The sequence below is a fragment of the Megascapheus bottae genome, chromosome 7 (assembly GCF_031878675.1).
Source record: "Megascapheus bottae isolate mThoBot1 chromosome 7, mThoBot2.hap1, whole genome shotgun sequence".
Lineage (NCBI taxonomy): Eukaryota > Metazoa > Chordata > Mammalia > Rodentia > Geomyidae > Megascapheus > Megascapheus bottae.
In genome coordinates this window covers 81,099,431-81,171,519 of record NC_143515.1, presented here as the reverse complement: position 1 = coordinate 81,171,519, position 72,089 = coordinate 81,099,431, and positions in this window count along the sequence as shown.

Below are 72,089 nucleotides of genomic sequence, written 5' to 3'. Positions count from 1 at the left end.
CCTTCATTAACAGGCCATCCATTTATGGCTACTTTTCTCCTCCATTCTTCCTGCTATTTATGCCTCTTAAAGAGATCCCTGGGGGAAAAATCCCCCCAAAACAAAACCCTTTTCCTATTTGTAGAAAAGAACAAAAATGACATTCTGTCAGGGTTTCAGTGGTTAAAATCCTAGCGGGTAATGTGAGGTTTTGTTCGTGGTGCCAATTCACAGGAAGCTCTCATGGCTTGTTTGCCTGGTCTCCATGGATTCCAAGCACTGGTAATTATATATTTTCTCCTCTTCTTCTTCTTTCATCTCTCTGTTCCTTTTTCATTTTCCACATTAAAGCAGTCCCACTGCCTAGGCTGTGGTGATCTCAGTATTGAGATCAAGGCTCCAGGATCCCTTCTCAGAGCCTGGGGAGTCACAGATGGTCAGGTGTATGAACGTACACACGGCCAGCAACAAAAACAAAACACAAAAAAAGGTGCTGATAGATGGGGAGGCGGGATGACTGAGCGGTTGAAAATTGGTATAATAAAAATCATGTCTTTCAGACTGACACCCTCATCATTCCCAACTAGACGAGTGGGCATTTCAGAAGAGGCTTCCCCTCCGGAAGGCACACTCCTGAGCAGTGATTTAGTTCTCTGTATTCCACTCTGACACGTGGGGCGTGAGGAATCGTGGACCTGTAGATACACACTTGCACCATGAGGGGCCTGACTTTGGAGGGCTTCTCAGAGAAGCTGAGTTTTGAGGTGGGAGTCAGGACGTGACCCTCACTGGCCCCCGATGGAGGGGTGGTTGATAATTATATACCGATCAGTAGAGGAGGGGATGATTGGTGAGTTACAGAGAGACGGAAGCCCATAAACTCTCACAGCCCCAAACCTGACTGTGGCAAAGACTCCCTGTAGTCTGAGAACTTACCCAACTGGATTTACCTTTAGGAGTTTAGGGTCTCCATTTTCCAGCCTCAACTGTGTGCGACCATGTGTGTATGAAGCCCGGCGGTTGATTCCATGCAGACTTGTCTGTGCTTCTTTCAGATCAAAGCATTGACCGGGCAGGAGACTGCCACCCCTTCTCTTCATCTACCAACGGCCTGTGGGGAATGGCGAGGCTCGAAGCAACAGGATGATGGCAGGCCTGCAGCTCACCGCATCCCTCCCACACTGCGCATTCAGAGCAGAGCAGCCGAGGGCCAGAAACAGATCTCGGGCTGCATTAGAACAGAGATCTTTGGGACAGCTGCCCTTGCCGTCCTCTCTAGCCTGGACTCAGGCTCAGCTCTCTCGGGAAGGAAGAGAGCCATCCTAGGAAAGAGCAGCCTTCCTGTGGGACTGCTTTTCATGAGTCTATCAGCTGTTGGTTAGCGTTCCTCTCCAGCTGCTGTTTCTGGCAGCTATTGGAATGGTGAGGCTGGGGCAGGTGAATGGAGCCTGGCCCATGGCTTGCCAGTTGCTCAGAACAGTTCCACTGATAAATAAATAAAAATAAATAAATACATATATATATATTTGTTGTTGTTGTTGTTGTTGTTGGTTGTGGGGCCTAAACTCTGGGCCTGGGCACTGTCCCTTGAGCTCTTCAGTTCAAGACCAGTGCTCTACCACTTGAGCCACAGCACCACTTCCTGTTTTCTGGTGGTTAATTGGAGATAAGAGTCTCATGGACTTCAGTACTAGCGCTGTCCTTGAACCACGATCCTCAGATCTTAGCCTCCTGAGTAGCTAGGATTACAGGCGTGAGTCACCAGTGCCTGGGGTTCCATGGCTTTTTTTTTTATATTTTTATCTCTTTTCACAAATGTATCTCACAAGTACAGGTTGATCTCACTTTTCCAAAGCAAACGATCTCTGTGCCCTTGTTTCCTCCTGTGGCTGTGGGTCCCCTCCAGCTGGAGGAGACTAAGCTCAGGTCCCCTCCTTTGTCTTTCTGTGATACTGCAGGAGCAGAGGGAGGGGCTGACACCTGGGGAGGTGTCACCACTGTGAACTCTGCAGGGACAGAAAGAGGTGTCTGACTTTGTTCCTGCGGGCTTGGAGGTAAATCTAAAGGTGAGATGGTTCCTGGACAAAAGGATCCTGTAAGAGGAACTTGTGAACTGTGGGAAAGAAGGACACAATTATTGAGAGGAAAGAAGGGATCAGAGGCAAGTGGAATGGTCCTTGGTAGTCCCAGCTTCCGCCCAGAACCTGCAGCGGATCTAGGGACTCTTCTCTCGGATGAGCAGGATTCAGGCAGTGCTTTCTTAGAATCTGAGAGTTAACGCGCTCCTCAGAGATCTTGGATCTGATGCCACTGTTTCTTTCTCTAGCTGGGGCACTTGCTGGGGCCAGGGAAGAGGAGGGAGCTTGCACGAGTCCTCTGTCACCTTGACTTTGTCCCCACACTGCAGTTGCTCCCTTTCCCTCCACCCTCCACAGAACTTCCTGGCATAATGGCGGCTGAGCTGCTCAAGCTGCAGCAGGGAGGGGATAACGTGAAGGGGAGAAATGGTACTGGGTAGAAGGGTCAGCCATGGCCTACAATTGATCTGGGATGCTTCTGACCAGAGCGAGAAGGGAACCCGTTCAGACACCTGGCACCGGCTCTGCCTCATAAAATTTCCTTCCAATGCCTTTTAAAGTTAGAGTTGGTGAAAGTGAAACGATTCATAAAAATGCCACAGGCTCTGGAGTCAACTAGATAATCCAATGGCAAGATGAATAGGTACTATTTTAGGATCTCAGACACCATTAATAAGGCCACAAATCCTCTTAAAATTAATAAGGGCTTGAACAGAGGATTTGAAGTATGGGGTTATTGATGCCATATTTTCTAGAAAGAGATAACTAATGAGTAGGAAAAATTACAATTGTTTATGTTGGAAAGGAAGAAAAATCTGATAATTTATCGGAAATTGCTGCCAGTAGTTGCGGTGAGAGATGTGCCATTTATGCACATTTAAAAAGAGTCATTCCTCCAAGGAAGACAAAAATATATTTATTCAGCTAACGATTATGAATCACTTACTGTATTCCAGTGTCTATGATAGGTTAGGAATAAAAACAAGTTCTGTTTTTGTTTTTAAAACAAAGAGGCAGCCACAGGCTCGTGATGATAGTAATTAGTTTTTCCAATTTCCCAAAGGAAACCAGACTTTGCGATGCAGGCTGGACGCCTTTTCAGGGTGTCAGAAGGCTGCCAACAGAGTGTGCGCTGAACTCAGGACCGCCGTCCACAGCCCAGAATCCTGATGACCATGGTTTCCCTGAGTCTCGTGTCCGTAGGCTACTTTAGCCATTTTTCCAAACGTGTGGCTGCAGCTCCATGGTCTCCCTGCCCTCTGTGGCCACTGAGGTCCCTCAGTGCATCTCAAGAGGCCAGCTCTCCACTGCAAAGGGTGTGTGCGTGCATTCTAGGCCACTTTGCCTCACAGAGGGCTGCGTGTGCGCCGAAGGTCGCATGCTCACTCCCCAGGGCCACGTTACCATGGGTGTAGCCAGTGGCACGGATGCAGGTTGCAGATGCATCATGTCCCTTCGAGAAGCGCCATCCTTACTGCTGACCATTTAGAGGGAGAAAAAGTGGTCCCACAGACAAGCGGATGTTCAACTCCAGCCTGAAGTAAATGTGGAAAAGTTTGAGACAAAAGGAAGACCCGGGCAGTGGAATTTGCCCAACTTCAGTGAGAAGCAGGGGGAAGATTCTTGGCTGGAGCTCTGAGGTGGTGGAGAGAAGGCAGAGATGCGCTCGGGGTGAGCAGTTTCCTCTTCTAGCACGGCCTCAGAGCTGGTGCTGTGGGTTGACGTCACAGGTTCAGCCTTTTCAACAGGAGGGCGTTCTGCTCGCTCACTCTTGGAGAAATGTAGCCAGAGAGGAGAGTTGGTTGGCCTAGGCAGCCCCTGGTGGTGGTCGTGGGCCAGTGGAGAATGGGCGGGCCGAGACAGTGGGGTGTTTTGGATGTGCGTCCCTCGGTAGCGCCTTGCTGATGGAGGGGGCCAGTGGACCAGTGATGGAGGCCCCGACGTGGCTGGGCCCCTGCGGCCGGCGAGCTGGAGGGTCAGCCACCTGCCCACCCAGGTGCCAAGGTGTCTTCAGGGAGCAGCCAAACACCAGACCTTCCCGTCGGTGCCAGCACCTTGGCGAAGAGACGTGGCAGGTGAGAGTGTGGGAGCCCAGCCCCTGCAGGGCAGAGCGCACAGGCTTCCTAGCCTGCGGCCGTGAAACGGCCACTGTCCCCAGCCCTCTTCTTTACCTGCACATAGACCCCCACACCTGCCCACGAGAGCTTCCTGCGTGGCCATCCCGATGTGTGGCTCCGTGGTGAGACCTCAGCAGTGTCCCTGCTCCAGGAGCATGTGCACCGTGGGGTGTGCTGTCTGGCGGACCTTTCCCCCCACCGCCTGCCAAGTTCCTGCCAGCCTGGCTTCTTCTCCCTCCTTCCTGCCTGCACTCCTCAGTTTTCATCTGAGAATCTGCCTGGTGACCCCTTGTGCTGAGGGTCCTGGTAGAACCCATCCGGAGGCCACAGCCAAACTCAGATGTGTTCATCAGCATGGCTAGCCAGGTTGTCCTGGCCCAAGCTTGAACTGCGGTGTGGCTCAGCACCTCGCGGGCCCTCTGACCGTGACTGAGAGATGCCCACTCCAGGCCTTGAGCCCGTGCCTTTGCCAGTTATGACACTCCACAGACAGGGGCAGGGCATAAGCTAAACATTCCACTGAGGTCTCTGCTTCCTGTGGCCTCAGATTCTGCTCGTGGTTTCCATATTCCATGGGCAGGACTTGTGTTCATCCAAGAGCCATTTTCTTTCTCTTTTTTTTCCCATACATTTTTCATTGTAATTAATAGAAGGGATACAGTTCTATTCGCCAGATAGAATGAGCATTACTTCACACACATTGATACCCCTTCTCAAGGTTTCTTTTTTTTCTTTTTTTTTGCCAGTCCTGGGTTTGAGCTCAGGGCCTGAGCACTGTCCTTGGACTTTCTCAAGGTTAGAGCTCTACCACTTGAGTCTCACCACCACTTCTGGCTTTTTTGTATGTATGTGGTACCGAGGAATCGAACCCAGGCCTTTGTGCATGCTAGGCAAGCACTCTACCACTAGGCCAAACTCCCGGCCCCCCTTCTCAAGTTTTTGTCCCCATTTCCCTCCCGTTCCCCTCGGCTCATCTTGTTTTCCCCCCTTCCCTTTCCTATTTCAAATAAACAAATAAACATATATATATATATAATATACTAGATAGCAAGGTAAGATACCGTAACAGTATGAGAATAACCAAGGGACAACAAAAGAGATGAGAAATAACATAGTACATTAAGAATAGCAATCACACATTATATAGCTCTTGTTTTCATATCCTGGAGATCCTTTCATTTAGCCTCACCCTATATGGCCTTATGTATCTATCAACCTGGGATTTTTTATATTCATTTTTATTGTAATTAATAGAAGGGTTACATTATATTCACCAGATAGAAGGTGCATTACTTCACAAACATTGACACTCCTTCTCATGTTTTTGTCCCCATTTCCCTCCTCCCTCCCCTCCCCTCATCTTGTTTTCCCCCTTCCATATCCTATTTCAAATAAACAAATAAACGTATATACAATATACCAGATAATAAGGTAAGAAACTATAACAATATGAGATAACCAAGGGACAACAAAAAGAGATGAGAAATAACATAGTACATTAAGAACAATAATCATATATTATATAACTCTTATTTCTATATCCTAGAGGTCATCCTAAATGGCCTTATGCATCTAGGTTTTGTTCTATTGTAAATCTCTGCTAGGAGAGCCCAAGGTCTCCACTGATTATAACAAATGAGGGAAACCATTGAGCCTAAGTTCCTTTGAGTCTAGCTTATTTCACTTAATATGATTTTTTCCAAGTCTTTCCATTTCTTTACAAATGGGGCAACATCTTTCAACAATGTTCATTGCAGCACTGTTTACCATAGGGAAGATAAGGAACCAACCCAGATGCCCCTCAGCTGATGAGTGGATCAACAAGATGTGGTATTTATACACAGTGGAATTCTATGCTGTCATCAGAAAGAACACCACTTTCTCTACTGTCTTCAGGTGTTGGTTAGGGGCTAGGGATGGGGCAGGGGGGAGCTCTGGCTTCCCCTCACAAGGGGGATACAGAATTGAGGTGACCAGAAGTCAACACACAGAGCTGAGGTCAGCAAGTGAGGCAGTAAGCCACACTGGAGCAATGCACCATCTCAGAAATGGGAATTAGTTTTGAGAGATGTGTGGGAGTTTCTGGGAAAAATAATAGAACAAGAGCATGCTTTGAAGAAACATTGCATATGAAATTACAAAACATTAAAATATCGAGACTCTTGAGAAATTCTAAGTAACCCAGGCAGCGGAAGACGGGAGCTGGAGGCTCCAAAGAGGGGGCTAACGTCAGGAGCTAATTCTTGATGCGATTCTTGGGCACCAAGGCCAAGTACAGATGGTGTTTTTTGTTGCAGGCATTTTAGAAATATGGATGTCTGTGCCATACCATAGTTCTCTGCCATCCGATGGCTCAGTGCTACTTGGTCACTAGAATTCATGAAAGGTCTCAGGTACTCTCGATGCATTCCCCATATCCCCTCTGCATAATTATAATATAGGCCTGGCCATGTGAAGGGAGAGAATCAGTGGTGGCACGATTAGAACTCTGTACTTTGGTTTCAGCATTTGGTTCTAGGCTGTGAGATCTACGTACACACAGGGCTGTGAGGGAAGAGGTCCTTGAATGCTCGATGACTTGCCTGAGATCTTGTCAAGTCTCCTTTGTAATTGAATACTTTTCAAGTGTTTTAGGGTTTAATAAGAACACACGAGGGAGAGGAAGTAAAGAAGATAGTCTTATTATTTTGTCTTGTATCTTGTACTTGTGAATGCAGTTTGACACATTTCAGTCTCATTTCACAGTAGAGAATACCTTTGATAAAAATTCAGATAATTGGTATAGGAACAATGCTGAACAGACTAAATATCATTTAGGAGGGACAACGGATGGGATGACGTATACTTAGAAACTGATTGGTTGAATTATATAGCAACTTAAAGATAATAAAAATAAAGAGCCAATTGTTTTACTGATAGGTTCCACACAGCCTACGTCTAGAGACAGCAGCTACATCTGCACACAAATTGAGGATGTGAAGGAACAAGTGAAGACAGTGGGGGAGGTGTGGACAGGTGTATGGGCAGATGCAGGGACAGGTGTGTGGACAGGTGGACAGGCAGTTGTATAGAAAAGCATGCAGACAAGTTTGTTGACAGGTGCATGGACAGGTGTGAAGATAGCATTACAGACAGGTGAGCCGATAGGTGCGTGGACAGGTGTGAAGATAGCATTACAGACAGGTGAGCAGACAGGTGTGTGGACAGGTGTGAAGATGTCAGTACAGGCAGGTGAGCAGACAGGTGGGTGGACAGGTGCACACTAATCTTTATAACCAGCCCTCTGCCAGCATTACAAGTCTCAGGAAGTCCAGGGGAACACCTGCAAAGCTGCAGAGAGGCTGTCCTGGCGTGGTGGTGGGGTGGTTTAGGGACACTGCAGGGGAGGCCTGGGTTTCAGGACACAATGCATTCTTCAGCCACTTCTTAAGGTACCTGGGTTTGCTCTTCTCTCAAGGAAAGATTGGTGTTCTAGGAACTGCTGTTCATGAGAGTTCTCAGAAAATCCTTGGCAAAGAAGCAGTTTTCTATGAATTCACTGGGGCATTAATTTTGTTAATTTCCAAGGACGTAGATGACATTTCTTGAAGAATACTTTTTGTGTGACTATTGTCTATGCAATATGACATTGTTGATGTTCAGAACATTTTAATTTTATTGCTTTGTATTCAGTACATCAGAAATTGTCAGAAGTGAAACAGAAACATTACTTGTGTGTGTGTGTGTGTGTGTGTGTGTGTGTGTGTGTGTGTGTGTGTGTGTGTGTGTGATGTGCTGGTGATTACATGTTGGATAAAGTAGACTTGTAGACTTTGGTCTTACCGTAAGAGTTATATACAAATACAGCTTGTGAAAGCTTAACCACACTAAATTAGACATCTGTTATTGCAGGAAGTTAGGCTTTGAAAATATAGCTTTCAAAATACAGATAACTGAGTGAGTCCAGGCTAATGGCTCATAATGCTTGCTACTTAAGAAACTGAGATTCAGAAGATCTGGGTTCAATGCCAGCTTAGTATATGAGACTTCATCTCTAGAAGCAAGCAAGATAATTGCCTTGGTGCTCTTACAGTGAGCCTTCTCCACTGGGTCTGGCCCTAGGCACCGCAGGTCCCAAGCGTATTTCTCAGTTCCAGTTTGTGGGGGCTCTTTCTGCCTGCCCAGCAGCCTGAAAACCCAGGGAATGTATTCCTGCCCATTCCGTGAATGTCAGGCTTGCGTTTTCTCTTGCTTGGACAGTAGAAGAGCACTCACAGGGTTATTGTCCTATTTAATTGTCACACAAAATTCTTGTATTGGAAAATTGAAAGGATAGAAGTTTGTCCTCAAGTGTTTAATTCCCTAGAGATGTGATGTTGTTCCTGTAACATTTTGCATGAAGCCAGCCTTTATGCTTACTTCAAATAGGAATGACAGAGTTTTAATCCACCTCTTCTTAATATGGAGTGTTTTCCAGGCAAGGGCTTTTATTTACCCTCAATTAGTTTTTATTTTAGTTGATTTCTAGGATGAACTTTGCACAATACTGTAGTACATATATCAGGGCACAGCACAGGACTGACATATTTAGTCAAAGTTAAAGTAATATTTGGGTTCGATCATTGAAAAGTACTGTGTGTTCCTCAGTTCTTGAGCTGATGTAGTCAGAAGTGTGATGGCCCCCTCGCCCCTCCAACTTCCTGCACACACTGCCTCTGAGACACGGGCATATCTGCTTCCCAGAGTTTCCTTTACGACACGCAGGGTGCACGTATACCTTAGTAATCGCGTGTTGCAGATTCTAGCATATTCAAATGCGTGCCAGGGAACTGGGTCACGTGTTACTTCTATTCCCAAAGGGTCTAAATGGAGACTCGCAGGCAGAAGCCTCCAGGCGACAGGCCCAGAAGAGCAGTTGAGGGACAGTGGCTTTGCTTCCTGAGTCCTTGGCATTCAGGCAGTGTATGGTAAAGCATCCTTGAGCCTCAATGAGACGATCAGAGAGGACAGCATTTCTGAGTATCATATAGTGGATGCTTCAGAGATGTTTGACAGATATGAAATGAAGCCCTTATCTTATGCCTGAAATTGGCAAAACAGTGAGAGGAAGAGCCTGGCTGACAGGTTTAAAGAAATATCATGTTAGAAGGAAGGAAGACATGGCAAGAATTATGGCTTCTTCACTCTGGGTAATTGTGTCCTGAGTTGTGAAAAATCTATATTGGATAAAATCAATTGAAATCAATGTCACCTTTTACTAATTGTCTAAGGCAGAGGCACAAGGGGTGGGGGGAGATATATTTTCCTTTTACTGTTTGAAGTATCTTCCCTCTATCTTGGTGATCTCTCCTTCTTTTAGTCTCTGCAATGCTAACTCCTTTTCCAGCCCAACTCTTCCTGCACTGAATTGCATTCCTGAAGAAATTGATCCTGTGGTAGTATTTGATTTACTACTTACCTTTCTTTTGATAGTGTCTTTGTTCTTCATCTAGCTTCTAATTTTCGTAAGGTGTAGCATATCTGTGAACATGTGTGAATGCATTTACATGCTTTTGATTTGGGGCCATTTTTTGCCAGTCCTGGGCTTAAGCTCAGGACCTGAGCACTGTCCTTGGACTTTCTCAAAGCTAGAGCTCTACCACTTGAGCCTCAGCACCACTTCTGGCTTTTTTCTATGTGTGTGGTACCCAGGAATCAAACCCAGGTCTTCATGCATGCTAGGCAAGCACTCTACCACTAGGCCAAACTCCCAGCCCTATTTTGGGCCATTTTTATAGTATGAACCAATAGGGCTGAGATCACAGTAGAAACCTAATACCTCTAGTATGCACGATTGATGCTATCTTTGCTTTAACCCCTGGTTATTCTCTACCACAACACAGCCAGCTAGCTCAGAGCCCTCTGATTATGGTCTTAGGAAAAGGTATGGACTTATTTAATTAATAGTTGAGTTTGGGCAACAGTTACATTTTTGGGGTTGGGAAAAAGTTTCCAACCAAGCACAACAGTAATTATTTACATAGAGAAGTTTGGCTAAGTGGACTTGATTGGGCTGAACTGCTCAAAGACAGTATTTTCTAAATCTGTCTATCTTTCAATTTAACTCACCATTCATCCATCATTCATCCTTCCCTCTATCTAACCAACCCATTCATCTATTTATTCTCCATCCAGCCAACCATCTATCATTCATTCTTTTATCCAGCACCCACCCACCCATCCATCTATCTATCTATCCAAGCAACAATTCCTTCATCCATCCACCCATCCATCCAACCATTCACCTTCCATCTATCCATCCATCCACCCAACCATTTATCCACCATGAATCCATTCAGCTATTCAACTATTCATCCACCATCCAGCCATCGTTCATCCATTCATCTAACCAACCATTCATCCATTCATCCGCCATCCAGACAAACATCCATTACTCATTCATCCATCCAACACCCACCCATCTATTCAAGCAACAATTCTTCTACCTTTCATCAATCCACCCAACCATTCATCCACCTTCCGTCTATCCACCCAACCATTCATTCACCATGTATCCATCCATCTATTTAACCATTCCTCCACTATCCAACCATCATCCATCTATTCATCTGCCATCCGTTTAACCAACCATTCATCCAGTCATATATACATCCATTCATTCAGCCATCCAGACAATCCTTAATAGAAGTTATTGTATTTCTGGCAATGTATAAATGCTGAGAATGGAATGATGAAAAAAAAAGAAAGTGTGTTCACCAAGAAAAAGTTTAATAGGGTATAATAGTTAAAAGAAAAATATACCTAAGTCAGAAAAATGTCCAGTAACAACTACTATGCAGATAATATAAATAGAGCATGTGTTAGTATTCTTTAGATAAGTAGGGTAGGAAAATCTCTGTGATGAAGTAACAATAAAGCTGAGATAAGTATACAAATCAAAAACATGCTCACCACAAACTGTTCTCAGGAAGAGCAAAGAAGGTGTAACTATCCTGAAGAGACAACGAGCTTGGTGTTTTTCACATAACAGAAAGAAAGCACAGAGCAGGATCTCATTAGAATGGGTTTGTAAGCCAGAATAAGGAGTTTGAATTTTATTCTACTATGTGAGAAAAATGTAAGCTGGGGGTGGGCAAGGTGGCTCATGCCTATAAACCTAGCTACTCAGAGGCTGAGATGAGGATTGCAGTTCAAAGCCAGCCCAGGCACTAAAGACCATGAGACTCTTATCTCCAATTAATCACTAGAAAATGGAAAGTGGTGCTGTGGCTCAAGGAGAATGATGATAGCCTTGAACTGAAGAGCTCAGGGACAGTGCTCAGGTCCAGAGGCCGAGATTCTTGATAGACCAAAAAAAAGAAAAATGGAAGATATTAAGCAAGGGATATATATATATATATATATATATATACATATGGTGTCTACCTTTAGTGTCGAGTTGATGGACTAGGAGATGCTCAGCTATCAGGAACGTGGTAATATAAATGTAATATGAAGGTGGTACTGACGGACAGAGTAGCAATGGCACTTCACGGTTCTGTGTGCAGCTGGTGACCTGTGAGAGGAAGCCCACCATGCCCGAGTGTGATCCCGCCCACCCCTGCTCATTTCCTTCGTGTTGTCCGTGCCAAATGGAGGTTATAAGGGAGCCAATAGAAGATGTTGAGAAAAAAGCTTTCGCCGTCCCAAGAGACAGTGCTCTTACAGGAGTGGGACATGATTGCTTTTTGCACCATGTACTCTCCTCACAGCCCCCTGCTTCTACCCCTGCCTGGGGCGTGTTCCCCCATCGAGAAGCAAGACAAACTTGGAGGGCTGTGAGTCAAGAAATTGGTCTCACTACGTGTCTCTGCCGGGTCACATTAAGGTCAGCATGCATCTCTCTAACTTCCATTCATGGCAGGCCGTAGTAACCACTCTCTCACTGCACATTGTCTTGCCAGGCTGGACTTTGCAATCAAATTTCTTCTTACTGCCTGCTGCAGGCAATGATTAACAACAGCAGAAACATCCTCAGAGATTAGATTTAATTTGCCATGCAGGCAGTGGAGCAAGGTGGTGAGAGCTGTGGAAGATTGAGTCTGGGTACAATCTAAGTTTACCAGAGGACATCTTAGTAGAGCCTGAGAATCGGCCCAGCTGTTGTCTGTTCATGCACACTGCAGCTGTAGACCAGTGTGTGTGGGTGTGTGTGCATGTGTGTGTGTGGAGAGGGGGGTCAGGTCAATGACCAAGGATACTTACTTTAGCCAGCGTTGGAGAGGTAGCTAAGATTTCAGAGTCAGTAAAGTGGAAGAATAACTTCTGAGTTTTGATGAAAAATAAAAGATCCAGGCAAGGGAAGCATTACCTTACCTTCTTAAGGAAGAAAACATAAGTGAAATTTGAGAAATCTGCTTAGCATTCCCAAAAGTACACAAGGAAATATGTTTCCTAGAAAGAACAAAAAGACACATGGCTGGAACAGCTGGAGAGGAAAAGACAAGAGCCCTTAGACGGCCACTTAGACCACCAGGAGCCCCGAGCACAGAGCTTCATTCCTGTGCCTTCCAGACATGTGAGGTGGCAGGTATTCCTATCTCCCTCGACTCCACAATCTGGAATACTCGTGGACTTCACACCTGTAGGACATACTTTGCCTTCTCACTGTTCATTATGCCAGCAACCTCATTTATCGCTCTGGTCCTAACCACCTTCTTGGATTCTAGATCTGTGTTCTCATCTGCTTTTATACAAATTTACATCCTCATAATAACCTCTTGTGTTCTAACAGACATGGAAACCCTCAATCTCCTCCAAGCCAGATTCGTGATAACGCCCCACTGATGGCCCCTGTCTACTTTCTCATCTCATCCAAGAAGATGAAACCCTCTTACAGTGGCTCAGGAGGAAAATCTTGTCTATTTTTTCCTTTCTGTTTCTCTCTTCTCTTCATGTTCTCAGTCGGCCCAGCACTTCATGCATGGTCCAGTGTATCCAAAATTTCCCATCACCTGGCTTCTTACCAAGTCCAGTGAGCACCATCTCTCTTGGACGCCATGATAGTCTTCTGCCTCTGGTTTCCTTTCTGCTCTCCTCTGCTTATATTCTGGTTTTAGTACAGACTAATCCCTTTAAAATTAAAAATAAAATTCCAGTTGTTTTTTTTGTATAATGTTCTTTTGTATCTCTTAGGCAGAGTGGAATGGGATGTGATCTACGGGCTTACTAAGGTCTGTTAGCTCTGCTCATTCTGTCGCATCGTAAGGTTCTTTTGGCTTTCTTCTTTCATAGCCATCTTCCTGCTACATGTGATACAGGACAAGCTATGTCTCTTTGCCTGGGGTTCTGGGTCCATCATCACCCTTTCCTTTCTCCCGCGAATCTGTTGCCGTCTAATGGACACTCTCCTGTGTGGTGCTCCCAGAGGATAAGGTCTAGGTCGACAGGAATTGCTCTGTGTAATGTAGACCCCTGGAACCTCAGTACCCGTAAAAAAGCCTGCTCCATACCAGGCACACAGTACATCTTTGCAGAATGAATTAACAAAATAGTGAAAACAAAGACCGAAATGTAAGCATTAAAAGGCAAAAGGATAAATGAGATTACAGAGAAGCAAAAAAAAATGGCAGTAAAATAAAACTCTGAGTTTGGCGGTGTGACTCAGGTAGAGTGCAAGCCAATGAATGAAAGCACCCAGGTCCCAAGGTTGAGTCCCAGTTTCAGACCAATCAATCAACCAATCAATCAATTAAAAAGAAAGTAAATAACAGACAAATCTGCATGGGGGCATACTTAGATCCGCTTGTCATTATGAAAATAGAATTTATATTCCAGTGGTAAATTTTAACAGTCAACCAGAAAAACAGGAGGAAATATGTGAATACAAAATAGTGATATTTAAGGGGGAATGAGACTACCTATCAAAGCTTTAGAACCACGGTGTTGTTAAACATTCACTGAAATATCAATGCAGAACAAATAACCAGTCACATATATGAATAAGAACGGGTCCTGTGTTGTGCGGATCCGTTGGGCTTGTTCTGTATGTTAAGGGATCTGCACCATTGGCACGTGGAGAAGCTGTCTGGAGGTTCCACAGTGGTAATGTCCTCGGTATCGTTCACCGAAGGGGAAAAGAAGTCAACACCGATGTGACTCCACAGCACCTCAATGACAGCTGTCCACAAAGCAGAGTCCATTAGACACCAGCCAAACAGTTTCCGGGACCAGCGTTTGGAGGTAAGCTGTGTGGATCTGATTTTCTCGTGGAAGTGCAAGGTGACAGCTATTGTCTGTGCCCTGACAGAGTGGTAAAAGAACTAAGTATGTGACTTCTGCGAGCTGTCGTGCAGGTACTAGCTATGGGGTGTATTCCTGCATTGTTGCTGCTTTAGTGTTCTTAGTCTTTGATTCCATCCCCTGTATTCAGGTTCTTTTCCTTGATTGTTTTCCTCCAGGTTCTGAGTTGTGTCTTTTGCTTCTTTGTACTCCAGGTACATTTTGGGGAGATGTTAGACACAGTAAATTTTACATTGTTTGAGGCGTGTGTGTGTGTGTGTGTGTGTGTGTGATTGTGTGCTGGTACCGGGGCTTGAACTCAGGGCCTGAATGCTGTCCTTTAACTTTGTCACTCAAAAATGGTGCTCTGCCATTGAGTCACACTTCTACTTCAGGCTTTTTACAGGTTAATTGTAGATAAGAGTCTCAAGGTTTCCCTCCCTGGGCCTGAACCTTGATCCAGATTTCAGCCCCATGACAGCTAGGTTATTGGCTTGAGCAATCAATATCCAGCCTTTGGAGTACTTGCATAGTGTTGGGTTTTGTTCTGACATCATGATCCACGCTCTTGCTTTGCTCATAAGATTTGTTAGAAGACAGATGACTTTGAATCGAGGGCAGGTGTCTTTCTCTTTCCAAAGTGATGTGTCCTGCACATCATCTGACCATTTCCTTCTGGAGAGAGAGATCCGATCTCATGCAACTGCCTCTGCTAGTCTCACTGCTGGCCCTGGGCAGAGGCTGAGGGGACAGCTCTAGAGAGCTGGGGCCTTTCCGTGTTCCTCCACCACCTTGCTCCATCTTGCCACTCCTCAGGCTGTCTGCACCAGCTGCCCCACCACTCAGGGCCCCTTCCTCAGCAGGCCTCTGAGTTTGAGTCCCCGCACCCCACCTTGCACGAGGACTTGGACACAGACGCAGGGAGCGAGTGGCTGTCATGGATCTTCTCACTGCACTCGCCGCCCTTCTCTGGAGGATGACAACCCTGCAGGCCCTGCTGTCCAATATCTGGCAAACTGTGTTTTCGTGGGGTGATAAATCACTCGTTGCACCATTAGAAGTGAAGTTCTGAAGGAGGCATTCTCTTTATGAAGACGTTGGAAGCTGCTCACAGACTCCATCAAACACCCAAGCTCTTCTCAGGAGAATTTCAAGTTAATTCAACAGGGAATTCAAGAGTCTGCATTTCTAATAACCATTCCAAGTGACTCTTGATTAAGAAGGCTCAGGAAAGAAAAACAGCAAATCAAAGCTGGTATATTCCTCCCACCCCATCCTGTATACTGTTCCTCTCTTGACTTCTTAATGCCTTTAAGAACAAATGAAAAGCATTGCACACCTCTGGCTCTTGGGAGTGAGCTGACTCTGATCTCTAGCACTCAGCTTTATTTCAGAAGACTTCTCCCGCCAGCTTTTAGAGCAGGTGCTTTCTTTCTGAAGAATAAATGCTGCCCTAACAGAAGCTTTCCGGCTGGACAGAGGTGGAGAGCTCAATCAACCTAACATAGCACAGTTAGGAGCCAGAGGAAGCCTGGACACCACTCTGTCCCCTCTATGCCTGCCACTAAGCCTTTCAGTCCCCAAGCCACAGGCTCACCTCGCCTTTGGCTCTTGACCGTGTGACTTGACTCGGACAGGAGTGAAGGTGGTTGGTATGTGGCAGTAATCTAGTTTTAAGGAGCATTTGTTGGCCCTAAGCATCTTAATACACACAGTCTTAAAAATGAGTGCCAACCTTTCCAGATCTAGAGACAAAGAAGCCTTGTTAGACTGACCGTGGAATCCATTCCCAGTGTTGCAGTGAATTCAGGCTAGTTTCCAAAATTCTCCTACCGCTCCTCCCTCAGCTGTTGTGGCTGTGGGATCCAGATCACTTTACAGCAGGAGCTTGGAGCCCTTAGGAAGCTCTCGAGCTTGGTTTAGTTCGATGTTGAACGGTAAGGCTGAGCCTTTTATTCGTTGGCCAGCCTGACTCGCCAATGAAAACAGAGACGTTATTCGAATCCAAAGCTACATATAAATTGTGGCAGCTGCTAGCCCTGCCTGAGGTGACCTGGGAGAACTCAGGGTGTGAGGCCCAGGGGACAAGAATCTCCTTTAGGGGACCCAAGGACTCTTACCTAACTTCCCTTTATCTTAATATATTTGCTTTTCTCTTGCCAACAATACTGCGTTTCCGTGACATCAACAGAAGAAAATCAAGATGATCTCAGAAGTAGCTGCTGCAGTTGTTTGCAGAAGACGCACCATACTGAGCCTTGTGCGAGGTTCAAGGGACAGGGTTCTTGCGGTGGTGACAAGCCAAGCTGGCACATAATGGTGATTGTGTCACAAATGCAGCACGTGTCCAGTAGTTGCTTTGTGCACGTGGGCAGGGATGCCCCGGTGACACAGCGTGGGGTCTGAGCGCCACTGACAGACAGAGCAGCAGGACTGTGGGGTAGAGAGGTAGAGTGTAGTTCTGCTAAGACACACTCCAATTACAGATGGGAAGACCGCACATGGTTTGTGAGAGAGATGGCATCTGACTTGAGTCCTCCGGAGAGACGGCTTTCCTTAAGATGCACAGAACACTCAGGAATGTCTCTACGTTCCGGCCGCGGTCCTCACCCGTTTCAGAGGGTAAATGGACAGAGCTGGACTTTCCCCAGCCTGTTTTCCTCCAGTATGCAGAGAGCACGCTAGCAACACGTGCACGCAAAGGAAACCATAGGCAGAATGCGTGTGTAAACCGCTGGTGCTTCACTTTTGATTGCACGTCATCAGAGGCATATTTGGAATTGTGCTCTCTGTACATCAGGGTGTGAACGTACTTGTAAACTGGGCTAATCACGTCTGAATGAGGGCGGATGGTCCACTCTACCCAGGCTACCTCCCATACATTTGCCCCAGTTTGCACTTGGGGAGCCGAGGAAGGAGGATGCAGAGCCCTAGGACAGCCTGGGCCACATGCCAAGACCCCGTCTCAAAACAGAAGAGGAGATTTGGACACAGTGACTGAATATCCTGGGGGGACTATGATGTGAGGGCACACACACAAGGCCCAGCAGGTGACAGAGCTGCAGCTTGCTAGTGAGGGAACTCCTGGATGTTTGGGTCATGAGACACCACAAGAGGCAAGACTCCGCCCTGGCGCTGCCCACATAGCATGGTCTTATCACACTCTTTCCTACAAAACTGAGATTATTTTGGACATCACCCCTCCCTTCCCTGTCTCCCAGTTTTCCCCTCCCGTTCTCATCCACAAGTTGAATAAGTTTCCACACAGCATCCAGTGAGTCTCATTGCTGCATTCGTTCACCCTGTGTTCTGTGCCCTCATATCCTCCCCAAGACAGAGAAACAAACAAGACCAAATGACCCCAAAACAGCATCAAAGAAAAAAGTACCCTTATTTCCATTTTCCGTATTTGTTGCAATCTTGGTGGTGATTTTCTAGCTTTGAGGACTGTGAGATAGTAAGTTTCCATTGATTTCTGGTACTTTGCATGGCCATGGAAGGAAATGAAGATCCCGTGCCAGTGTGGCTGAGGCAGTGTGAGAGGTGGAGCTTGCTGTGAGCATTGCTCTGGATTTCTGGGGTCACAGTGGCACAGAGAAGCCTGGGATCTGAACGACCCGGATCCAAGCCTGTCAGGTACTTCTCCCATCTCTCCTCATCTCCTTTCCCACCCTGGCTTCACCCCATGCATTGGTTCTATTAAAGGAAAACAGACTCAGCAATGGGTCTTCACAGGGTTGTCCCGAGCCACAGCTGGGTTGGTACAGGGCTTCTGGGTCACTTTCTGCTCTGAGGACTGACTCTTCCTACAGGTTCAAGGAGATGGCAGCATGGCAGCGGTTGAGCAGCATCTGCATGGCCTCCTGACACCCACTGCCACCTTTCTTCCCGGGAGTCTGATGTGAAGAAACCCCAGGCTTTGTGTTCAGAGCATGCCCAGTGCCAGTTGAGGGCCTTGTGTTGAGAAAGGACCGGCCCTCGCTGGCACTTGCCGGATGCTGCCTGGAGGTCTTGTTGGCATGGCGTTGACCCTTCTCCCTCCTGTGGGTCCTGTGTGGGGAGTGTTCCTCCTCAGGCCTCTCCCTCTGCCTTTGAACGGGGGGGGGGGGGGGGGGGGGGCGGCACTCCCTCTTCATGGAGCGCTGTCTGCTCATGCTGACTGGAGTCCCCAGGCCATGGGGACCGCTCCTGTGTCCAGCAGGGCTGGGCAGCAGATCAGGCCCCCCGGGACTCAGGGCAGCTGCCACTTCACTCCTGGTCGGGGCAAGGGAGCCTGTGCGGGCAGAGCCAGGCCTGCAAATTGCTGCAATCCGGCTGACCCCGGCGCCTGCTCCTCCAGCCAGCCTTCTGCTGAGTGGGAGGCAGGGATGGGGGCGGCACAGCTGACAATGCTGTTGTCTGGGGGTGGGGGGTGGGTGTGGCCGCCGGGTGGAGTCCAGCCTGCACCTCTCCTACAGACAGGCTTGGGAAGGTCGAGTCAGGTTGCCAGCATCCCCCAGGGGCGAATGATTGGAATGATGCAGACTTCGCTGTTGCTGCTATGGCAGCCCGGTCCTTGTCGATATCTGAGGGCTTTGGTTCAGGTTGGATCTAAGATCAGCAGGTCTCCAGATATGACCCAGCCTTCTCACTCCTCCCACTCAGGCTTCCAGAGGCGTCTGCCTTCTTCACCCAGAATGATGCCTGGATGTCTCTATGACAGCTGGCCATGGGGACAGGCTGGGGACCTCACTGTTGAGTGAGCGCAGGGATGTGCCCCCCCTACCCCCCAGGAACCTCAGTCACACAGGTTGTTTCCTCTGAGCTCTGCTGGAAAACATACAATTCCAACAATTTCTTCTTAGATACAAATACCCTGCTCTGCAATGTCTTCTTGAGCCTTCTCAATGAAAGCCACCAGAATTGTGACTTTGGGTCAAAAATGCCTTGTCAGCACCATCTGAAAGTATGAAAACCAGTCACCCACAGCTCCAAACAGTCAGATTTGCTCTGTGTGTGTGTGTGTGTGTGTGTGTGTGTCTCACACCTACAGTTCTAGCTACTTAGGAGGCTAAAGTTGTTGGGGTGGTGGTTGGTTCTAAGCCAGCCCTGGCAGAAAGGTTCCTGAGATCCCTTTTCAGGGACAAGCTGGGCACGGCGTGTCACACACACACCTGTCACCCCTGCCAGATGGGTTAATGGTGTGTTGGAGTGCACCTGGGCAGGGAGTGAGAACATTCTGAAGAACCCATAAGAATCACTGCTAGAAGCCGGGTTCAGCAGTGACAGAACCTGTCTAGTTGTTGTAGACCTGTGTACAAATCTCTGTAGAGCCCAAACCAACCAACCAACCAACCAACAACAACAACAATCCTCACAACAGCAGCAAGGTCCATTCTGACCCCAGGCCACCCATACAGACATGACACCCACTCTTCCATGACCAGCAGCTTTCCCTGCTCTAGTTTATAATGTCTCTGCATAGACTTATTGAGTGCTCAGCATAGCTGGACGCCATGTTTTCCATAGTAGAAGAGTTCCTGGAATCACCCCGACGAGTTGGTTCAATAAACGCAGAGAGGGAACCTGGAATTGTTGTGCTGTGCTCAGCTTCTGAAATGCACAGGCTAGTTCTAAGATCATTCTTGGCAGATGCTCAGCCCATCGCCAAGCCTGGGGGCTTCAAGTCTTGGTCCTTGATGAGAAATATGGCTCTGCCCAGCTCCCAGCTTCCTGAGTGGACAGGCGGCAAGGCAGCAACTGACATTCACAGACGAGGTGGGTCAGGACTGCAGGTGATTCTCTATCCACCTAGAGGCCACAGGCCTTCGCTAGCTGCAGGTAGCTAGGCTTGCTTGGGAGAGGCCTGGCCCTGGAGATACCTGAGGTACCTCAGATTGTCTTCTTGTGTGCCTAGAGGGAAGAGGGGAAGGAGGGAGGGAAGGAAGAGAAGTGGGTGGAGCGCCTTCTTGGAGATCAGGAAACAGCTGTTGTCCAGGGGGTCTCTGTCTGTCTCCCACTGCTTCAGGCTCAGGTGAGACTATTGGGAAGAACGGAATATCTTATAACTGAACATTTTATCTGACCAGAGGGAAAATAAAGTAACTGTGAAGTAGCCACAAATGCCGCAGGGCTTGTTTCTGAGACTCTTTGCTGTCCAAGGCCACAGGCAGCTGTGTTCATGGCCCAGAATGCTGGGCTCCAAGGCCTGACTGGTGAAGGAGGTGAGGCCCTGAGCACAGTGGACATTGGGGCCTGCCCCGCTCGTCCATCCAGGAAATGTTCTCATGGAGGTCTCCTCCTGACCTCCCGGATGTCCTTAGATGTGGCTACTACCCGTGGAGACATGTGTCCTTTCATTACTCATGGTCCCTGGGAAATCCCTGAGTGTGGCTTCTCCGAGGCTGACAGCCTGAAACAGGCAAGTGTTTGAGTCTGTCTTGACTGTCAGGATGGAGGAAATATGAAGCTAGTGGCTTCTTTCTGCCAGAATCTGTGTGTGTGTCCTGTGAACATTCTCTGTCCTCTGAACCTTTCTTCTGCCACGGTTGTCCTCAGCCGCTTGCAGAGGCAGGGGTCCTGTGACAAGGAGAAGTGGCTGGATGGCATCATCGACCTGGCCTTGGCTTTCTGGACCTTCCCTAGAGGGAGAGCAGTTCCTGGAGCTCAGGGAAGTTGGAGCCTCCAGACCCTCTAACTGTGAGTTCAGGATGGACCATTTCTCTGAAGCCCCCGGCCGGTGTCCATGGCACTGTCAGGGGGTCGTTGCTTTGCCATTCAGCCACTGGCTGACACAGGGTCTTCTGGGGTCTGGGCCTCCTGCGGCTTTGTGAAGCAGCACGTAGAACAGAGCAGGCCTGCCTGTGCGGAGGGGGACCTCTGGGCCTTCTGGGCCCCATATGCAGGCGATCTCACCCACTGAGCAGTGACTTCATCTGACCACGAGGAAGCTGGGCCGCTGGGCCACTCCGAGTGCAGAACTCTGTTTCTCTCCATCCGTTTCTGACTGAACCAGAGAGGCCAAGTGTGTGCAGAGAAAAGTATATCAGAATTTAGTTTACTTTTCCTTGAGCGAGTTGTTTTTCTTAGACCTTGTAAAAGTGTGGCGGGTGGCATCTGCCCAGCCACCTGCTCCCACGTTCTCCTGCCCAGCTTCCAAACACTGCTAGGAGAGGAGCTGGGCCTGCTTCCCTTTAGCCGCATTCTGGGTTGCATTTGGGACAGTTGGCAGATCCTGGAAAGACCAGCCTGCTCCACTGTGTGCATTCCGAGAGTCTTCTCTCTTCTTCTTCTCTTCTTTCTTTCCTTTTCCTTTTGTTTCCCTTCCTTTCCTTCTTTCTTTTCCTCCTTCCATTCCCTTCTCTCCTCTCCTCCCTCCCTCCTTCCTTCCATTTCTCCCTTCTGTCCCTCCCTCCATCTTTCACTCCCTTCCAATTTTATAAAATTGTTGATAAATGTAGGAGCGTTGCACTGTGCTACACCACAGTGCTTTACCCTCTGCTCCGCTGGGCCCGGGGGCCCCCTACTTCTGCATGCTGGAAGGAGATCTGGAAAGCTGGCGATTCTCCTTTATGCTCAGACCAAATTCCAGGCAGCACCTGCAGCTCCTGGTCTCAAGGCTAGGATACCAGCTGGGCTCTCCAAGACCTCGTAGCATCTGATCCTCCAGGCAAGGCCAGTCATGCTTCATTTCAGGGCAGCCCCTACCTTGAACATCCTTCTAGTCTGTCTTTTAGGAAAGTGTGATCTGGATCAGGAGCGAGGTTGGGTCCAATCCTTTTCATCCGTTTCCCTGAGTTTTGTGAGCATGGCAGGTCCTGCAGGACTGAGACTGATGCTGAGTTCCTGAACCTGGAAATAAATCATGTTCTAAGAACATGCCTGTGATAAGAATCAATCAGCTGAAGCTCCAGTGATTCTCAGTTCTGGGCATGCTGCTGAATTCCCCACTGGGATGTGAGCACCATCAGAAGAGCCTCTGGGTCTGCGTCAGGCCCTGAGAAAAGCCAGGACACGCTGCAGGGTGAGGGGCTGTGTCCTCAGGGGTCCAGGGCTTCTGACCAGCCCCTGGTTGGTGTCCTGTGTGTCTGAGAGGAGCTCAGGAAGATCCAGGGACAGTGTGAGAAGTGTCCCTGTGCCCCTGCGGCAGGCGGACTCTAGCTCTGGGATGGCGAGGCAGGACTGGGCAGTGTGGGGGGTGGATCTTGTTAACAAACACAGGCATCCTAAAACCGCTTGCTCCAGGATGGTGATTCATCTGTGTCAACTGTCACACTGCCCTGTGCAGGTCCCCGTGGGTGGGCACTCGGAGGCTCAGGAGAGTGTGGACCTGTGACCTTTCCACCTCTGTCCCTGGGCGCTGGCCTGTGAGCCGGAGGTCATCGGGCTTGCTGGTTTTCTCTTCCCAGGTCTCTCCCGGCAGGCAGCGATGGATGCCTTCAAGGACTAGTTGTCCCAGTCCTGCTGTTAGAAGCTCTCAGGATGACTCCAGCTCCCTAACCCTGCACAAACAATGCTCCATGCCTGGAGAGAGGATGTGAGGATCTGGGCATTGGTGGATTTCACCCCCTCGGGCTCAGCACCCCTGCTGGCCTGGCTGTCATGGAAATAAGAAGCAGAGGATGAGAGCTTGTAGTCCCCTTGAGCCTGAAAGGATCGTCTGACCCTTGAGTGTGGATTCCACTTGCTAAGAGAGAAATGGCTGGACGCAACATACATGTTGTTTTGTCTATAACCAGAGCACCTCTCCTATAAAATCTGGAAAAGTCTTCCTCCATGTAATGGCAGAGAAGCACAGGGATGCTTTGCTACACTTTGCTTAACTGTAGGTCCTAAACGTCAGGCTATTGAACCACCACTACGCATGAAACAATATGTATTTAATCAGTAAAAGCGCTGCATGAAAATATACATGAGACATTAATTAGGACATCTCCTATGTAAATGAGATATCCTGGGTGGTTTGAGGTTATAAAATATAGCCCCTGTGTTTTAAATCACTGACATTTGTTTATTTTCTTTATAGATGCATCTGTTCCTAGTCTAGCCATCCTGGATTTGTCTACACTCTACTATACTGAGTCTTGCTCTTGGCAATGAATTCCTTTCTAAGCTATATCCTATCAGAACCGTATCTCTACTTTTGTCTTGGTACTTTGGCTTATGATCAGGTAATTGACAAGAAATCAGAAATGGTACCCGGGTTAATTCCTATTCAGACAAAGTTACCTCATCAGCATTAGACAGTCTGAGTTCACAGAAGTCAAAGGATCAAATCTACTTTGTGGGCACTTACCTTTTCATAATGCATTTGAGCTCCAACATCTGTCCTGTGTTGTATATAGGTAGAATTCCCAATTCAGTTTTCCCACCCAGCATTGTTTTATAAATCTAAATTCAGGTATGTGAATGAGCTTTGGTGGGAAAGACTTCTGTTTTAGGCTGTGTGTGTGCGTGTGTGTGTATGTGTGTGTGCAAATCTGTGTGTGTATGTGTGTTTGTGTGTGTGTGAGTGTGCGTGTGTGTATGTGTATGTGTGTATGCATGTGTGTATGTATATGTGTGCATTTGTGTGTGCGTGTGTGTATGTGTATGTGTGCATGTGTATATATGTATGTGTGTGTGCGTGTGTGTGTATGTGTGTGTGCAAATCTGTATGTGTATGTGTGTTTGTGTGTGCATGTGTGTATGTGTATGTGTGCATGTGTATATATGTATGTGTGTGTGCGTGTGTGTGTATGTGTGTGTGCAAATCTGTATGTGTATGTGTGTGTGTGTTTGTGTGTGTGTGTGTGTGTATGTGTGTGTGTGTGTGTGTGTATGCTGGTACAGGGGCGTGGACTCAGGGCCTCATGCTCTTCCTTGACTTTGTCCTTCAAGGCTAGCGCTCTGTTACTTGAGTTACACCTCCACCTATAGAGTTTGGCTAGTTATCTGGAGATGGGAGTCTTAGGGCTTTGTATCCCAGGGTCCGCCTCAAACCATGGGTCTCAGATCTCAGCCTTCTGAATAGGCAAGGAGTATGGTGCTAAGCCACTGGCACCCAGCTCCTTCCCTATTTCTCGCTATTAACTATCCATGTGCATTTCTAGTGAGGATAGACTGCTATTTTTAGCTGATCAACTTTCTGTAAATTACACGTCTCAGAGCCACTTGCAATAGAAGTGTTTTGTTATGGATAGCAAGCCACCCTCTGCCAGCCCGTCTTACTTCTAAAAGTGGAATGCATCTAAGCATTAGTGCCATCTCAGATTCCATAAGACGAGAGTTGTATCTACTGCTAGAGCCCAATCACACACACATCTAAATCTAATGTTGTGAACAACAGAAGACTCCTTCCTGAGTCCCAGGCCCCCTGTGCAATCACGGGGAAGTCACAGGGGACCCATGGCGTCATCGTAGTAGACCTGGAGTCCACAGAAAGGAAAGGGACGCATGAAAGGCACCAGGAAAAGGCCCTGTGAGGACCCAGCAGGAAAGCAGCCATCTCCAGGTCCACAGAGAGGGAGTGCAGCAGAAACCAGCCCTCCCCACGTCTTGGCCTCGGGATCCCAGCCTCCAGAACCAGGTCTGCTGTGTAACCCGTGGTGAGGGCTGCATTGGTTTATAGCAGCTGTGACAACAGCGTGACGGAGGAGGAGACCGATCTGTGACGCTGCCACAAGCCCGGGCTCTTCTGGTGAGTGTGGAATGGATAAACGCCAGGTTTCTGTGTCACTGAAATGACTGTGTCTACTTGTGAAAAAATATTTAAAAACTTTTTAGCAAAGCAATAAGATGATGTCATTGTACAGCACAAGGGCATCCATCAAACACACACGGAATTCACGTCTTGTGGGGGAATGCTGGGTGCTTCGCTCCCGTGGCCAGGTATCTGTGCACACCAGTCATGCTCGGGACTGAACCAGAGGTCGCCTCAGAGCGACCGTACAGGAAAAGGACATGTGTGTGTAACTGCCAGGAAGGACAAAGGATGGTGGCGTAGTGGGGGTGGCTTTTTTTCCACCAAGTGCCCTTTGGGAGTTTATAACATCCTGACAGGCTGTACAAAGTTTTCAGTGCAGGCAAATGCCTTTGGGCAGCGAAGAAGAGGTCGACATGTCTGTCCATCCTGTACCAAGTGGTTTTCTGGGCTTTAGATGGCTCTTGAGCCAGAGGGCTCACACCACCTCTGAATAGAGAATACTCTGAGGGATATTATACAAGCACAGTGTGTGTGTGTGTGTGTGTGTGTGTGTGTGTGTGTGTGTGTGTACACATTATCAGGGTCACATGAACTCCCAGGAGATGCTTGCACCTGCTCACGTGGATGGATGAAATCAGCAAACATACAATAGCCAGTGCACATTGACCTTGGGGTTGTAAACTGGCAGATCACCTTGGCAATATATTTTATGCAACACTTTAGTCAATTCAAAACTGTTTGCAGACTTAAAGGAAGCACATCTTTGCTCCTGGGACACAAAATCTCTGCCAGTGTCACTGCCCTCAGCGACCCTGTGTGTCTCCTTCAGGTGGAGGCAAAGGCTCAGCATCGTTCTCTGCAACCAGGGCTTCATCACAAGTGTCGGGCGGGGGCAGTGTGCAGCTTGCTGCATTGAGGCCTGCCAGAGAACCGCTCTCTGTAGGACGTCTTTCAGAAGGCCTGGCAAAGTAGGGTAAGTCTCCAGGCCCTCAGGACCATGTCCTCGTTGGTTAGGTTAAACTCAACCGATTAGGACTTCTCATTGCGGCTGAAAATCCTTGCCCTTCAGCCATTTACTCACAAGCATGGCAGCTTTTACTCACAGATCTTCTCACTCTAACAGCAAAGGCCCCAGAGCATGGCTTGAAGATTCTGAAAACTGCCTACTGGATGCACATGACCCAATAATAACCCATTCATTCCTCCACTAAGAATTTATGGAAGGTAAATGGAAGCAGGTGCTCACAAAGTGATGACATGTCTATACACTTTATTGTCTATGACAAAACCAGCTAAAGTCATTGAATCTGTCCACAAGTGAGAAACACTTTCTGTGACAAGACTCGTCACCCACCTTGTCAATACAGAAAGCTGTAGGTGTCATAGGCTGTATTTCTACGAATCTCTCCAGTGTTGCCTTGAGAGAAAGAAACTGGACCCAAAAGAGGCCGTATAGGATGACTCATTAGCATGCATCTCCCCAAAAGGCAGAACAGATCTGTAGTTGACACTTAGAGCACTCTCAGTGAGCTCCCTGGAGTCTGGCCACATGAAGCTAACGGCATAAGCACGAAGGGATTGTCTAGGGTCAAGGAAGTTTTCTATATGGTGTCTGAAATGATCATTAGCGCATACGGGAACACCTGTCTACACCCATTGACCGATACCAGCAAAATGTGTGCTTCTGATTACACGTGAAAAATATCCCAAGGTTGGCTTCGGCTGGACACTAATGGCTTGTGTCTATAATCCTAGCAGCTTAAAAAGCTGTGTCGAGAGGGTCAAGGCGCCATAGCCTCCTGAGCAGAAAGTCCAGGAGACTGACGTCAGGGAGAGAAGCTGGATGGGAGCTGGAAGCCTCTGATCCAGTGATGACAGAGACCTTAAAAGTAGGTAGATCAAGTTTCAGGGATGCACGGTGAGTGAGTGGGGCAAGACACCATCCCCACCATAACCAGTCCGTGGTGAGCTTGCACCCTAAAACAGCCAGCAAGACAGAACTGGATGCAGGGCGCGTGGCTCACGCCGTAGTATCATGCCAGCTAATCAGGCATGAAGCAGAAACAAATGCCTTGACACACACACACACACACACACACACACACACACACGCACACGCACACAGATCTTCCACCAACATATCAAGAAAGCTGAATTCTCAAGGCCATTTCCTCTTACAATGCATTCCGAATTCCCCGTTCCTCTGCAGCTCCTCGCCACGTCCTCACGGAAGCTGTGCTTGCCTGCACTCTGTGGGATTTGCCATGTGCATCGTGCTGGCAAGCCAGTTAGTTGCCAGCATCTGGCACCTGTGACTGGCTTCATTTGTCACGCAGCTTCTGGACTCTCGAACATCTTCCCATCTGGCTTCTTGCCTGAAGCTGCTGCCTCACAGACAGCGTGTTCTTTTCTTTCTAAGAACAAGAAATAAGTTTCAAATAATAGTTCTCATCTTTCCATTGAAACTTACCAAGGTGACATAACAAAAAAAAATCCAGTTACTTAAAACCAAAGTGCGCGCGCACACACACACACACACACACACACACACACACACACACACACACACACCAACTTACTTTATCCACTATGTCACCTAGATGAAGAACAAATCATTCAACAGGAATGAGATTACCAAAGCTAAGCTCCGCACGTTAACAAACTGTGTCACAAAAACCTTACGGATCCAGTGGAACAGCAAGCAAACCTAAAGGGTCAAGATGGAGAATGAAGCCGCGAGTCCTGGCTGCACAGCTGCGAAGGGTAGGGCAGGAGCTGGCTAGGGAAAGCGGCTTAGTTCAGATTCTCCCATGGCTTTTGCCACAAGGAACTTTGTAGGCCAGAGCATCCATGTCACTGAGTCCTCAACAAGTAGAGATTCAGCACCACACTGCTCTCCCCGCCCCCCACCCCCGCCATCTCTCTCTCTCTCCCTCCCTCCTGATACCTATGGAAAAATGTAAACACAAGTGTGTATGTCGATATGACTTTCAATAAATGTCTTCGGCTCATACCACAAAGTGTGTGACGACACGGAGACTATGATTGAGGAACAGTTGTAGCTCATCCTCGACGCCTCATCAGCCTGGAATCTTTCATATGATGAATCTTGTTTCTTTCTTATTATTTTAAAACAAAACCCCAAACTGCAACTAGCAGTCACTGGAGGCCTGGAGGCACCCCCTCCCCCCTTCTCACTGTCTGCAGAGGAGGTGGGTGACGTCAGGGCTCGTGTACAGAGAGGCCAGTTAGTAGAGGAGCCGCAGAACCCTGGGGGGGGGGGGGGAGAGGCCGTAGGGAATGTGCTTCCCAAACTCCGAGGTGAGGAAGGAGGCATTCCAGGAAGGAAATGAAGGACCAGCAGGTGCAAGGCAAAGAGGTGATGGGAGCGCTGCCTCCCAGGGCCAGGGAGGGGTGAGCCACACTGATCAGAACTTGGTGGCCACGGAGTGCAAGTTATCAGGACTGAAGTCAGCGTGGTTGTTGCCTTTCCACGCTGACCCACACCCCCAGCTATCCGTCCAGGTTGGCGGCAGTGCCTTGGCCCAGCCTTTCTCCTTCTCAGCACAGCTCCCGTCTAAATGGTCAGTGGTCAGCAGGAAGCGTGCAGAGTGCACTGGGTGGGGGTGAGAAATGTCTACACAACCACACATCTCCCTAAAAGTTCCGTACAACAAATCCCCAGCATCTCCTCTGGTGTGAGAAGAATTGCAATTTATAAAGCAAAACAAATGAAACCCCTGCGTTTATTCATGATTCTGTAATTCAAGGTGAAAATTGTGTTTTCCCATAATTTATTTTTCAATGCCCAATTCTCAATAGCTATCAAACGAGTCAGATCTCAGGGTCTGTATCCTTCTAAATAGTGTAGTAGTAAATTTGTGTTAATCGAGTCTATAAGCTGCAGAGAATTGCGGGAGGCAGCCCACAGTGTGGGCTTAAATTTAGTCCCTTATTTTATCCTCATGGAAAAAAGAAAACCTCGCTCTGAATACTAAACAGCCTTGTATTACTTAGAAAGCCCTTGGATACAATTCCTGTATTGACTTCACTATCATTAGGAGAGACTTGTTAGCACACATTCTTATTAAGGCCGTTTAATCCTAATGAACATGAAATGCAATCGTAATCACATTTATTTCCAATCCTTTGTTCCTTTTTTAATTGGAAAGCATGGAGCCATTGACAACATTCCTAAATAACATGTGCCTTTAGGTTCATTGCAAACATTCATCGAAAAACTTACAGAAATCAATGCAAAATTCTCTACAGTAAATGTCCAGACTGAATTAGTGAGGATAAGTTTTATCTACAATATTTTGAAGATTAAAAACTAGATCTTATTTAGTTATAAGTAGAGGGATTTCAAAGTATGGGAAAAATGGAAGAATAAAAGATCATTATCTTCTGCCTTAATATCTATTTCTTATAATTCCAACACAAATGACTCCACTTGAAAATATAGTTCCAGATAGCTCTAATTTCTGTTTCCATTCAGAATGCAATTATGACAATGGAGGTTTTATCTATAAGCATGTTTTCAAATTTATGGCTTAAGTGACTGAAAATTACCATAAGTATATTTCTGCATTTTTACAATTGTTTCCTGGCTTCAGAATTTCTGAAATTCCATCTAGGAGACTGTCATGCACTCTCTACCCTTTTCTGTTTAACTCCTGTAGACATTGCATGTGGGGGTAAATTCTGCAGATTTTCCCTTGCTGCTGGCTATAACTGAAAGTTATAGCTTAAAACTAGTTTAGCTTGGTGAGTCAAGTAACTAGGATTATTAGCTGGCCATTCTAGTTACCTAGGAGGCAGAGTTAGGGAGAGTTGTGGTTTGAGGACTAGCTAAGCAAAAACTCAGTGAGACCCCCATTTTTAAAAAGAAATCATCAGAAAACAATCAACTTTTCTTATTTCACAGTTCTCAGAAAACTTTTCTCTTGACCAATGGCTGGGTGCAATGGCATGTATTTGTCACCCCTGAGATGCATGGAAGCAAAAGTAGGAGGACTGAAGTCCAATAAGTCCTTAAATAAGAGTCTATGCAAAAATTAGACACAAAAAGATATGACAGAGTGGCTCAGATGGTGGAGTACTTGCCTAAGAAGTGCAAGGTCCTGGGTTCAAACCCTAGTTCTACCAAATATAAACAAAACAAATGCCTTAGTAAACACAGATGAATAAAAATAAAAGCAAAAGCAACAGAAAAGGATCTTAAAGTAGCAAGGATCCTTCTGAAATCCATGGCCTTACCGCTGTTGAAGGTGACAGCGCTCTGAGGATCTCACTGACAAGCAACACAGTGCTTCCAGACAAGCATGCCCAGGGCCTAGTTTCCATCCTCGGTACCACAAACCAACCAACAAAACTCCCAAAGCAAAACACACGAGAAACAACAACGCATTCCTCTTTCAGCAACGCATTCCTCTTTCAGCTGACCACGAGAGGTGACTAGCCAGCCCTAGTTCTAGCAGATGCTCTGGAACCTGTCGGCAGTCGTTGTGTTCATGCCAATTGCTCAGTATTTTCACAATTCGGGGACAACAACAGTGCATGTGACTTACCATGCTTGCAAGATAATTAGACTAAGCCTTAAAGCCATTCCTTGAATAATTCACATGTGTCTCTCATGTATGACTCCTGAGACTTGTGGTCTCAGCTGGCCTTGCCCTTTTCTGGTCCTTCTTGGATGTTTCTAACATCCAGCAAAAGGATTGTGTAGTTATACTTGTGCTCTAGCAGTTTATACAGCAGGAGAATCTTCAGGAAGGGGCGCAGGGATCCATGGAATAAGTAAATAACTCCAAGTCCCTTTCACCTGAGAGTTGCTCAGTACGAAATCACCAATTTATGTGTCTCTTGAAAGAAAGCCCTCATGGCTGTCTCCCATCCAGTGTCCCCTGTATGTGGCACCTCTGCCAATAGACTGCCACTCTACTGCCATGTCTGGGTGGCCGTATTGTTTTATTGGTTCCTCTGAATAATTTGTTAATGAAATATTGAGAGCTTGCTGGAGTTAGACTGTCATTCTGTACTGTGTGTAGAGAGAGTTTACTAACTCAAGCCATTGTTTCTCACCATATTCTCAACTACAAACATTCACATTCATTTGATGTTGACCCTATGCTAGGCCTAGTTTTAAATTTTTACATGCTTTGAATGCATTATTCAATTAACCTTCTTAGTCACAATGCTAGGTAGGCCAGCAGTTATTTGAGGCATGTTGTTTGGGTCCAGGGAATTAAAAAAGTTGGGTTTGATGTATTATATTGATCATTGACTAGTTGCTGGTTGTTACTGAAGGAAACTCATTTGCTTTTGGGAGGAATGGGTATGTAATTTTTCCCTGAGAATTACGGCTGAAATGAAAATTTCTCAGAAGTCTGAAGAGCAGGATGTTTTGGGAGTAGTATGACGACTGAGAACTCAGAAGACTAGCACACTGATGACTGAACCAGGGTTCACAGAGGGAGACACTGCCTTTCCCACACCGTCTGCGGGAACTTGGCAGGCAGGTGACCACCTCAGGTCTCGGTCCAGGGCAGCAGAGCCAGAATCTGCCTGGACTGCCCCATCTTCCCTGTGAAGACAATGCAGAGGAGTGGGCATGGCGGAAGTGTGGTTACACAAGAGGGCAGCTGTTCTCTTCATGTGAAAAGCCAGGCTAGCATTGGGTAGCTCTGACCTACAGTTGAAAATCAACTGGATCGCAAAGGTGATCCGGTATCCAGAAGGCAATGCCATCTTTTAAATGTATATGGAATACAAAATGATATTTTGAAATGATGCTTTTAAGGTTCTGATTTTAAAAATACATATATATATCATAAAAAGTTGGTATAATACATGTTGATGTACACTTTTAATTTTTGTTCATAAAAACGGACATGTGTAGGTACTGGGGGTGCAATGTCAAATTAAATGGTTTTTATACAAAAACACTTGTATTTTCTTAAAGAAATTCTGTGATGACAAGAACAGAAATATAGGCAAACACGGATTCTGCATGAAAACTTTCCTGGGTTGGGAGTGTGGCTCAGTTGGTAGAGCATTTGCCCAGCAAGGGTGAGAACTTGGGTTAAATGTCCAGTACCACAAGACATAAGGCAGCGGAACTAGGCAGAAAGATCCCAGGCTTCTGACCTGAGAGGCCGAGCTTGGATGCAGAATGCAGCCTTGGCGAATGAATGCTGGCAGGGTGAGGGGACGAAGCCTCCTGCCGGAACTCATAAAGTTAAGACAAGTTAATTCAGAAGAGATCGGAGCCTGGTCTGAGACTGCCTGTGAGTGGACACCTGACGACGCGCAGACATCCAGTAGCAGGGCACAGAGAGACGTAGTGTCACATCTCTGTGGAATTCCAGGTGCACAGCTGTGGAAGGATCTGCACGCGTGGGGTGAGAACTCCTAGGAGAGAATCACAAACCCGACCACACGGAGGTGAGGGCTACGTGAGCCGCATTCTGAAATGCAAGCAGCAATGTCAGCTTGCGCGAAGGTCTGAAAATGACAACGTCTTTAAGAAATTAATTTAAAATGTTAGCACTATCGCTGTGCAGAGGGATTTCATTTCAACACGTCAGTTTATAAATACAATGCGTGTTAGTCAGCATTAGCCCTTTCGTCCTTAGCATCCGTCCCTCTCAATCCCATGCATCCTCTCAAGTTTTCTATCTCACCATCTTTTTTTTTTAAATTTAATTTAATTTAATTTTTTTTGGGGGGGTACCAGTCCTAGAGCTTAATCTCAGGGCCTGGGCACTGTCCCTGAGCTTCTTTCTGCGCAAAGCTAGAGTTCTACTGTGTGAGCCACAGTACAACTTCCAGCCTTTCTTAATTTACTGGAGATAAGCCTCTCGTACACTTTTCTGCCTGGGCAAGGTTCAATGTGTGATTGTCAGATGTCAACCTCCTGAATAGCTGGGATTACAGGCATGAGCCACCATGTCTTGGCAACTCCACTATCTTTTAAGACATGGAAACATTGGATTAGAGTTGACACCAAATGGGTAGGAGATGTGTTCTGGAATAGAATTTTACCAAGCAGCAAGAGCAGCGACACTTTTCCAGTGTCTCCTCAGCTCTGGTCTCTGGAGTAAGTCATCACTGGAAGTCATCAATCCATCATCCAAGAACAGACCACAGCAAGACAAGATGCTCAGGGCAGCGGAGTGAAGGCTGCCAGGCACACGAAGAAAACGCTGCTAGGGCCCTGGCTGTACCAATTGGGACAAGTCAGTATCACAAAGAGGCCACGGGAGCTGTGTCCACAGACTTACCTGCAGGCAGGAGCTACAGAAAATGGCCCTAGCAGATCCCTTTCTGAAAATTCCGGCTGCAGACCACAGGCAGCGTCGTTGGAGGGGAGGGGTGGTTAAGTGAGATAGTTCTGCTTAAGGAAGCACATGTCAGGCTGAGAGCTGCTCTGCACACCAGTGTCCACCACTGCGTTCGTTGTGAGGCTGTGGCCACCGACCTTGCAGGGAGAAGGGTCGTGGGTCCTGCTCAGGTCTACTTGCCGCATGGATTCATGGGCTTTCAGTGGAGACTGAAAGAAAACTGGAACATGTAACAATGAAAGAGAAGCAAAAGCCATAACTCCCCCCTCCCCCGAGTCTTGAAGTGGACCCTGTGGAAGAGGGCCCAAGGTTTTGGCTTTGGGACAGGCTCATTCACATGTTGTTTAGGAGAAGTTGTGGTGCAGGTGACACCAGGAGAGGGGGCTCCAAGCAGAGCAACGACCCAGCCCAGCGGGATGCCGCCCCACGGGGATACAGCACAGGGCTGGGGGACTTAGAGCCCAAGTGAGTGTTCAAATGAGAGCAAAGCTACCACACTGGAGCATGTCAGGGTCTTCTCAGGCAGCTGGTGACGTGAGAACTCTTGAAACAGGCAAAGATATCAGAACTGCATAGAAATCTGACTGGCATGCTTTCTATAAGCGCTCTCTCTCTCTCTCTCTCTCTCTCTCTCTCTCTCTCTCTCTCTCTCTCTCTCTCTCTCTCTCTCTCCTCTCCCTCTCCCTCTCCTCCTTCTCTCTCTCCTGTCTTCTCTCTCCTCTCTGATCTCTCTTCTCTCTTCCTCCTCTCTACCCTCTCTCCTCCCTTTCCTGCCCCTCCCTCTCCCTCTCTCCTCTTTCTCCTCTCTCTTCTTCTCCTTCCCTCTCTCTCCCTTCATATTGCTTTATTATACATGAATGTGCATACATGTATGAGCAAACTATACAATGATAAAATTCCTTGGGAACCTGTCTAAGAAGTGCTTTCTAAGCTAATTATAAAATAGGGGAGGAGAACAATCTCAGGGTTATTCTTTTTGCTTTGTTTCCTTAGTGAGTAGAATAAACATTAGTTGACCTGAGGAGACATTTGAAAATCCTTGGGCCATCTTAACTCTGAAATCAAATATTTACCTCCCCACAGCTCTGAAAACACAAGCTTCTGCTTGAAAGTGGGTGCCAGCCAAACCAGTGTGTGTTGCCCAATGTAGCAGTTGGGCAGTTAAGACGTGACCAAATAAACCACTTTGCCAAGTTAAACTTTTTGTTTGGAAAATCCCTAAGATTAGTCATATGGACTGCACATAGTTAACTTTTTAGGGATGCATGGCCGTGTCGGAAACGCAGCAACAAGAGCACCGGTAGAGGAATAATAAATATTCGTTTCAAAACTCCATGAGCTCAGATGCAAAGGCAATTACCAGCCCATAAAATAAATATTCACTGGAAGATGCGGTGCTTTACACTGTTGTGTTGAACAGTGTGTCAGCCACCTACTGTCCCAGAGACCTCGTAACTGTGTTTAGAGAATTCTACCTCCCTGAATTAGACTTACCATGTTTGTAATGCATAGTATTGTATGCGGGAAGTAATTTGAAGGTCTTCTTCTTGAGATTATAAACAGAAATTTTCAATGTACTCAGCACATTTTAAATACTGCGAGAAGCCATTATTTGTGTACAAAGTCCTTTACATGTGCTCCAAATCACTTGGATGTATATATCCAGAAAAGTTCCATCTGGACCGTCTTAGATACATTGTGTTTTGTTTTCATGTGTCCTCAAAAGACTGTAGAGGTGATTCTGTTCCATTAATCAGTGATGGTTCCTTTCAGTCATTTCTTCACCATGTGTCTATGGAATCAGTTGTCATTTCTTCTTACATAATAGCCAAGAGCAAGAGACAGACACCTCACAGATGGATAAGCTAGTTCTCTTTTCAATTCTTGTGTTGATATGAAATCCAGAATTTTCAGACTGGAGGTATGTAGCTCAGGTGATAGAGCCTGCGCCTGACAGGCTTAAGGCCTGAGTTCAAAGCCTAGTACCACAAAAAATACAAAATTCAGAATTCTCCAGCACTGTTTACTGCACAAGGTATGAATTATCCATCCAGATTAACCTACAGAAAACAGGCAAGCAGAAAAGAGAGAGAAAAATGTCATTCTAAAGATGCCTTTGTAACAATATTGGTTAATGTGGGACATGTCATGCGAATTGAAGAGAGCTGCTGTCGTAGGAGAACTACAGATTCCCAGTGTAAAAACATGAGTGGAAAATTCATTCTGCAGGCCATCAGAACTTTTGAAAACAGGGCAAGGCAAAGTTCTTTTCACGCATAGAGATGCTGACAGTTGAGGTCTGTCCAGGAAGTTTTGGAAAGCTCTAGAAACAATACCGAAGCCTGCTGGGATTGTTGACACCTGGAAAATTGAGGCAGCCTTAGCCAGGGGCTGGAGAGCTTGCCGCTGGTCCCTGAGCCTCCGTGTATTTACCAGGCACAGACTGCAAAGGCATTGGCCCAGCTTCAGCTTCCACATTCATGCCACATACCCGTCTTCAGGATGGCACTAGGAGATACATAAAAAAGGGTTTCATAACTTTAGAAACTTGTGTGAACTTATTAGCACCAGAGACTAGAGGTTTGGCAGAATAGAAGCTTGTATTTGGAAACTCTTTTTCCATCACAAAGAAAATTCATTCACAAATATGACTCCATCAAGCTTACAACAGAGCTTCCAAACATGGCTCTGTATTTAGGTCACAGAATGTCCACTGAACTCTGGTTTAGTAAACACAGACTATGTAAGAGTAGAAATGTCTGTGAACATGCCAGGTCTGACCGCTGAGGCTGTGCCCTGCGAGACTGGACCACAGAGGACCTGCACCTGGGCACTGCCTGTGCAGTGCCTCAACTGCAAGAAGCAATTGGAGGCATGGACTTGGTCTAAGATGAGCTTGTAGAAAGATAAACTACATTGACTAAGCGTTAAGATGGTGCACTAAGTTAGATGGGTCACATGGCAGATTAGCTGACCCCTAAACAAAGGTCAGTTACTTGCAGACAGAGATGTAGAAGGTAACCAAAATAAATAAACATGGAACAATAAAAGGGAAAAAAAACACAAGAGTACTGAGTAAGCTTTGAGACAACAGAAAATGTTGTCATGTTCATGAGCCTGGCACTCTGAAGGGAAGAGAAGAGCAAGCCAAGAAAGAATGTGTAGAAATAAGGAATGAATCTACATTTTCAAATTTGATGAGAATTATGAACCAACATATCCCAGAAACTGAACAAACTATAAACAGAAGAAAAATGTTGACAATTAAATTGTTTAAAATCAGTTGTCAAAAGAGAATTTTTAAAGCATCCAGATTACCAAAACACTTTAAATCCAGAGACACTGTTTCTTTTAGAAACAATGGAAACCAGAAGATAGGATATATACATTGTACAGAATGAAAGAGATGCATTCATTTAGATGAAAACAGAGAAAATCTTCATGGTTTTGGGCTAGGAATGTTTTTATTTGATAATATAAGAAGAGAATGAGCACTAAGAGAAAATGATCAACTGGAAATTTTCAAAATTAGAAAATCATTACTATTATTCAAAAAATGTGTATCTTTCTGAAAAATCCTCGCGCTGTGAGCAGGGTCTGCAGCAGCTCTCCTGCAGCCTGGCGGTTTACTGGTGTTTGGGAGACCACCTTGATGCCTGGCTCCATGTTCTTCTTCCTCTCTGTGTCTGATATTCAAGTTATCCTTCTTTCGAGGACGACAACCATTTCGGTTAGGCTCACTCCGGCGGCCTTATTGTATTTGACCATTTCCCGATGCTAGGTCCTGGAGGGGACGACTTGGGCGTAATTTCTAGTCGTTCTATTCATCCCACGACCCCACAGGACCCAGAAATCCCCAGACTTCCTCCTCAACTGACCCTGTGAAGATTTCATACAAAATTGGACGTCTCACGGTGTGTGATTGCTGTCAAGCGAAGGTTTACCATTCTGGGCTCTGTAGCACGACTTGCACACCTAAGTTGGGTGAGAGGATCGTTTGATTCCTCAGTACCACATACATAGAAAAAAGCCGGAAGTGGAGTTGTAGCTCAAGTGGTAGAGCTCAAGCCTTGAGAAAGTCCAAAGACAGTTCCCAGGACCTGAGTTCAAGCCCAGGGCTGGCAAAAAAGCCAGAAGTTGTGAAGTTGTGCCGTGGGTCAAGTGGTAGAATTTTGCCTTGAGAAAGTCCAAGGATAGGGCTCAGGCCCTGAGCTCAAGCCCAGGACTAGAAAAAAATCCTGGACTTGTGGACAGAGGGAAATGCCCTGAAGGTAGAGTGGACAACAAAAGAGGAGGGAAGGAGATGAGAAAGTGTAACGCTGGGCACAGGAAATAGAAAACAGGCCACGGTGAGCCCGGTGAAGGAGCCAGCTGAGAGATTGTTAATGGATGCCACAGGGCCAGGAAGTCTCAGGGGTGAAAGGGCAGCTCTTGAAGGGGAGGGTGTTGGGGCTACCATTAGCTTGGTACTCAGCTTCACATGGGTGCAGAGTGAGCTGGACAAGGAAGAGTCACCCAGTGGCTGTGGACTGTGGAGAACGTCTGTCCTCCTTCCCGCAGGATGGTTACCGCCGGCATGGCTGCTGTGGGCTCCTGGCAGTTCTCCCCGCAAGTCATATGCTAGAAGGTTTCATCTGTAGGCAGGATGGTCACTGGTCCCAGCGGAGTGCACGAGCCACAACTTCCAGGATGCTGCAATGAGCTCTCATCTCCATGATGAGAAAAGTTCTTGGCAGAATACTGCAGAAGCAATACCACTACCGACGTTAACTGAAGAGCCGTCTGGAGAATCAGATCTCGGTGTTAGAGAGAGTTGCAAAGCAGCGTTTAAAAGGCACAGTGACTCTTGGATGCTGGGCTCTCTGGGGCTTGGAAGGAGCAATAGGATTCTAGCTATGCCGGATTTTTCCAGGCCAGCAGCTGCGAGGTGGTTCCTGGGAAGAAAATCTGAAAACAGTCAGCTTAGAGCTTTGCGTGTGCATGGGGGAAACTGAGCAGGGAGTGTGACCCTTCCACGTCCATTTCAGGAAATCGTCGTAGACACTGGCTCCTTCCTGTCACGAGACCCCAGATTCAAGATTTGCTTTGACTCTGCAGGCAGCACAGAATCCCTAGAGACAATCTGGTGGCGGCTGACTGGGACTCAGTCTTGGGAACAGGGCTGCCGTCCCTGAGATGGCACCCATGGGTCTGTGCAGTCAGACTGCACATATGGGCCCCTGCATGTCAGCGGATGCCAGGCTGTCACATGTGCACACGGAATGAGGCAGGAACAGCCGAGTCGAGTGTGCAACCCACCATCTCCTTGGGTTCCCAAGGGCATCTTCGGCAGGAAGCAAGATGTTTAGTATTATGTGAGCTCTGAGCTTCTGGGATAAGAAAAGAATCTGTTCCTGTATTCACTTATGTATGCTTGTGCCTCACAGAGGAAAGAGAGAGAGAGGAGGGGACAGAGGGAGGGAGGGAGGGAGGAGTCAGTATTAGGTCTGTTCAGGCCTTGAGCTTCTGCAGGGTTGTATCTGGAAGGAAAGCTCCTGGTGTTATTCAGTTACATAATCTAAGGTCTCTGGGAATCTACGACCCACTGCACATTTAGCTCAAGGTTGAGCCACTGTATAATTTTGCGATTCCACAGTGCCTTATTGGCAGCTTCCCATCTCTTAAGTCCTTGCTCCTGATATCTATTGTCACAAAGAAGCTCCCACGAAAACCCAGTGACCTAGCACTTCAGTCACTTCTGAGTTTATGAGTGCAGCTTGGACTTGCCTGCAGACCCAGCCTTGCTTCTAGGAGGGTGAGCTAGACTGGCTGTCTGGGGCCTGAGGGTTTGCTCCAGGATGGGTCCTCCCAGAGCAGGAAGAGGCAGTGGCTGTTTGGAGGAGCTTGTCTGGTCTGTGGTCCAGGGACCTCACAGCTGCCCCACACGCATCTCTTCTCTGCCTCCGTTACAGCCTGGCAGCTGTGTTTTAAAAACAAGAACAGTAAAACCCAGGCAAAGGAAGCTGCCAGTCTATGCAAACTCTGTTCTCAGACTGCCATGTGTCAATTCCGTCTGCGGGTTGAGAAATCATGAAGCCTGCTAAGGCTCAGGGTGAGATGCAGGCACACACTGTCGAATAATCAGTCGCCATTGTCTACCAGGCTCTCAGTTCATTTCCCAATTACTGTCATTGTACGGTTAGCTTTTTATCTGTTTTTTCATATATTTTTTCTTGTAATTAATAGAAGGGTTACATTATATTCACCAGATAGAAGGTACATTACTTCACATACATTGATACCCTTTCTCATGTCTTGGTCCCCATTTCCTTCACCCCCACCCCACTCCTCATCTTGTTTTCCCCCTCCCCTATCCAATTTCAAATAACCAAATGCAAATATATCCCATATATCCGATAACAAAGTGAGATACTGTAACAATATATGTTTTTTTAATCCCATCTTTTATGTATTTGTTTAGTTCTCCATACTATGTCTATTTTTTTTAAATTCCATCACTGTGTCTTAGGGTTGAACTGAACAATCATTTGGTTAGGTAATTGCCGGAAAAGAGAAGCCCTGAAGGCGAGGTGTCCACACGCGAGGTGGAGTGGAACAGTGGTAGTCAGGCTCTCCGGGCAAGGCTGGAAGCTCTCCGGCTCCTGCTTCATCAGGAACACGAGTGTTGAAGCAGTGGTCCACCACCGTGGACGTCCACCACGCTCGAGACAAACGAAACCTGTCGAGGGATACTGTTCAACTTCTCATCCGGCTGAGGCTGGGAGCCTCTTTCTGAAAAATGATAACTGCCATTGTTGACAAAATAGGAGTCCGTTTGTCATCAAGGATTTTCTAGGCAACTATGGACAGAGTATATGACAGCCACAATACAATCCACTTTCGTTGGTTCTCTGGCCCATGCATTGAAGCGCTGAGTCCTTGTATTTTTCTCAGTTTCCCCATGAGGTGAGCTGTAGAAACCGTCTCTTTACTTCATCCACACTCAGTAAGAGGCAGAGCTGGAATTTGTTCAGTCCCTCACATGCTTGTTGCAGGACTGCTCTTCCCGGGACCTCTGCTGCTGCCTGAGGACCTGCTCTGCACCCTCCCCACGCCGTCTCTTTGCTTTGATGGTCAATTTTATGTGGGGGCCCCCTGGTCCCTGGGTGCCTAGCTCCTTGGTTCAGCACGGTTCTGGGAGCGTCCATGGAAATGTTCCAGTCTGATCTCGTGGGCTGGGCACAGCACATTGTCCTCCCAGTGTGAGCTGGCCTCCTTGCGCCGGTGCAGCAGTAGGACACCAGGCCTGATGAGGGTGAGCGAGTTCCCTGCTCCACATTTCCAGCTGGAGCACTGGTCTATCTGCAGACTAGAACCCTGTCTGGAATGAGCTCACTATCAACGGTCCAGGGGCTGGACTCAGCCTTCCCAAAGGTGTGAGGCAAAGTCTTACAATGTCCTTTGCACATACACACACACATGCACACCACAGACACACACACACACTCATGTATACACACATCAACACACATATGTGTACATTCACATATGCACACACACACACACACACACACACTCAGTTCTGTCTCTCTGGAGAGCCCTTGTTACCTGTGCACTTGTTACCTGTGTTGCAGAGTGCAACCAGTCAAGACATTGTAAGTGATGAAAGACACAATACGTGAATGCACGAGGTGCCTGGGTCACCGAAGCCATTGCCTCTCACCAGTGTCCTAACATTGCATGGTCTGGCAGCAAAAGTGTGTGATGGGCTTTGGCTGTGACCCACCTGACCCTGGATTGTTCAGCATGGAACGTGCCAGCCCATTTAGAGCTAGCTCCCCGTGAGAACCACTTAGGTTTCACAGTCCATCCATTCTCTGGCTAAAACCAATAAGTAGTGTCTTTTCTTTTTCAAAATAATATTAAGGTCTAGTTGAAAGCAGAAAGCCATGGTCTCCTGGATTAGTGTCTTGACATCAGTCACAATGGAATACTGAGCGGAAATGCCCCAGCCAGCACTGGCAAAGCTTTCCTCACACGTGTGAACATGCATGTGCACGAATCCACACACATACACTCAAGGTAGTGCATGAGATAATTGACTTACAACCTTTATAACTCTTGGTATCTTAAAGAGAGCAGCCCCAAGCATCATTTTAAATACAAAGTAAGGAATGGCAAAAGTCTCCTTTCTACTTAGATCCTGAGGTAGGAGGGAAAGAATCTGTGTACTTTTCTTTTTAATTATTGCTTTTGCTCAGAAAGAACAGTAAATAGTACTTCACTTATGAAATATAAATGAAGTAAAGGTGTTTTCTAGGAACACACACACAGCTTGTTAAGTTTTAATATCAAAATTTCAGAGTGAAAAGTAAATTATAATCTTTTCCACCGGAATCATATTTACAAATGCAGTGAAGAATTTTTCCCTCTACGGCAGTGAACAGGGAAATGGCGGTGGTGTGTGTGTCTTGCGATAAATAGAGGATTGCACCCTTGGAATGACAGTATTCTCTATACTCATTTTCTGTAGGCAAGGTGGGTTCCAGAATGTCCTAGACCCATATCCTACTAGGCATCATTCACCTCCACAAGCAGTCCCAAACACCCTGGCCCTGGGAAGCCATGAAAGTAAAGAATGCACAAGCTTTGCAACCAAAGAAACACACACATTTGAGGGGAGTTCCCATGAGACTCTTAGCTCCAATTTACCACTCAAAAAACAAAGACAAAAATCAAGCGGAGCTATGGCTCAAAGTGGCAGAGTACTGCTTCTAGCCTTGAGCACAGAAGGGACACTACCCAGGCCCTGAATTCAAGCCACACAGCCAGAAAAAAAAAAAAGAATGTCAAATTGTGAATCCGGTCAAGTACAGAAAGAAGAGAAAACAAAGACAAAATCCAAAATCCTTACCTGCTATCTACTCAGTGCAGGAGCTATTTTATTTATTTACTTCAGCGTCATGATCCCAGCTACCCAGGAGTCACTATGGGGAGACTGAGTCAGGGAGCGGGGGCTCGGTGCCTTCCTCCCAATCAATTAGGCCACACAGTAAGCACAGAATCCTAGGAAACTTCTGAGCCAAGTTGGTTTGGCAGCATCTGTGGACCTGGGTCTGCAGACTTGGCTTCTCTGCCACCGTGTTCTCTGTTCTTTTTTGCCCATTTTCATTTTGCTCACCAGTCTTTTTCACCCGGATCATGGAGCCTAGATAGAAAATAGTAACAACAGGTCTTCCTACTCACTCGAGTGGATCCTGCCTCCCTTCAGGTAAAACTAATTATGCATGATAACATTTGTGTGGCTCTAGTCTAGAGTCCTTGTCCTGGAGGTAGCAACAGTCAGAAGGCAGATGTTTGATTATTGCTTCAAACACCACACTCAGGTCCTTCCCTGGGTTCACTGCAGGAGCTTCCAGCCAGGCAGCGCCTTCCAAGCACGGGGCAGCTTGGGAGGAGAGAGCTGTCTGCTTAGTTTTTGGCCACTGTATGATGAATGAAAAATGCATGATGTCTTTTTGCTGCTTTTCTAGGCTTTTTAGCTAGTGATGTAAACACTCCTCACATTTCACAAGTGGAAGCATACCATTAAACGCATATAATTGTTCTCTGTCAGATGTGGAAGTTAGGACCAATGTCTAAATATACAGGTAAATATATCAGGGCCACAGGCATTCATAGATGTACACTAAAGTGGGGGATCTGTGTGGAAGGATTCCAAGGGGAACTCTTGAGAAGTTACCTTACAGCCTTACAAAATAAATACCAGGAAGTGGAATTTGTGGTGCCAGAGGTGGAGGAAGCCAGGGGGTGGGGATGGATGAAAGAGAGGGGGCAGGAAGACGCAGTGGTAAGAGCCAATGTATGTGTGTGAAAATGGAATGAGGTACGCTGGGATGGGGATGATAAAAGGGCGGATAAGGTTGCATTGTACGCATAAGACAAGTTGAATTGAAACACCTTTGTACAACTACTTAAAGATGACAATACTACTACCAATGATAACAACGACCGAGTACATGCAGGAATTGGTGAAGGAAAAGACTTCCATCACTGCACCATGCGAACGCAGCTGCTCTATTTCAGTTCATCTAGTCTGTCATTTTATTTTTAGTCCATTGAAATAGAGCCTCCCGAGTCTTGGGGCTGGCGAGTCTTCCGAGTCCGGGGCTCAGCTTCCGCTCTGCCCACCTCCATGCACAGCTCTTCTCTTCTGCTGCTCTGACTCCTGCTCACCAGCTGCAGGCAGGCACCCCCATTCCCGTTTGCCATTCCTCTCCTGAGGGCATCCTTCCCTCCTTCCTACCGCCTCATCTTTGGATTTCACCTGTGCCAGCAGCAAAGTCGGCAGTGAGTTAGGGTGCTCGTAGGCCTCAGAGGGCTGGTGATGTTGAGATTCCATGAGTTCAGTGAGACAACAAAGGTCAAGTTCTGCAGCCTTGGGCAGTCTGCCCTTGATCAATCCTGTCTGGTTTAATCACACTTACAGAACGGGTTAGAGGGTGTTTTTTAATTAAAAGTTTTTTTAATACCTAGGTTTTTATATCATATTTCAAATGTAACAGTCTACCAGCAAGCATTCAAGAAAGGAATCTTTATATGCAACCACTGGCACATAAACTTAAGAACATATTAAAATTAAGCTGAGTCTTTGTATGTCCTAGATACATATTGATCTATATAATATAGCAACGTATGTCTATGTTTTTCAGGGACTTTCGGCAAAAATTAGTTGTGCCCACGTTGAGAATTGTTTGCTGGGTCATCTATTGCATACATTCTTCTACAGGTAGAGAAGTTTTGTGTAGCCAGCCCTGGAACTAAAGGTCGTGAGACTCTTATCTCCAATTAATCACTAGAAAAAGGGAAATGGGGCTGTGGTTCAAGGGTAGGGTGGCAGCCTTGAGCTGAAAAGCTCAGAGACAGTGCCCAGGCCCAGGGCTCAAGCCCCAAGACACACCGAGAGAGAGAGAGAGAGAGAGAGAGAGAGAGAGAGAGAGAGAGAGAGAGAGAGAGAGAGAGAGAGAGAGAGAGAGAGAGAGAGAGAGAGAGAGGAGAGAGAGAGAGAGAGAGAGAGAGAGAGAGAGAGAGAGAGAGAGAGAGAGAGAGAGAGAGAGAGAGAGAGAGAGAGAGGAACAGAGAGGAACAGGAACACATGTCACTTTCACTCTTTCCCTGGAGATTTGCATCAAACCATTTGCAGGTTCTTTCTTCAAGGTCTTTCTCCAGCTGTGTCACAGATCTGGAGTTTTAGAACAAGAGGCAGCTACTTTTCAACTGTCTTACCGAAACAGACACGAAAGTGTGGGGCATGGAAGCTACTGGAAGACCCAGAGTTGCTCCTGAGAGCCAGGCAAGCCCTCTGCTCCCGTGCTTCACACCAAGGTCCCGCAGAAGGTTCCTCTGAGCTCAGAACGTTCCCTCTGGAAGCCCGGGAGGGACCCCCCATTCCTTTGGCCTGTGAGATGTAAAACCCTGTTGGATTCTTCGGAGAGGAATTGGCATTGGCCAGGCGGCGGTCCCCGAGGTGTGGTTCTGATGCACCAGTGCACCCTGGGCTCTGTTTATCTTCACCGATGTGGCCTGAAACTGTGCCATGATGCAGGCTTCTGCGGCTGCATTATTTACCTGTTAGGGCCCACAGCCAGTGTACCGGTACCCACTCAGAGAGGCCAAAATGCTGTCTTAGTAGTAAAGCTTCAGAAACTACCTCAGCATAGAGAACTTTGTAGAAGAAAGCCCATTTCTGACAAAGAATAAGTCATCTATCCTCATGTTGCTTCTCTTTGTTAAATGCACTGTCCATATATTACTTAGTTTTAGGATATGCATAGCATTTAACGTTGATTAAACAGAGAGTTAGATGCAAATTTAAACTAGTGGAATGCAATTATTGGACTGATTAAGCAAGAAATATGTTATCTATTTTAATCTGCTTAATTACTGAAACAAGCTTTTCTCTTAAAATTACTCCATTAGTCCAAAGAACAAAATCAATGCATATTCAATTAATATTAATTATACAACAAACGCAAAGTTAAGACAGGTTTAGCTCAGTCCAATACTGTGATTTTCTTATTGGTAATTGAAAATTCATTTACTGAAAGAGAGAGAAGTGCTTCTGACTACATTTAAAATCAGCATGAATGCTAAAATCTAAATGTCAAACCAATCTCACATCTGTAGGGGTTTGTTTACATGTACACAGGGCTGGAAGCAAGGCAGAATGCAGTTTTATTTTCTCTGCTTCTAAAGCAAAAGCCTTTACAAGACCTAGAAGGTGAATTTATAAGATTCTTGGATAGGAAATTACATTGTGAAACAGTACTTTAGGGGGTGAAGATCAATGAATCTGAAGACGTTCCTTGCTTTTTCTTTTAAGGCGTGTGCAGGTTTTCAAGCTCAGAGGATTTACAAATACAGAAGTTGCGTGCAAGCTGACAAATGCAAAACAGAGACCTGATGAGATAAGTCTGAGCTTCCATAGAATATTCTTCTGTTGGGGCTTTTCCCAAGACCAGCTACTTGGTCCACAGCTAATTGGCTCATCAGAATTCAGTCGTCTCGGGGAATGGAAGCTGTGAAGAGCAGCAGGCTGGAGGTCAGACTGCCCAAGGTTCAGCGAAACTTACCTGGCTCTGTTCATCAGAGTACAAACCAGGCACCGTGTGAATGCTTTCCATTTAAGTGACAATGCCCACACTTTGTGCTCATTTCTGTTCAACCCACAACACCTCCACCTTACATATATCAAGACACAGAGCTACCAGCTATTTATGCAGTAAATACATATGTTAACTCAAGATTAACTATGTGTGTCTAATTGTTACTCTTCTCTAGGCTCAGAGAGGTTAGCCATGGCATCAAACAGCTGGCAGTTGGTAGAAGGGGAGTCGAAGCCTGTATTTTCTAAGTCTAGTACTCTTGTCTCCATGCTCTAATTAGCTAAGCTGTTGACTGTTAGAAGGAGAAGACATGGTGATCACATAGACTCACTGTTTTGACCGAGTCAGTGCTCAACTGACTACAGATAAACTTTTTCCATGATGTTAAGCTAGGCGAGAAATAATTGAGCCCAAGTCTTAGATACTTAGCTTTTTATTTACTACACATTTACACTTCTGTATGTTCCTGGAGGCTGAGAGTACAAGACCACAAATGCTAGAGTGAGTCTCACCCTCACAGGACCAGAAGCCCTAGCAATGGCCTGGCCTAGGAACCAGAAGACAGAAGAGAAGTGCTGTTTGTGGAGGGGAGGAAGAGAGCTCCGAGCGCTCACAGGAGGGGCACAGGGGCTGCAGGAGGAACAAGGAGAGGGTCTAGCTTTTGTCTTTATAGGGGGCAAGGATTAGCGAGGCAAAACTGAAGCGTGACGTTTTGGGGAGGAAGGGCAAAGTTCCTAGCAGTGTGTGTGTGTGTGTGTGTGTGTGTGTGTGTGTGTGTGTGTGTGTGTATGAAGGAAAGTCTCCTTGTCTCTTGTGATTTATCACAGTGTTCGGAGGAGATTTTACAGGCCAGAGACAGATCTAGTCTTCATACTCCAACACCATTTTATCTGTGTGAATGCCAAATCCAGGAAGGCAGAAATAATTTATCCTGCCTTCGAAAACAGCAGCTGTAAAAAAGACCTGGCTCTGGCTCAGTCCACGTGCCTCCCTTTTTTTTTTTTATTTTTTCTCCTCTGTTCTTAATATCATGCTGTCATTAACTGTGGGTTGATTCCAAAGTCCCCAAACCAATTTGGCCCCAAATAAGGAGGAGAAATAGGTGTGGCTGAGGTTGATTAGACTAGATCTTGCACTTCCAAAGTAAGTCAAAGCAGTTTATTCACTGAGCTTCAGTGACACCTCTGTAACTCTTCAGTGATTTCTGAGTCCTGAAGTCTGGAAGTAGTACAGAGTTGAGGTGAACAGGACACAACTCACCACTTGCAGTGTAATAATTCTACCCATTCAGTGACATCACTCCCTAATTAATCCATACTGTTGTCCCCCAGCAACCATGACAGGTGTCTTCCAGGACTCTGGAGAACACAAGATTCTGTAGACACCCAGTCCTTACACAAAGTGACTTCATACTTGCATATAATGTATAATACGCTCCTATGCAGTTTATGTCGTCTCTAAGTTACTGGCTGTGTGTTCTGTGCATGATGTTACACTGCATTTTGAAAATGCTTGTATGTACTCAGCACAAATGTGTGTGTGTGTGTGTGTGTGTGTGTGTGTGTGTGTGTGTGTGTGTCTGTACGTAATACACAGGTGTAAGCTGATAATCTGAGATATGTTGAGTCTGTGAATGTGCAATCCAAAAACTAGTGGCCAGTCTTTTCTGATGATTTACAAAGCGTGACTTATCTACTATTAGAATTATTGCCCTGATGTCATGAAATTATTTCTTGTCTTCCTGAAATCTTAAGTTCGGAGTGACTACTGCAGCTCCATCTGCAGATAATGGATGGGGAGTGCCATTTTCCTGGCACTTCCATGTATTTGTCTACGCATACATTAAGCATGCAGATATGTACTTCAGAGTACATTTAAGTAGACATCTACACGGCCTGGTGCTACCTTAACCCCTCTCTCAATTTCCTGTTTTCCTCTACAGCTCCTAAGGCCAAGGTTCACTAGGGGATGTTTCCTGCATCCCATGCACCAATGCCCTGGGCGGGGAGGTGGGCACCCCAAAGTGCGCCCCTCCCCTGCTAGCTGAGCTGCAGCAATTGGTGTCACTGGCAGCCCGCTTTCCCAGCCCCTCTCCCCCACTTACACCAGTCACTCCTTCCTCAAAGTACTGTTGTGTCGGCATCCACACGCTCTGCACTCCTTTGGGTCTACTTCTGCAGATGTAAACAACAAGAGCTGTGCACAGCCTTGTGTCACCATGTATGTCTGCCTTCCCTGGTCTGTGTGTGTGAGTGTGTGTGAGTATGTGTGTGAGTGTGTGTGCGAGTGTGTGTGTGGTCTGCCTGGTGCCCGCTTTGCTCACCTGCTTGGCTTTCCCTCTTCTTTCTCTAGATTCCGCACACACATCCTTTATTTTCTCTGCCCACTCACCTCTACTCCAACTTCCACTGAAACAATACTGTAATTTTTTTTGGCATGTGTCAAGGGTCAGTTTTTCAGGGCTCTTAGCCCAGGAGGTTTGGATGATGTAGACTTTTCCTTCAGTCCCTGTGGTAGACTCTAATTGGCCTAATCAGAAAAACACATTCCCCTGAACTGGCCCTCAGCCAACCAAGTACAGAAAGACTATTGTTGGGTCTTTTTGGAGACCAGGAGACAGTATTCCTGCTGTACTTGCTCTTGGAAGAAACAGGGTTGGGGCAGATGCTACCATTTGTCCCAAAGCATGATCTGAACCAAAGAAGCCCTCACTCACCTGGAGAATGGACCCCCAGAGAAGAGCGGATGCAGTCTGGTGAGATCAAATGTCCCTGAGCCACACCTCATCGGGTGTCAGCACACCTAGTGAAAAATCCTGTCTTGATTTTTAAGCCAGCGTGGGCTGTGCTTTGAGGAATGTGTTCACCAAAGCCATCTTCACTGATAAACTTTACCAATGCTAAGGGGCAAAAAGGAATGCTCCCCCTCCCTCCGCAGCCCCTCCCTCCCCCTTCCTCCTCCCTCTCCCGTCCCTTTCTTCTCTTTTCCCCCTCACCCCATTTGTCCCCCTCCCTCTTCTTCCATCCTCTCCCCTCTCCTTTTCCTCCCCCTCCTGCTCCTCCCCTGTTCCCTTCTTTCTCCCATGCTCTGCTGATAGCACAATCAGATCACTTATCAAGTGGTTTATAGTTAGTTAGATGAGTCTGTCAGACTCTGGAGAGCACTAACCATGGCTAATTCCTCTTTATATCTCCCCAGTTTTAAGCCTGGTGCCCAGCACATCGTAGATGCCCAGGGAGGGTTGGTTCAATTAAGGATGGTGTTTACTGCTCTGCCTTTGTTAGCTTCAAATTGGCTTCCCTCTCTGCGTTTACAAGCCTCCCCTCCCACATAGTGAAAGCACCACATATCTGTGCAACATTTTAATGATTAAAATAATTAAAAGGCAATAGAGTTACATTATCTCGGCAACTTCCTCAAAGACAGACCAAGAATGCTGTCAACTAATCACCATCAAAAGCAAACCAAATGTAAGAAATTGTCAGTTGTTGGCCAAGAAATGTCACCATTATTTTGGGAGCATATTTTTTCAGTCATAGATTAGATTACTTCTACTTTCTACAGGCACAGGAGACCTTTGAAAATGAAGTATGAGTATTCTACTGATAAAAAAGATAACCTTTAAGCGATTATGGAAGAGAAGAAATAGTGAACTCGAAAGTGCTTTCCAGGGCCTTGTAAAAATGCTATCTGTTGAATTATTGCAATATTTCCACTTCGGTTCAAAAAATCCACCCCTGCCAGGATTGAAAAATACCAGCCAATTAGCTCTCCCGGCAGCACGACTGCTTTCATTAGCTTTCAAATGCTTGCTGTGTCCCTTGCTGGCACCGTACTGCGTGGAGAGCTGTCGGCAGCTCCCACGTGAATGTAATCAATAGAGCAGAGGCATCGCTTGTACTCCAGTTGTCTGGTAAATCTATGCACAGTCAGCTCACTATCACTGCCGCTGCATTTTTGTCTGGTCACAGTTTTTACAATAATCCATTTTCACACACACACACACACACACACACACACACACACACACACACACACACACACACAAAGGGAAGACCAAGAGCCTTTAGTGATTATCTGTGCCCTGAACAGTTTCTGGTAGCTCCAGCCTGTGGATGCTGATTCTGGCTTTCCATACGAAAGAGCACATAACGTGCTTCTTGGCTTTAATAGTGCCTTTTCCCTTTAGGTGACATGGCTTGTGAATCTCACCTTGGAAGTATTGTACCAGGTAAAAGGTGAAGCCGCCTGGTGGAGGCTAGGAAAACAGATTCCACCTTCCTCAGAGCCTCGGGCTCGGTGGCCTGTGTAAGCACACCTCTTCCCTTGGCCTTCCAAGCTTGTAGAAGAGAAGACTGGCGAGGGTGGTCTGCCAGCATCCCAACACACCCACGGCCTTCTGGCTCTGCACTGGTTTGCTTTGGAAATGAGCTTCACCTGGGGAAGGCCCCCGGGATTTGCAGTCTACATTTAGAAATCGTGCTTCTTTTCATTCTTATTACTGTGCCCTGTTGATAACCAAGAGCATCTGCTTTCCTGCAGGACTCTCTTAGAGAAAGCAGGAAACGTGACCATGCACACGAATCAGCAATCTCATCTCCTTAAAGTCACATAGGCAAGGATGAGAATGAGACACTGGAAAAGCAATGCACTTGGTGAGGTGTAATTGTTTGACTTGACTTTTATCCAACATTTCTAACCTAGAGAATTTCTCGTGACTTGGGAAATCTCCACCCAGGACCTCCTGCCCCAGGAAGTCTTCCTGGCTAGACTCATCCTGGCTACACCTGGCAAGCACACCACTTCCTCTCTCTGCACTGTCCCTACAGCGAGTGGCAAGGGTGGGGGTGGGCTCAGCTGTCAACATTTTGAATTCCACGAAAGCAGAGTGGACAGTGTTTACCTCTGTTTGCCAAAGGCTCAGGGGAGCAGGGAATATTGTGGGTATCCTAGTCAGAGTGTAAAGTAAGTTTAGGAAAACTTGCGAACAAAACATTAAATACAAGGTTATATCTTACAGTACATGAAGATTCACAAGCTGCGATCTAGGCAGACTAGACACAGAGGAATACAGAGAATTTACCACCCACCAATGATAATATCATTATTAGAAAGAGAATAACACAAATCAGTATGAAAAAGTGCAACGTGACTTTGCTATGTAAGAACACTAATTCTTCTACTATAGCTAAGGAACAATAGAGAGCCAAGTAAGGGAAAATCATTAAAACAAAACAGCAACAACCTTGAAAGACAGTTAAGAATTGTACCAATAACTTCTGTGACGAATTCCATGCTTCATATATGTGGTATAAAGGTCTCTACAAGGTATAATGAAGAGAAGAGAGTGTGGAAATGAAGACAGGAAGATTTGAGAAAGGAATAAAGTCATACAAGCCCAGTACTGCCCACTTTGCCAGCAAATCACCAGACAAATGGCAAAACAACAACAACGGAAACCAAACTATTCTGCATAGTGCCATGGCAAAATAGCATTGTCAGATCAACCTTTATATATGTAAAATCTTGAGCTCACTACAATTGTGACACAAAGAAAATATTTCTACGATTGTTTTACTTTGGCCCATGGACAAAATTATGAAATTAAGTGCTTGAGCTTATGACACTTTTAAGAACAAGGATCATGAAGCACACATATATTTGTTCATATCCAGCTCTTTGGTTAGGCAGACTGTGAGCACACACACACATACATACACATACACACACGTACACATGTACACACATACACACACATACACACATACACCACACAGTCATCAGAAAGGAGTGAGAAATCCTTTATAGCTCATGCTAAGCCTTTTGTGTTACTGTTTTGATTATTAAAGGGAGTTAAGGTTCTGTTGTCTCCATCTGAAATTCTTAGTACCTTTTAAAAAGAAAGACACAATATTTTCATATTCTCTATCACAGATTGTGTGACCATTTTCATATGTATATTTAGAAAGACAGACAAAATTCATAGATAGACAGACAGACACACTTATGTAAAAATGATGACAGATAGATGGTATATAAGAAAGGTGTAAGAGATGCTTAGATCTTCGATCAGCGATAGCTAAGACAAGATTATAGATTATAAGTAAGATAGGCAAGAGATAATGATAGATGATAAATTGTAGATACTAGCTGGCAGATGGATAAGAGATTTCTAAGATCAGAGATAGTAAGAGATGATAGCATATATGTGATAGATAGATAGATAGATCGATAGATTGATAGGTAGAAACAGGTAGATATTAGATAGATGCTTGCAAAATGGTGATGATGTGTAGAGATTGTCAAGTAAACATATTTTGGGAAGGAGAAAGCATGTTTCCCCAATATACTGAGTGGTTGATATACTATTTTTCTGAAAATACATATTCATCTTCTATCTATCCTTTCTTATCCAGAAATCTTCAGTTGTGTTAAGAGAATTCAAATGCTCTTAAGCACCTGCTGTTTATGTTTTGAACTAAGATTAGCTACCAGGTTTCATTCAATGAAGTGGTAAGTTGTACTTATATGGGAATTTTAAAACAGATTAAAAAGCTACCTTTTTCCAGAAGGTAAAGAATTTGTAAAACTGTTTGTTTTCCTTGTGATGATCCTGAGGTTGAACTTGAGGGTAGGCATTGTCCATGAGCTTTGTTACGCGAGACCAGCATTCCACCACGAACTAGAGCTGTCGTTCTTGTGTTTTAGTGGTTAATTAAAGAGAAGAGTCTCACGTACTTCCCGCCTAGGCTGGCTTTGAACCACAGTCCTCAGATCTCAGCCTCCTGCATAGCTGGGGTCACAGGTATCAGTCAACAGGCACATAATAACTTTATTACTTTTTTTTTGCCAGTCCTGGGCTTGAGCTCAGGGCCTGAGCACTGTCCTTGGACTTTCTCAAGGCTAGAGCTCTACCACTTGAGCCTCAGCACCACTTCCGGCTTTTTTCTGTGTATGTGGTACCGAGGAATTGAACCCGGGTCTTTGTGCATGCTAGGCAAGCACTTTAACCACTAGGCCAAACTCCCGGCCCCAACTTTATTACTTTTTTAATGGATGATTTGCTATCTTAAATTATTTTAGTCACACCTTAAACAGTAGCATCCATCAAATTCTGTGCTCATAAGCCACATTCACAATTCTGATACACACACATTTGCACACACCCATACCCTAAACCGCACACACCTTTTCCCTGGGTTTGTCAGTGAGAACCTGCCAATGGATGTTTTCTCTAATAAGCCAGAGTGTTCTGAGGGACAGATTGAAACCAACCTCTGCTTATGCTGAGCTAGTTAAAGAAGCAAAGGAAAAATACGTCACAACCCAATGGAATAATCCCAGGCATAAAAATCTAAATTTTCATTTCAGTCCTCACCGTGAGATTTCTTCCCTTCCTCTCTTTGGGCTACTTCCTTAGAATCTGAGAACTTCAATTTCCTCTTATATGGAACTCCACGCTAAGCAGCAGCCGTGCTCTAGGCTATTGCTAAGAAGGCCTGAGGGGGAAAGGGAAGGATTCTGTTGTGCTATTGGACACAGGTGACTTAGGATTTTACTCTGAGTGAGCCCTCATCCAAGGTCACTGTACAATTTACTGTCTCGTTCCAGATAAAACCAAACTTTTCTCCTTCTTAGTCCAATGGCCTTGGTGCAGGAGGTAAAAGTTAATTAGACATTGGCTTCACTTTGCTTCCATCATGCCTGTCTCCCCAACGTCTTGGGACTCTGTGAGGCTGTGTTGCTAGTGCTGGTAGAGAACTGATAATATTCTTTTTCCAATGAAAATATACCAGTACTACTATTACTGTGTGCCAATCACTGGCTTCATAATTCTTCTCTGCTGTTGTTGCTTCATTGCAATTTATCTCTTAGGCAAAAGGTAGGAGGATTGATTCTTTTCTAATTTCTCCTTTCAATCTCACATGTGGTTCTGTTTAAATGTGTCCATGTTTGCAGCTCATAGTCGACGTTTTTGGCACTCAGAATAGTATCTCGCAATTATACTTCATTTAGAGAGAAGGGTTTGCTTTAACAGCAGAATGTATGAAATAAAAAAAGTTCAAGTCAAATTTATTGGCTGTTGAGAGCCCTTCAGAATGTAGACGTCTGGTCTGGGGAAGCTCAATGGATTTCTGTTCTTGGTACATGCTCCCACTTAGTGTTCACGGCCCCCACCCCCAGACGCACAGCCGTTACATGAAAGCTCCTGAATGTCGTACAAGGCAAAAGCTCTTCGTGCTAATCTATCCCACATGGGGTATGTATTAAACAGACAGCACACCCGTCAGTGCCTGGGGCAAGCGTGTATTTGCAATGAAGGACACCATCAAGGGACTTTTGTAGCGAAAAAATCCCAGTGGAGAAAGGAGCATATGGAAAAGAGACAGGAACCTTCCAACTTCCCTCAGTCTTATAGTAACTGTGCTAGCGAAGGCTCTGACCTCCTATTGAGGTCATAGAGGTGGGCCCAAGCTCCAGGCATTGCTGTCAGAAAAGGGGTGAGCCTCCTGCATCTCGGGGCCTGGAGACACAGACTGAGACCTGTGTCTGGGTCTAACTGCAGAAATTAGATCCAGAAATAGCCAGGATCCAGTGTAATTCTTCCATGGTATTCCAACACCAGGTCCTGGACATATGGACATTAATGAAAAGCAGGAGTTCTACCAGAGTAATAGAAATGTGCAGCGAGAACACTTTGTAATTTTTTTTGTTGGTCACGAGACTTGAACTCTGGGCCTGGGCATTGTCCCCAAGCTCTTTAGCCCAAGGCTGGTGTTCTACCACTTGAGCCACAGTACCACTTCTGGTTTTCTGGGTGGTCAATTGGAGATAAGCGTCTCACTGACTTTTGTGTCCAGGTTGGCTTTGAACCGTGATCCTGAATAGCTAGGATTACAGACGTGAGCCACTGCTAATTTAAGCAAAAGGATTTTATCTTCCAGGTACTTAGTTCCAAGCAAATGAGAGAGATATCGAAAGCTCTCCACCTAAACTATGTAGACCCCCCCCAAAATGGATGCTCAGGCAGGTTCGCCATGTGGGAGCACTGAGGCATACTGTGACAGAATCTGAAGTCAACCAGAGGACATGTGGATGGTGCTGACGTGAGGGTGGTTGGCTCCCCAAAGAGAGAGAGTGGGGAATTAACACCCCCAAACTGGCAACATCGCTGATGCATGTGACTGTTCTCACACACTTTTGCTTGATTTTTATCTTTCAGGTGGCTTGTTTGAAAGCACAGACAGGTTTCTTCTGGGGGCTCTTACTCTTTACCTGTCTTTAAACAGTTCTTACAGGGCGTTTATGGGTAATATAGTCTTATTACATATGAATGCAGATCTCTTGCACTGAGCAAGCCCTAGCAAAGCCTGGCAAACCCTGTATGAAGTGGAGTCAGGCAGGCATGCAGCAGGTATAGGTGGAAAGGGAGTTAGAGCTGGGCGCCTGGATAAAATCTCTTCCAGTCTCTAAGACCCTCGCACCGCTCAGTTCCTGGGTTCAAGGAGTCCCCATGAGTTCATGAGATCTCTTCTCAAGTGTCTAGGCATGCTTCATCCTGCCACCTGGAAGGTGACCCAGGAAGAGCCAGCCCCGTGTGCCTGTCATAGCACCAGTCTTCATTTTAGCATCTTTGTTTTCAACAAATGAGTCCCTGCTACATGCCAGGAACCAAGGATGCCAATGTGAGCAGAATAAGATTCGTCTTTGTTCCTGTGGGGTGTGGAGGGGAGACAGACATCACTCACCCAAAGCCACTGCAAAGAGTATGCTTAGAAGTGATGAGAGAGGCTGAAAGGATAAGGACATGGCTGGTGGAAAGCAGGACAAAGCACATAGACTTCAGCCAGCAAAGCATCCTGGAGTAAGTGGCATGTAAGCCAAAATTGGTCTAGGCAGTGTTGACCACAAAAAGGCGGAGCAAGAAGCCATGGAGGGATGCCACAGCTATGCTCTGGGACACAGTGAGATAACACATAACTAAAATAAGGCTGGTGCCAACTGGGCACCAGTGGCTCACACTTGTGACTCCAGCTACTCAGGAGGCTGAGATCTGAGGATTGGGGTTCAAAGCCAGCTCAGGCAGGAAGATCTGTGAGACTCTTAGCACCAGTTCACCACCACAAAGCCAGAAGTGGAGCTGTAGCTCGAGTGGTAAAGTGCTCGCTTTAGACCAAAACAAGCTAGGGGACAGGGCCCCTGGGTTCAAAGCCTAGGATTGGCACACAAAAAAAGCGGGGGGCGTTGGGCAGGGGCTGGTGAATGAGGAGAATCCTGCAGGAGGGGAGATGGAGCAGCCAGGCGGGCAGGGAGTGGCTGCCGGGATTGCTGCCTCACCGAAGGCCTCAGGATGGGAGGCGACCTGCCTGCCTGCATCGCAGCAGCATGTAGGTCAGTAAGAACTACGAAGGACGGGGTGTGGAGGTGATTGGTGCAGCTTTCGAGACTGAGATGCCATCCCAGAAGATACCAGAAGTCTGAGCTCTTCCTACCAAGAGCACTCAGCCACTGGGGCTGAAGTTTACTTGTTTCCTTTTTGTTATCTTTCCAGTCTGTGCTCAGCTCACCATCTAAAACATAAAGAAGCTGACCGGCCTGGGGGTTACCGACGTGACCCCGTGTCGGGGGGCGGGGAGGGGGTGCCCTGTTTGTGTACTGATTTCCTTCATACTTCCTTCCAACGCCCAAGAAGGTCCTCAGTACTGGAACTCCCATCTTTTAATCTATTTCTATATTTTAATTTCTAAAAATCAGCTTTAGGTAGTTTTACGATGAGGTTTCTAAGTCAAAGCATCTTGATCCATGGCACCCTTCCACCATTCTCCTCCATGTCTCCCAGCCCCGCCCATCCCCTCGACATCACATATACATATTGAATATAACCACTGCATTTGCTCATTTCTCCCTTCCCTGCTCTATCTCCCCGTTCCCTTGACTCCCAGCTCCCCACATCTCCCAGCTCCAGTTTTCGGGAATTTGTTGTTCAAAGAACTTACACCCGCTTGAGAGAACCATAACCATTTGACCTGTTTGACAGCAATTTGAAAAGCCCCACTTGCAGGCAGGGCTCTGTTTGACAAGACTCACAGCTCATCTTTGCAAATGGCTCCATCCTAAAGGCCATTGTTAGAGCCCAGTAGTGGCAATTGCTTTCTGGCTGATACAATACCAACTGACCTCAATAAGAGGATGACCCAAAATGTAAAAGGTACGTCCACGAGTGATGCATAAAACTCCTGAATTCTTGGAATCGTGAAGACCGTGGATGAGCTGGGCTATTCTGCTAAATGAGAACTGTGCTGTTTTCTAACTTCCTAGACAGTGAGTGATGGCTAAGATAGGGCTTCAAGTGCTCTCTGAATTGCAAAAAGCCCACAGCAGCACACATAGCAAGCTCCCCCCGCAAACCTGTGAAGTTCCCTATTTGGGGTGTTAGATCTCTGGTAATCATTAGCAGTCCACTATGTTAACTGAGTAGCATTCCATGATCACACGTAATCAAAATTATGGAATTTACAGAATTAGGTTAGAAAACGTATTAGACAAGCAAAAACCCAAAGCAAAACATACAACCCACCCCGGCAACAAAAAACAATAAGAAATCATGTGGCTTAACAAACAATCAGTTATGATTTGTAAATATGAGATACAAAAATGAAATAATGAAGAATTTGAACTGAGTTTCAGAGACCTGTGAGACACAAATGTACACACAAATACACACATGGAGTATATACACAAGTGTATATGTCAACACATATGGAGTGTACATACATGTGTATATATAAACACACATGGAGTGTACACCCACAAACACACCTGGAGTATACATGCAAGGGCATACACAAACACATGGAGGTACTTACAAGTAGGCACACATACACACATGAAGTGTGCACATAAGTATACATGCAAAGTACACATGCATAAGCCTATACACAAAGCGTATGTACATGCAACCCACGAAGTGTACATACACATGAAGACAATGCTAGAAAGAGGGCTTAGAGATCTACGAGGCACAAGTGTAAACACTCACATAAACACACAAAGTCTACATACACACATACACAAGAAGTGAACATACCCACAAAGTATATATGCACATATACCCACAAAGTGAACACATACACACACACACACACACACACACACACACACACACACACACACACACACGCACGCACACGAAGACAATGCCAGATGGGGTTATAATAATATTTGAAGATACATGGCTGAAAACTTTCCAAATTAATGAAATTCATTAATCTGTACATCTAGGTGCAGTGAACTCAAGTCCAAGAAATTGATATTTAGGGATGTCAGGGTCAAACTGTCTAAGCAAATACAGAGACAAGCTTGAAAACAATAAGAGAATCCACTCACATGTGAGAAAGATCCACATCTGACTTCAGATCCAAATCCATGGAACTCAGAGGACAATGAATCAAAGTATTTATGAGAATGACAGAAGGAAAGGAAGCTTAGTACCAAGGTAACTAAACAGAGGGATATCCTTTTGCAAATAAAGGAATGAGAGCCCCACCTCACACTAATTCAAAACTAAACCAAACCAGCTCATTATCCTTAATGCAAAAACTGAAACTATCAGTCTGCTCAAGCCATGATATCAATACCAAACTACACAGCATTATGTAGTATTAGAAAACATTTGAGAAATCTCTTTGCAAAAAAATTATGCTATTTCATGTAATAGGTGGAATATTTGCAAACAATACTTCTGATAAGGGATTTATATCAAGTATATACAACAATGTCTAATAATTTAAGGACAAGCTTATTTTTAAAACAGTGAAATATGGATAAACATATGGTCAGTCAGCACATTCAGAGGTGGTCACCACTGGTCATTAGGAAAAGAAATCAAAATCACTCTTTGATTCCATTTCACAGATTGTGTGGTTATACTCACAACTAAAAGATACAATATATATATATATGCTGGCAAGATGGGGGAGATGGAACCCACCCACATCACAGGTATAAAATGTGGAACATGGTGCAGATTTTGTGGGAAAATGAGTCGACAGTCCTCTGAGACAGAAGGACTAACAAATATACAATTACCGTAGACTGCTCAGCTACCTCAATCTGCAGCATGTGTATCAGAGAAAACTCGTTACACACAAACACTCACACACATGCACATTTATAACAGGACCCTCAGTGAGTGCCTGGATGAACAAAATGTGTTGTGCCCGTCCAATGGGCGGCTCTGTAAGAGCCAAAGCAAGCACAGCCTGTCTTGAACACTTCCATTGACTTGAAGTTTCCCAGATAGGCAAATCAGCGAGACAGAAATAGATGAGTGGCTGTTAGGGTTTATGGTCAGAGAGCTATGAGAATTGACCCCTAAAAGATTTCTTTGGGGAATATTGACACAATTCTGGAATGCCCTTATGAATTTACCAGAAAATGCTGAATTTTACACTCTAAAGAGAGGTGAAAAGTTTACGGTACCTGGATTATGATCTCAGTGTCAGTAAACCATCATGAAAAAAGTTGAAGAGGAAACATAAATACACCGGAGCTGACCCCGAAGATCCCAAACACTCGATGGTTTACCTACACGAGGGGCCGCATCTGATGATGAAGTTCATTCCCAGAAGATGCTGGACGTTTTCCCAAGTCTCCAACCACAGGAATCACACGTGGTGAAATTCCCCATTGTTTATTTGTTCTGTGGACCCGACGCCATTCACCCCTTTGCAGGCGGACCGTCATCTCCACGGCTGTCTCCCTGTGTTTTCTCACTGATACCGCCTTCCATAGACCAGAGACTGCGGGGAGAGGAGGCCTGAAGGAAGTGTTTTCTAGCCTGAAAATGGGATCTCTTCACATCCCAGTGTCTTCTTCTTTCCCTTCTAATTGGTTCGCCGGGCTTACCAATTAGCCCAAGTTAGGAAAGTTCAAGATCTCATTAACCTACCATTTGTGACTTTTTGACTCAGCGTCTTCATTTTGACTGGAGGGATTCAAAAGCAGTTGCTCATTTCCAAGCAGAGGCCTCTTAGTGCACAGAAGAGTAGAACCCTCCCCTCCTCCTGCGTCTGCGCCACCCCCACCCCCCTCCAGCTCAAGACATCTCCAGCACTTCTGGGTAAGAAGGGGCTTTGCCTGCTAATCTGGGGAAAGAAGCCTAGAGCCTTAGTGGTCCCCAGGCCTCCTCAGGCCTCACTCATGAACTTTTAATTCTTTTACAGTCTGTTAACAATTGCTCTCCATGGAGTGCTAGAGGCATATTGTGAATTGTGTATACAGCTTCCATTTCTCTCGTCTGTATGTTTTTTTTTTTAGGTCTCAATCATTATATTGGAAACTCTTATGAAGAAATTTAAGCCTAACTAAACATGTCTGTGGATATCTAGCGGATGTGTCCAGCTGTGGAAATGCTACTCAAGGCTCCCGGTCATTAGCAGATAATCATCCTTGCAGTCTAGACCTTTTAATGTGTAAGGGAGGGAGGGTGAGGCAGGCTTGTGCAGAGCCTCAGCTTCCAGACAGACATTTTATGACTTGAGCTGATGTCTTCTATTTGCTTGCATGTTCCAGTGCCTTGAGAAAAATACTGAATTCTGACTGGGAGCTGGGTGTCTAAGATACAGAGAGCATGTCTCTTCTTTTTAATAAACTTTGTGGTTCTGGAAGAGATGGCACAGCTCTGAGACAGAACCCCACGCACACATCTGCAGGTTGGGAGTGGATGTGAATGTGGCACCTTTCTGTACATAATTGCTGCCATGAAGAATTCCATGGCAGTAAATAAACCCATAAATAGAATGCGAAGGTGTCTTCATAAAAGTGCAAGGATAAGTGTGGACCTTTCACACAAGTTCTTCCACCTGAATCTCCACCACTGAGCAATCCCATTGAGACAAAGTCTATGATAGCCCACCACAGAGTTTTCTAGAAAGAAGCTGCCTGGCCACATCAATGGACGGTTGGGTGGTTTCAGGGTCATTCTCCTGTGCACAGCTCGCATCCACAAGAGCTCCCACCAGGTGCTGAGTTTAGACAATCGCAGAGACCATTTGTACTTTTGCAAAGACTGTGGGGCTGTGGACAAAAGGTCATTTTCATATCTGTCCTCATCATTATGATTGAAAGAAATTAATACTGTCCACCTTATCTAGAAATGCTTCAGGGGTCTTGACCAGAGCCATGCACCGCAAGCTGAACTGGACCACAATAATCTGCAAAGCCATCAGTGGAGACTCAAGCCATCTCATAATTATAGCTGAAATGTGCACTGTGTCATGACTCCTAAACGCTGTGCTTGGCTTGACGAACTTGGGAAGGTAATTAAGGCATGGAAAACGGCTCTGACTGCTCGGCAGCCGGGCTGGGTTTGTAACTTGAGTAGAAGCACATGCAGTGTGACCAGAATAAAGAAGAAAAACCCGCCCTAGACCTTAAAAAGAGTGAGTTATCAACTTTCAGATGGTGCTGCTGGCGGGGTGAGGCTCAGCAGAGTCTTGAGTCCCGAGGCCTCCCTGTCTGGCCTCCAGAGCAGGAGGGTTATAGCTTGAGGCCAGTCTTGGGGGCAGCCTGTCAGTGGGGAGGAGAGGGGCACCCCAGAGAGCAAGAACCAGACTGGGGGCTGCTCTAGCAGTCAGGAAGGGAGAGAAGAGGAGGAGGGAGAAGATGAGAGGAGGGAGAGGACGGGAGGAGGGAGAGGACAGGAGGAGGGAGAGGCCAGAGCGCAGAGACAGTGGTGGGGAGGAGAACCTCCTCATGGCATGTTCAGCAGTCAGCTCATCAGGCACACAGGTGGATTCAAACCTTCCCTTCAGGCCTGGCTCTGTGCTTCACTTCTATAATCTCAGCATATTGGAGGCCAAGGCAGGAGATTCAGCCGTTCCACACCAGCCTTGACTACAGAGCAAAATCCATCTCAAGATTATTGGGGCCTGGCATAGTGGCTCATGCCCACGATCTCAGCAACATGAGGCAGACACAGAAGCATTGAATGCAGGAAGGCCAGCATGGATAAAAGTTAGAGCAATCCTATCTTAAAAACTGGCTGGGTATGGTGGCACACGCCTGTCTTCTCTCCTCCATGGCAGAGGAGGAAGAAAGTCTGTGGCTCGAGACTGACTTGGACAAAAATTACTAGATGCTATTTGAAAAAGTAAATTAAAAGCAAAGGGCCCCGGGGGTGTTGATTAAGGAGTGCCAGCAGGAGGCCCTGAGCTTGAACTCAGAACGAGGGGAAAAAAACAAAAAAAATGAACAAATAAAACAATAAAGCAGAACAAAACACGCTTCTTTTCACAGGAAGGATCTCTGAGCCCCCGAAGTACATGGCACAGCATCTTGAAAGCTAGGAATGCCGGCAGTCACCCTGAGAGCTGCTCTCTGGAATGGCAGAAGACAGCAGTGACTTAGGACCTGTGCCACAACACAGCTGGCCAAGCCCACCCAGGTCATTCTGATCTCTGCACGTCCAGTGAGAAAATGAAATGATGGTGGTAACTGAATTTTCAGGGAATGAGACAGAACAGTGGGGACAAATAGCAAGACTACGCTTCAGTCTCTTTTCATTTCTAATTCGGAGCAGGGAACGAGAAGGTACATGAGGTCCGTGGTTATGAGCTAATTAAGAGGCAGGCTCAAAGCAATCTTACTTAAAGCAGGTTATGGCGAGAGTACAGGGTGCCATGATGTCTGACTGAGGCCAGGTGATTGGCAGCAGAGCCCGTGTCACCTGGGGGCCTTCAATTAGGTCATCTGATCTCTGGTTTCTCATCTGGCAGGAATGGCTCCCCAGCTTTTGTGAAATACTACTGCCTCATCTGCTTCAGGCGAGGTGTGGCTTCTCCCATATGGTCTGTGTTAGAGTGTTTTTATCTGCATCTGGCCAGAGTGAGGATTACCAGTAAGGACAATAACTCCCCCCAAAATAAACATTATCATCGGTTGGTTGACATTCCCGAGCCCCCCAAACACGCATTCTAGGATGGGCTTGTATTGCCACATGAATTCTTCATTAAACGTGCGTGGTCTGGTCATCTCCTGTGAATCTTCCGGGGGTACAGTCAGGAGGAAAACCATGTCCTCGCCGCGGCCCTTGGAAGGCTACTCTGAGTTTGGTACTGGTGGGGCCACGGAAGATCGGGGCTGGCTGACAGAGGGCAGCTGGAGAGGGCAGGTCTCTCCCCTCTCCTGTGCACGCACCTGCCCTCCCCATACCTCTCCCAGCACCTCATCTGCTTGCTTTTATACCAATAAAAGCCATGTTCTGGGCCGGGGCATTTGGCCTAGTGGTAGAGTGCTTGCCTAGCATGCACGAAGACCGGGGTTCGATTCCTCGGTACCACATACATAGAAAAAAGCCAGAAGTGGTGCTGTGGCTCAAGTGGTAGAGCTCTAGCCTTGAGAAAATCCAAGGACAGTGCTCAGGCCCTGGGCCCAAGCCCAGGACTGGCAAAAAAACAAGGCATGTTCTGCACAGGAGCCCCCGCCTCTGAGACCCTGGAGTGGCCCGCTCTCTGGGGTGGCATGCAAGAGCTCACAGGTACGCCCAGCATGGGGAAGGCCACCCGTGGGTTCTCCTCTCTTCTCAGACCCTCTCACCAGGCAGGGCCCAGGACACTTCCGTCGACAGAACACAGGTGCCAGGAAAAGTACCCCTGATGCTTTCTTGGGCTTTGTTCCTGCGAGTGAGTGGATCCGCCAAATAACTGGCTTGGGGAGAGAAGGTCAGGGTGGCCATGACCCCTCCACCTGCTCTCCTCTGTCATGCCAGCCTCACGAGTCTCAGGGCACCACTGTGCTCTCTCTCTGTCAGATGAGTCATTAAACTCAGCCCTTATTCATGAGGCAGTGGAGGAGACTGCCTTTCCCAGGAAGGATGGCACAGAAGTCAAGGGCTTGTGAAGAGTGCCACCGCCTCCTCCATCTACACATGAGCTTCCACGCTGCACCCCAGGGTCTTCTTTGCTCGCAGCAAACGTCCTCCTTATACTCCCTCAGTGTCTCCTCATCCCGTCTCAGGTCAGCTGTGTGGGATGGCGTAGGTTCTGCTCCACATCGCATTGTCAGCCTGCAATGCTCTGATGAAATATTATTCACATGCATGCATAAATCTCTCATCGCATTCATTTGCTTACTGGCTTTTCTTCACCAGCTCTGGCCTGAGGACAGGCACTTGTCTCACACAGATTGGCAGCCTAAGACTAAGGCGTGAGCGTGGAGGACCGAGCGTGAGAGAGCCCGGTGGCTGGAGATGATTCATCCTCGTCTCGGGTGATGATTAGACCTCCTTACCTCTGTGGATGCCTTTGCACATTCTCATACGCCAGCTAAGCTAGGTTTCTGACAACTTTACATTCAGAGGTGGGAAAGTACTTAAAAGAAAGCTAGGGATCCGTATACCCACTGAATTTATTAACTGAATGACTATGCGAATGAATTTGTAGCTTGTTCTTTTGTGGAGAAATAAATTGAGAGGTGCTAATTGGCACTGACTTCAACTTATAGTCAGTGAATCCGATCATAATTTGAAATTTGTTGAGTGACAGCACTTTTTTAAAAGACTGCCGCCAGTAAGTCAGATTAGCCTAAGGACTCACAGATGAGGGTGGGTTTGTCTCCAGGGGAGACTTGTGATGTCTGAGATGTGTCTCATTGCTTTGATGGGGAAGCTGTTGCTGGCATCTTGTGGGTAGAAGCCACAGATGCTGTAGTGAGCAGCTCAGCCCCCATGAGAAGGAATGGTCCACCCACAACATTAACAGCACAGGGGACACTGGTCTAGAATGCAGGAAAGTGACTGTGACTGAGACAGTACCTTTTCCCCTAAAGAACTCACAGGGACATTAACTTTGCAAATCAATGACTATGGCTGGGTAGCATCAGATGCACTGAGCAAATAGAGGGAACTACCCTGGAAGAGACTGAACTACATTGTATTGTTTCCTTTTGTTCTTGCCAGTCGTGGGGTTTGAACTCAGGACGTAGCCTCTGCCCTTGGGCTTTCTCAAGGCCAGCGTTCTACCACTTGAGCCACAGCACCACTTCCTAAACTAAGTTATATTAAAAGTGCCCTGAACTGAATGCACTTGCAAGCTCTAAACTAGTAGGAGCTGTTCAGAAGAGCACTGAGCACCCAGAAGGACACAGTCACAGTTCAGTATCTACAAGAGGTGCTCAGCAGTCTGGTGTGGTGTGTGACATATATGTATCATTGAGACTCAGGAATAGATGGAAAATGGAAGTTCAAAGCCAATGTGGGCTGGCTGGTGAGCTCTCGAACAAAGAAAGCCTTCAATGCTGTAGCCACGGCACCAAACATGTCATATAACATTGGGTGGAATGAATAACAGGTATCTTCCTTAAAAGAATTGGGATTTAATTCATTAGTTAATTAATTAATTGTTGGCCATGGAGCTTGAACTTAGGGTCTGAGCTCTGTCCCCGAGCCCTTTTGTTCAAGACTCCTGGCTGCCACTTTGAGCCACAGCACCACTTCTGGTTTTGGGTTGGTTCATTGGAGCTTTGAGCCTCATTGGCTTTCCCGCCGGGGTCGGCTTCAATGGTGACCCGGAGGTGTCCACCTCCTGAGTAGCTAGGATCACAGGCATGAGCCACTGGCACCCAGAATTCATTTATTTTTAAATTGTAGAACTAGAATGTCTGTGCTGGTAGTGATTGTGATTTCCCTTAAGAGGAGCTTTATCCGAGCCCCCCTTCTTCAAAGGAGTCTTCCTTCGTAGAGGACCTCACCTTCTTGTAATGCTGGGGTGGGGCCTTGTCAAGGTTTTTCCTTTACTTCCTGTAAGAAAGCTTGGGTTTGAAATTAGATGTCAGTGGAGTGATGCCTTGAGTGGTTGGTGTCTGAGAGACCATCTGTGTTGGACTTGCGGTTTTCTGTCGTCAGTCGCCAGGACTCCCCGTGCGTGGGGTTATAGAACTAATATGTTTTGGAGGTCCATACTTAGGAAGTTTTCAAAAGTTCACGTACCAATAAAGACATGGCAGTTATGGTCTCACCTGCAAAGAGTGAGTGAAGAGACAGACCTGCCCCATGTCCTCTGAAAACTCTGCTCATGTTTCTCCTATCTGCCTGCAATTGCCCTTAGCTTGGGTAGTTTCTGTGCTGAAGGATGTTGAGTCAGACTTCCTGTGTTCCTAGCACAGATGAACATGAATTTACGGATTCGAATTCGCACAATGGATGCAAAATTCTGTGTGGCCGCAGGGTTTAAATAGTCACATCTCCTCAGTTCTTTCTGCCCCTTCCATGGGGAGTTGTAAAGCCATGTAAGTGAAATGAGAACCACATGAGGAACAAGAATAAAGGGAGGGTTGTTGGAACATTTTTTTCCTGTCTAAGAATAAAATAACTCCAATTGACAGGTGTTGAGGAGAAGCACGAAGATCTTTATAAATATCTTCACACAAAAAATGTCTTTTAATTGGCTTAACTGACCCAGGAGGGCCAGACATAGAACTCTTAGGATTTGGGATCCCTCTGCTGAAAGTGCGGAATTCCTGGCTGGCGTGCTTTGCGGGGTGGGGCTGGACCCCTGGCAGGGCACGGCTAGATCGCAGGAACGGTGGCTTCGCAGGAAGATGCATGTTTAAAAGGGGGACGAGCCTGGAGAAGAGACAGTTAAAGCTTCCTGGCGCGAGCGAGTCACATCACGCAGCTCAGGAGCCAGGTCGGCAGTCTGGAGGGAAGCTCAGAAGTGGCAGCCAGTGCCAAGCAGCCTGGCAGCCTGTGTCGTGGATCCCCGACCTCACAGCTGCAGCCCCGCGATGCTTTACTGCAGGAAACAGCGCGCTGCATGGGTGCCTCCCAGACAAGCCAGCCTGGCAGGCAGAGCTCTCCTGGCTGGGAGCCCATGGAAGCTGTGACAAAGGGAGCCAGGCTCAGGTGAGGAGAGGTGGGGCAGGGGCGGGGGGAGCAGACGCTGGTTGTCCGCTCTGGGTCTCTGCAGTGCACGTACCCTGAGGAGGCTGCTATCAGACAGATTGATTATCCAGAGCCTTCTGCATTCCCTACCCCCCTCGCCAGAAAGCGGGACTGGACTGATGGCACACAGGGGCCGCGCAGCCCTCTGCCAGTCAGGCGACAGCCTCGGAGGACCGGGAGTCTGGACTCACGGATGTGCCCCAGCATGTGGCTGTGGTCAGCATGTCTCCGCGGGGGTTTGTCTGGACCCTCGGGATCACGACTGGGATGGAGACAGTGGAATAGAGGCAGCGGGAGGAGGGAGGGAAGGGGGCTGGAGAAAGCTGAATTCTAATCCCGGCTGTGCCAGGGCACAGGAAGCTGAGTCGTGCTGGAGAAATTCACAGAGCGCCATTTCCAAAGGCAACAGGCTCAGGCTCCTCGGGGACAAACGAGGGCCATTTTACCTCTGTTTTCACCTCCTCATGCCTAGATAGAGCTGGGCAGCCCTGGGTTGTGTCAGAGGATAAGACTGAAAATGTCACGGCATTGGCCAAGTCGGCCAGCCACTGGAAGCTCTTGTGGAAGGACAGCAGGCAGTGTCATTGAGTGGTGACAATGGTGACCTGTGAGCAGCTGGGGCTCAGGTGGCATTTGCCCAGGTGCCAGCCATTTGGAGCCTTAGCATGGAGTTGCCTGAGCTGCTCAGGGCAGGTCTGAGGGGAGGGGAGGCGACCGGAGCAGTGTGGGAGTTGGGGACATCCTGTCACCATCATATGAATGTAATGACTGGGTCACCGTGTGTCAACCTGCGGATGCCGTCATGTGCAGAGCCCGAGCCGGGAGGCATCATTGAAAGCTGAGCTCCTGTGCCTACAGTCTTGTTTTCTACTCTGCTCACCATTCAACTGGCAGCTCTTCTGGCTGCAGGGCACACAGGACTCCAAACTTCCAAGCTAAATTCCTCCACCCTCTCTGTCTGCCTCTAGGACTAGAGCCAAGCTTCCGCCTACGACCTGCTGGGTTGTTATTGCTGGTTCCGAGTGCAGGCTCTGGGTCCACAGTCGCCTGCTTCATGCTTTAGAGAAGCACCAGGCCACTGTTTTCTTGTTCTTGTGTAGCTCCGCATCCTCTGGCTTCCGTTTCCGCTAGAAGCCCCTCCAGCACCAGTGCAACTTGAATTCACTGCTCACCAGTAAGCTTTAGTGTCCAAAGCTTAGTTCCTTTCAAAACCCTCCTCTAGTTATTCACAGTCTCCTCACCATGCCCGCCCCCCCTCGCCCCATGCTTTGTTGCAAAGGTTGCGTTGTAATTATCTACTTCGAGTGACAGAAAGATTGATGGAGGGTCCCGAAGAGCAGGGCCTGGGGTTTCCACCCTGCTGTCTAAGAGTCTAGCACTCCACCTGGCACACATAAGGAGAAGATTCTCTTATGGCCTCCAATCCCAGGGAGGGGCCCTGGGCTTTGGAGAGGTCCCAGGTCCTCAGGAGTCTCTGAGGGCGAGCACCTTGGCTGTGGGCCTGGGCGAGCCAGCAAGGCTGATGCTCCTTCTGAGCGCCATGCGAAGGTGAAGCTGGCGTGTAGGCAGAGATTCCAGGCTGGAAGGTTTGGGGCACTGCAGCTCCATGTGCACTAGAAGGGGCAAGATTGGGCTGAGCCCAGTCTGAGTGGAGCTGGCACTGAATTGAGGGAGAAGGTGACTATCAGAATCAAGGAAAACACACTTCACCCGGGAAGCATCGGAGCCAGCTTGAGCTGCAACGAGAGGATGCATCTTCATTCTGCTTGTATTGTACCAAGGTGTTTATTTTATTTATTTTATTGTCATGATGATGTATAGAGGTACAGTTACGTATTTCAGGTAGTGAGTACATTACTTCTTGAACACAGTGACTGCTTCCCACGCTTTTCTCCCACTCCCCCCCTCCCAAGTTGTAAACTTCATTTCCAACCTGTCTTGTGAATATCTCCGTTACGCTGGTTGGCCCTTGGACAAAGGGTTTTAAGGCTCTGGTTCAAAGTCTGAGGCCCTGGATGTGTTGGCAGGGGGTAGGGGGGCATCCCCAGGTGACAAGGCCCTGTTCCCTAGTGTGGGATTCCATTGAGGATAATCAACCATGTGAGTCACTGCCTTGTGCTGGGATGGTTAACAACTGTTGCCCAGGAGTGGGGTACGGGGCTGTGACACAAGCTGTGCCCAGGAGTGGGGTACAGGGCTGTGACACAAGCTGTGCCAGGATGCAGGGTACGGGGCTGTGACACAAGCTGTGCTCGGGAAGAGGTAGCTGTCCCAAAGACGATGCATACTTGTGGATCACAGCTTGCGAAGTCGTGGCTTAGACTAAAACCCATACCTAGTTCCTCACTGATTGGGATACTCTGTTTTTTCTGGATGATTTTTAATGTATTGTAGATAATTTGCAGCCTGGATGTTTCCTTTACTTTTTTTTTACCCAGATATTCTTTAGAATGAATGTTTCTAGGAAAGGCTAAAGATTTGCCACAGTATTCTATGGTGTTCGTGTAAATGTAGCCAAAAGCCCTCGGAGAGTTTCCCTCCAGTCCCTTCCTTCTTTGGCTAGACACGAGGGGGTGAAGCGTCCTTTCAGATGAGCAGCAGAGCACACAGGGGGCCCATTCTGGTCTGCACTGACTTTTTACCTATGTTCTGTTGTTCATCTCCATTCTGTATCTTCATACATTCTTTGGGCACGCCGAAAGGATTCCATGTACATTTTCCTTTGCTGCTTTCAAGAACTGGTGGGAAAAGATGTGTCCCTTCTGAAAGAGGGGCACTCCTTGGTGGGGCTGCCTGGCTCTCTGACTGGCAGTGCTCTTAGAGCCCAATGATGGGGACAGAGAAACTTTATTCAGGTGTCTTAAAGTAGAGGGTCGTCTCTGTTGGGCCACAGATGTAGAGGAAGTGTGGCCTTTATTTAACAAATGTCTATTGTTTCCCCACCACACCCAGGGTGCTGCTGTCCTCAATCCTGAGGATGAAAGAAGACATTGGGTTGTGTTTTCAGATGCAGGGTAGAAATCACACAGAGACCAAGAGGGAGATGGTCTCTGGTTCCACGAGCAGTTCTGATGAGGACAGAACCGGGAAATGGCCGGAGAGGGGCAGTGATTTGTTAACAGTGTGTTGGGAGCCTTGGGTATTTTACAGCTGAAAGTGACAAGCTCTGACTCTGGTTTTGGAAGATGGTGGGGTCTTGGTGAGGAAGGTAATGCCAACACCTGGGCTTCGTGACAATGCCTGGGAAGGGGGAGCTCTGACACCCCAGGGCGAGGACTCAGATCTGAGGAAAAGCAGAGGGTGATGCCATCCACCCGCCCTCCCGACTGTCTGGTGTCAGAAAAGCTCGTCCATGGCCATCCTGGAGGCCTGAGGGCAGGATTTTCCGTTCGGCTCCTGGGAGATGGGCAGGCGGTGTCCAGCTTTGTCCACCACGGCGAGGACCCCGGAGCACTGGTGAGGACCCCGGAGCACTGGCACAGCCACTGTCCCGCAGAGGGGGACGTCCACTGGGGACAGCTCCCCACGTGCCCGCCCATGGTCCTGCATGTGGCCAGGATGGGGGAAGCAGCAGCCTCGAGCTGGGAGAGAGAGGAAGGGACGTTGGGCTCCAGTCTCACCCAGCTCCCCCTGCAGGACCGCCAAGGTCCCCAGGGCAGCAGGGAGGACACAAGCTGGGTCCACGGGTGCCGCTGATAGGCTCTGCCAGCCAGCGGCCCCGCCTCGGGCTCTCCCCGGCCCCTCCACGCAGCTGCTCCACGACCCACTGGCCCCACCACCTTGGTCTCCCCCACACGCGTGCACCCCTCCCCTCTCCTTCCCACGGTGGACGCACGCTGCCCTTTCTCCTGCATTTCCCACACAGTAGGCGCATTCGTGCCTCTCTTGCCTGTGTTTCCCATGGTAGGCACATGCATGCCTGCCTCTGTCTGTCTGCGTCTGTCTGTCTGTCTGTCTGGTCTGTCTGTGTCTGTCTGTGTTTTCTGTCTGTTTATGTTTGTCTGTCTGTGTTTGTCTGTCTGTCTGTCTGTCTGTCTCTCTCTTTCTTCTATTTCCCATGATAGGCGCATGCGTGCCTCTGTGTGTGTGTGTGTGTGTGTGTGTGTGTGTGTGTGTGTGTGTGTGTGTGTGTGTCTGTCTGTCTGTCTGTCTGTCTGTCTGTCTGTCTGTCTCTCCTGGTATGCAGGTGCGTGCCTCTCTCCTGCATGTGTTCCACGGTAGGTGCACGCGTGCCTCCCTCTCGACTCTGGACAGGACCAAGCCCGGCCATGGTCTGGTCATCGTACCCTCCAGCACTGAGCCCAGGAACAAAGCAGTTCTGCTCAGTGGACTCCATCCATTCACCCACTTTCCTGAGCTCCCGGCTTCCTTCTCCTCTCCCCTCTCCCCTCTCTCCTCTCCTTCTCGCAGTGGCTTCTAGAAGCCCACACCTGCCACCAAGGCAGCCATGAAGCACAGGCAGACTAGACAAATGAGCCTGGTCCAGCTGCGTCCAGCAGGTCTCTGAGCGTTGCCGGTCCTCTGACACGGGTGGGCCAGGATGTCACACTTCTGAGAGTCTCATGGGAATCCAGAGTTCCCATGTTAAATATGAACTGTGCCCCTGGGAGAAATGCTGCTGTCCTGGGTCACACGTGTGAGCCTGTAAGGTCCCACCAACTGACCACAAGCAGCCTTGGCCTGGGGGCCCAGCCCTCCAACTCGGACACAGACCTGTTTTCTCAGGTTAACTTAGAGAAGGAAAAGTAAGTATAAAATCAAGATGAACGTGAGTCTCTTCAAGAAGTACGTGAGCTGTGCGCCGGTGGCTCCACCTGTAAGCCTAGCTATCCAGGAGGCTGAGATGGGAGGACCACAGTTTGAAGCCAGCTCTGGCAGGAAAGCCCACGAGACTCGTATTTATCTATCTTCACCGACTATTCAGTAAAAGCCAGAAGTGGCAAGGTGGCTCAAATGGTCGAATGCTAGTCTTGAGCACAAACAGGGCTCAGGGACAGCACCCAGGTCCTGAGTTCAAGCCCCACAACTGAGGGGGAAAAAAGAAGAAAGAAAGAAAGAGAAAAAAAGAAAGAATGGAAGGGTG